Source organism: Aquarana catesbeiana, linkage group LG02, assembly GCF_042186555.1.
Source record: "Aquarana catesbeiana isolate 2022-GZ linkage group LG02, ASM4218655v1, whole genome shotgun sequence".
NCBI classification, from domain to species: domain Eukaryota; kingdom Metazoa; phylum Chordata; class Amphibia; order Anura; family Ranidae; genus Aquarana; species Aquarana catesbeiana.
The window spans coordinates 88,173,767-88,245,855 of NC_133325.1; the positions used below are offsets into that span (position 1 = coordinate 88,173,767).

The 72,089-nt window shown below is 43.1% G+C and overlaps 1 protein-coding gene across 2 annotated transcripts; it reads left to right on the forward strand.

Moving 5' to 3' along the window:
• The first annotated feature begins 23,734 nt into the window (after nt 1-23,734).
• On the forward strand, nt 23,735-48,041 carry LOC141127024 (aquaporin-5-like). Of its 2 annotated transcripts, none has more exons than XM_073613148.1 (4): nt 23,735-24,183; nt 31,736-31,897; nt 32,855-32,935; nt 46,083-48,041. In XM_073613148.1, exons 1-4 carry the CDS (start codon nt 23,821-23,823, stop codon nt 46,299-46,301), a joined length of 825 nt encoding a protein of 274 aa, XP_073469249.1. In that variant the 5' UTR covers nt 23,735-23,820; the 3' UTR covers nt 46,302-48,041. The 2 variants fall into 2 exon arrangements, with proteins under 2 accessions (XP_073469249.1, XP_073469248.1); XM_073613147.1 differs by lacking the exon at nt 23,735-24,183 and adding an exon at nt 24,557-25,025.
• The last annotated feature ends 24,048 nt before the right edge of the window (nt 48,042-72,089 follow it).

Below are 72,089 nucleotides of genomic sequence, written 5' to 3' on the forward strand. Positions count from 1 at the left end.
AAAAAATGGCGTGGGGTCCCCCCAAAAATCCATACCAGACCCTTATCCGAGCACGCAACCTGGCAGGCCGCAGGAAAAGAGGGGGGACGAGAGTGCGGCCCCCCTCCCTCCTGAACCGTACCAGGCCACATGCCCTCAACATTGGGAGGGTGCTTTGGGGTAGCCCCCCAAAACACCTTGTCCCCATGTTGATGAGGACAAGGGCCTCATCCCCACAACCCTGGCCGGTGGTTGTGGGGGTCTGCGGGCGGGGGGCTTATCGGAATCTGGAAGCCCCCTTTAACAAGGTGACCCCCAGATCCCGGCCCCCCCCTGTGTGAAATGGTAAGGGGGTACATAAGTACCCCTACCATTTCACGAAGAAAGTGTCAAAAATGTTAAAAATGACAAGAGACAGTTTTTGACAATTCCTTTATTTAAATGCTTCTTCTTTCTTCTATCTTCCTTCATCTTCTGGTTCTTCTGGTTCTTCTGGCTCTTCTGGTTCTTCCTCCGGCGTTCTCGTCCAGCATCTCCTCCGCGGCGTCTTCTGTCTTCTTCTCCTCGGGCCGCTCCGCACCCATGGCATGGGGGGGAGGCTCCCGCTCTTCTCTTCTTCTTTTCTTCTCTTCTTCTCTTCTTCATTTTCTTCTCCGGGCCGCTCCGCAATCCATGCTGGCATGGAGGGAGGCTCCCGCTGTGTGACGGCGCTCCTCGTCTGACAGTTCTTAAATAACGGGGGGGGGGGCCACCCGGTGACCCCGCCCCCCTCTGACGCACGGTGACTTGACGGGACTTCCCTGTGGCATTCCCCGTGATGTCACAGGGAAGTCCCGTCAAGTCACCGTGCGTCAGAGGGGGCGGGGTCACCGGGTGGCCCCGCCCCCCCGTTATTTAAGAACTGTCAGACGAGGAGCGCCGTCACACAGCGGGAGCCTCCCTCCATGCCAGCATGGATTGCGGAGCGGCCCGGAGAAGAAAAGAAGAAAAGAAGAAGAGAAGAAGAGAAGAAAAGAAGAAGAGAAGAGCGGGAGCCTCCCCCCCATGCCATGGGTGCGGAGCGGCCCGAGGAGAAGAAGATAGAAGACGCCGCGGAGGAGATGCTGGACGAGAACGCCGGAGGAAGAACCAGAAGAGCCAGAAGAACCAGAAGAACCAGAAGATGAAGGAAGATAGAAGAAAGAAGAAGCATTTAAATAAAGGAATTGTCAAAAACTGTCTCTTGTCATTTTTAACATTTTTGACACTTTTTTCGTGAAATGGTAGGGGTACTTATGTACCCCCTTACCATTTCACACAGGGGGGGGGCCGGGATCTGGGGGTCACCTTGTTAAAGGGGGCTTCCAGATTCCGATAAGCCCCCCGCCCGCAGACCCCCACAACCACCGGCCAGGGTTGTGGGGATGAGGCCCTTGTCCTCATCAACATGGGGACAAGGTGTTTTGGGGGGCTACCCCAAAGCACCCTCCCAATGTTGAGGGCATGTGGCCTGGTACGGTTCAGGAGGGAGGGGGGGCCGCACTCTCGTCCCCCCCTCTTTTCCTGCGGCCTGCCAGGTTGCGTGCTCGGATAAGGGTCTGGTATGGATTTTTGGGGGGACCCCACGCCGTTTTTTTTTTTTTTTTTTTTGGCGCGGCATTTCCCTTAAAATCCATACCAGACCTGAAGGGTCTGGTATGGAATTTAGGGGGAACCCCACGTCATTTTTTTTTTTTAATTTTGGCCGGGGTTCCCCTTAATATCCATACCAGACCTGAAGGGCCTGGTATGGAATTTAGGGGGACTCCCACGTCATTTTTTTTTTTAAATTTTGGTTCGGGGTTCCCCTTTGGGGAATTCCCATGCCGTTTTTATCAATGAACTTCTATGTGTATTGTCGGCAATGCAATAGCCGCGAGTAGTTTTAAATGAGTTTTTTCCTTCAAAATGTCATTTTGCTGTCAGACTGTTCTAAACACAGGAAACATGCGCCCCTTTACAGGCACACTATAGACACCCCCCAGGTACGAAATTTAAAGGGATATTACACTTTTATTGATTGACTTTAAGCATTATTAAAATCACTGCTCCTGAAAAAACGGCCGTTTTTAAAACTGTTTTTTGCATTGATCCATGTCCCCTGGGGCAGGACCCAGGTCCCCAAACACTTTTTATGACAATAACTTGCATATTAGCCTTTAAAATTAGCACTTTTGATTTCTCCCATAGACTTTTAAAGGGTGTTCCGCGGCATTCGAATTTGCCGCGAACACCCCAAATTGTTCGCTGTTCGGTGAACTTGCGAACAGCCAATGTTCGAGTCGAACATGAGTTCGACTCGAACTCGAAGCTCATCCCTAGTATTAACCTAAGGGGAGCGGATTCACAGTCACAGAGGTGCGGTGGAAGAGTTACTTAAAGTGGAGATCTACACTGTATCACGTCACGGATCAATATTTTTTGGACTTTTTTTACACATTTGTGGACTTATTTTCACTGGTGTTTATATATATATATATTTTTTTAGTTTTATATTTATTTTTGTGTACAGTTATGATATTCACGTAATTGGTTATGCGCACTATATTTGTGAATATTAATTTGATGCACAGTATTAGGAAGGAGTGAGTTTATAAGTATATCACTGGTGGATTAATTAATTTCATCACACTTTTTTTATATTTTTTTATTTTTGATTAGGATTTTATTTAGCGCTGCTATTTGAGTTCACTTGGGGCGAGATTGTGGTGAATCAATTTTTTGCATTTATGGTTGTTATTATTTAAGCAGCAGCTTAGATTTAAGCTTAATTTTCCATCAGCGCAGCGTATTGGGTGTAGGAGGGGGCGGATTTTCTATATACCTGATTTTTGACATTATAGACTACTTGCTGTGACTGACATTATCCCAGCCAGCAGCTGAATGTTAACAAAGAGGCATGGATTCCAGATGACATTGACCAAAAAAAAGGCAACCTGCCCTATTTTTTGCGCCATAAGGTGTGCTGCAGCCCACCCATACTGAATAAGCTGCCCAATGCAGCTTATCATAGTGCGCTTTAAAAGTGTAATTCCCTGAAAAATTCCCTGATCCCCTGGCTGTGCTAATTTCCAGATGTTATCTGTAATCTGTTTACTAAAGGTTGTTTGGGGATCCTATTAGTTATGGAACCAACTTCCATTGGTCAAAGCCAACTCCAGCCATAATGTTTTTTTTTGAGGGGGATAGAGAGGTTTTTTTTCTGTCCGTTTCTCTATGATGCATGTTTTCTCTAACCTGCCTTGTAACAGGGTATCAATGGGACAGGAACTGATGGGAAGTCTATCCAGAGGGGACAGACAGCAACAAAAAATCTTTTTTTGACTGAGTGGGCAAAAAAATAGAACCCCTATGAGATTTTTTTTTTTGCTGGCTATTTCCTCCTATTACAATTACCTCTGTTCCCTTCTTCTTTCGTCTTGGTGTCACAAAAAGGGGAAATGATGGTAAAATCTCTGCACTGAAGGCTCAGAAAGCACAAAAAATCCAACAGAAGTCCTAATTTTTTCCTCTTACCTATAAATTTGCAATTTTGCAAGAGGCCCTATCAACAACCTAGAGTGATTTTGACTTAAATTCTTGTAAAATTAATTTTGGAACAGTGGCAGTGGTGGGTCTACTGGTGTTTACATATGAATGTTGTAGGAGTGATGTACCCATATAAGAAGTAGTATCAGAAGTCAATTATATCTGGATATACTCGACTGGTGGTGTGGTGAGTACAAATAAGTAACCTAGAAAAATTGACCTAAGTGCCTAGTGGGGATCAGAGGGGACTTTGCTAAAGCAGACATTCCAAAAATATACCCCCATGTTTGGTTTAGTGTTTATATTTTTGTTCATTTTTTAAACTCCTACCTGTCCCCTCCTTTCTTCTCCACTAGGCCAAAATGACATGACCTTGTTTCTGTAGCCTCTTGGAATATCCCTTGTAACATATCTTAGAAGACTGCAAGAGCAGGCACACACAACAGCTAGAAGGTGGATAGGCAGTACTTCATTGGAGCTCGGCTAAAAGAACCCCAAAGGGACAGCCAGCTCCTGATGATGTAGGAAGGGAAGATGTCGGCGTGGGACCTGACTCAAATGATGGATCTCAGCAGGACAATGCTGGATTCAATGGACGTGTGAGTATGTGAATTAGATATAACCCTGCAAAAAAACATTGAAGTTCCTATATAACTTGCTGCCTAAGTGGGTTTACCCTTAAGATGCAGGCAATAAGGGACATTTGGCTCCCAACAACATTCATTAAACTAAGAAGAGAGAGCCTGTTCAAAATACAAACCTAATGAATGTAATAATATCTGAGCTTACATTATTCATTATCACAATCATTTATTTATACGTATTAACATACTCAGCAGAGCAGGAACCTGGGAGTTATTAGCAATGACTTACTGTACAGCCAACACAAACACATGTTTCATCGGAAAATTTTACAACTCCCGGCACAGAGATGCCTCATCTTTTATTTTTATGTGCAGTGTGAAAATAATGTATACCGAGGCAAACACCGGCTGGATTTATGAAAGAGCTAAAATATAGAATTAGCTTAAAACCAAATCACTTGTAAATGCTTATGTTGAATATAAACCGGATGGAGGCTTAAAATTAGTATTATATAGGCAGGATTGTTCCACTGCTTATGCTGCTTGATGAAGCACTGAAATACTGGACTCCCTCTGCAATCCTAAGCGCTATGATTGTATAAAGCCCAAACCAACCATGCTTGGTGTCAGGAATGGCATGCCAATATACAGAATGTACAATTATTCACGTGCAATCAATTATCGTAGCCTCACATTAGAAGTTACCTTTATCCGCACACATGTGTGTGTACGTGTGTTCGTGCCTGTTGCCAATACTGGAACTAAACAAGCTATTTAAACTGGTCAACTACCCATAGCCAATGCTGTCTTGTCGAAAGCATTATCTATGAAAATTTGATCTGTGATTTTGTGCTTGACTACCCATTATTTCCAGCCCGGCTTGCCTTGACCAGCTCCTGATATCCCCCTGTACTGACTCCAGCCTGAACATAGACTACACGTCTGCCTGCTCCTTGTGTTCCTGACCTGACTTACATGTCCATTTCTAACTCTAGCCAAAACCCTGACCATGCTTCTGCTAAAGCTGCTTTAACCCTGAAAATACCAATATTGCATGCGATTGCTGAACAGACCCATTTACTTGAAAGGGTCGTGAACACTACTTCTATAAAGGTTTAAAGTTGAATTCTGGGGTATTATTAACTAATCTTAAAACTGATCCCACCCCCCGTCTAATACCTATACCAGTGTTTCTCAACTTTTTTTCAGTCAAAGCACCCTTTGAAATTATGGACAATCTCGAGGCACCCTCTAAAATTATGGATATCTCAAGGCACCCCATTTTAAAATGTAAAAACTATTCTAATAGTTTTACATAATGCAGTAACATCCAGGCACATAGGACTCCCAACGTTAGAGGTGATTTATTCTTCTAAGGCTGGGTTTACATATATGCAAATTGGATGGGGATTTACTATGGGCCATCCATTGTCGGAGCTCCCTCCTCCCCCCCGAAGCCACTGCTGGAGCAACCAGAGAATAGGTAGGTATATTCACCTTTCTCTTACAGGGTAATTAGTGTAGGATTTAGAAGAGGGTAAGTTTTAATCTTAGTCAGTGTTAATTTCCTCAACGAAAACATTTTCATCAAAATTTTCGGCAGCGGCATGTTTGCAGTGACAAAACTATGACGAAAATGTATTCTGTTTTTGTTAATGCATGAAAACTCAACGAAATTGTGAGGCAGGGACGTTTACTTTCATGAACTACCTTCTGGTTTCCACTGAGCTCCACCTGCTTACGCTACCAGCAAGCAAGTGACTGTGCAGCCAACATTACAGGCCTCCGAGTCCTCAGATGACTGTCCAGAGCAGCACTGTGTATTACAGGTCTCCTGAGTCGCAAAGAGAGTCCCACTCCTGACTCACGAGTCACGATGACGACCATCCAGAGCAGAGAGCACCCATTGTGAGTGTATACATTATAATTACAGACCTGAGGCCTCCCCTCCATCCAGATCACTGTGTGTGCATTACAGACCTCCTCTGACCACTGAAATCCAGGGCACTGTGCATTACAGGCCATCCCTCAGACATGAGACCACCATCCAGCACTGTGTAGCATTACATTCCTCCTCTGACCACCGGCATCCAGAGCACTGTGCATTACAGGCCATCCCAGTCTGACCTGAAACCACCACTCAGCACTGTGCACTGGCAGCATTACAGGCCTCCTTTTACCAGTGACCACTGGCATCCAGAACACTGTGCATTACAGGCCATCCCTCAGGCCTGAGACCACCATCTAGCACTGTGCAGCATTACAGGCCTCCTCTGACCACTGGCATCCAGAGCATTGTGCATTACAGGCCATCCCTCAGGCCTGAGACCACCATCAAGCACTGTGCAGCATTACAGGCCTCCTCTGACCACTGGCATCCAGAGCATTGTGCATTACAGGCCATCCCTCAGACCTGAGACCACCATCCAGCACTATGCACAGCATTACAGGCCTCCTCAGACCACCATTCAGAGCACTGTGCATTACAAGCATCCTCAGACCATCATCTAGAGCAGCCTTTTTCAACCAGGGTGCCTAGGCACCCTGGGGTGCCTTCAGGTTTCTTTAGGAGTGCCTTGGCAAAATGCTTAAAAACTGCCCAAAAACTGTATACAATCCAGTGGGTGCATCAAGCCCTTTAGTAACACAAAGCCACTCATCTTCATTGTATACCATGACAACCTTTTAGCCAACGGCATCCTACAACCAATTATGTCATCAGTTGATAAGGAGACATTTGGCCCCTGCACACCATCCTTGTTTGCCCTCTGCTGTCCCTCTCAGTCAACACTGGGGTCACATTAACTGAGTGAAGGAGAAGAGAAACACTGCAATACTAATCAGTAATGGTGTACAAAGGTATGTTTAATTTGGAAGAATAAATCATGTTAGGTGCATGTTAGTTGATGGAGAGTGTGATGAGTCTGAAGCATTATGGGTGGAACTGTACATAGGTGTGCGTACTTCAAAGGTTATCATTGGAGTTTGTTATAGACCTCTCAGTGTTAACGAGGAGGTGGAGACTCAGCTCCTTGCACAGATGGAAAGGGCTGCAAGGGCTGGGACAGTGATAATAATGGGGGATTTTAACTACCAGGAAAATGACTGGAGTAATGACACTGCTGGGACAGTTAACCTCCTCATATCTGCGCTATTGCCAAATGACGGCAACAGTGCGGACCTACATTGCCGGGACAACGTCTATTGACGTCGTCCCATGCACAAGCGGCCTGCGCACCCCCTGCAGTGTGCGCGCGGCGCGCTCAGTGATCAGCGAGTCTATGAGACTTGCCTAATCACAGATCGGAGTAAGGGGTCAGTCCCGACCCCTTACCACATGATCAGCTGTCAGCCAATGACAGCTGATCATGTGATGTAAACAGAGCCGGTAATTGGCTATTTTTTCTCCTCGCGCTGACAGCGTGAGGAGGAGAAAAAAAGCCGATCACCAAGGGCCGTGAGAGGGACATCAGTCCCGATCACGGCGATCATCTGTGCCCCCTGCCAGTGACACCTAGCAATAGGCAGCAGTGCCGCCTGCCAGTGCCCACCAGCATCACCCATCAGTGCCCACAGTGCCCCCCATCAGTGCCCACAGTGCCACCCATCAGCGCCCACAATCAGTGCCACAACAACAGTGCTGCACATCAGTGCCACCTATCAGTGCCCATCAGTGTCACCTACCAGTGCCCATAAGTGCCCATCAGTGCCGCCCATCACTGCCCATCAGTGCCCCCCATCAGTGCCGCCCATCAGTGGTACTTATCAGTGCCCATCAGTGCCACCTATCTGTGCCACCCATCCATGCCACCCATCAGTGCCACCCATCAGTGCCACCCATCAGTGGCCATCAGTGCCGCTTTATCTGAGCCCATCAGTACCACCTTATCTGTCCTCATCAGTGCCGCCTTATCAGTGCCTATCCGTGCCCATAAGTGCAGCCTATCAGTGCCCACCAGTGCCGCCTCATCAGTGCATATCGATGAAGGAGAAAAATTACCTGTTTGCAAAACTATGAAACATGATTTTATTTTTTCAAAATTTTCCATTTTTTTTGTTTGTTTAGCAAAAAATAAAAATCCCAGCTGTGATTAAATATCACCAAAAGAAAGCTCTAATCGTGGGAAAAAAATGATAAAAATTTCATTTGGGTACAGTGTTGTATGACCGCGCAATTGTCATTCAAAGTGTGCCAGCGCTGAAAGCTGAAAATTGGTCTGGGCAGGAGGGGGGTTTAAGTGCCCAGTAAGCAAGTGGTTAAAGGGCAAAAATGTATAAACCTATTACAAGACAATTGTATGGTCCAGTTTATTGAGGCCCCAACTAGGAATGACGCACTGCTGGACCTGGTAATCTTAAACCACGAAGAGTTTATTACCAATATTCATATAAAAGAACATCTGGGTAGCCGTGACCATAACATTATTTAATTTGATGTTAGCTGTAAGCAACAAACACATACAGGAAATATAAAAACACTAAACTTTAAGAGAGCAAATATTCCAAGGATGAGGGCTGCTCTCCAAGACTTAGACTGGGAGGGAATATTTAAAAATCAGAGAAAAATGGGAATCCCGCCTAATTCCCATGTGTAGTGCTCATCCTGTATACATAGGGGGTGTAATCAAAATATATGATAAACAAAAATACAAAACAACAAAACAGAGGATTCTACACACCAAACAACATAATTTATTGCATTAAAAAACTATACAAAACATTGCTGGGAGGGAATATTGGCATCAATGGACACAGAAGAGAAATGGGAATTCTTCAAAAAGACTGTGTGCAAACTCACCCATGGGCAATACGTTTAAAAGGCTAAAAAATAAAACCTATGTGGCTCACTGCCAAAGTTAAAATGGCTATAAATAATAGGAAAATAATTTTACAAAAATATAAAAATGAAGAAACACTATCATCTTTTAAATGCTACAAAGAATATAACAGAATATGTAAAAAGGAAATCAAGGCTGCAAAAATTCAAAACGAACGGCAGATTGCAAAAGATAGTGGGACAAACCCCCAAAAATGGGGTGTGAGTGAGTCAAGTAAAGGTGCTGCAGATGTTGAAGGTTCAGAATCTATAGTTACAAGCAATGGTCATTTGCTGCTGCACCATCTCCCTTCTTAAAGCAAGCGCCTCTGTCTGTACTTTTGCCTGTACATTTATCATTTGCTCTGGTGTTAAAAATTGTAATCTTCTAAATCTTGTGTCCAGGGCAGAAGAAAGAATTACAGTGATTGTGACCTGTTCCATCTGATTGGAAGATGATCTGTTGCAGTGGCTTGGAAGCTCTTCAGCGGAGATAATTTGAAAGAAGCACCCTTGTTGGACTGCAACAGCCCCTTCACAAGTACAGGTATGGATGGTAGAGTAACATGTTCTTGGCCACTCATGAATACAGTACAGCATTTAAAGGGCTTAGGAGCAGTGGAAAGTTCTACAAGAATACTCCACAGGTCTGGTTTTAAGTCCAGATAATGTTTGCCCCTTTGTGTAACTGATGGGTCAGACAAAGTTGCAGTTACCGGTCACCTTAGTTACCGGTCACCTTTGTTCAATGAGCCTATCAACTATATAGTACAGTAGGTGCCGCCGATATTGTGTCAATCTCGCTGCTGTTAGTGGCGAGATTGACACCCACGAGCCCCGTTGCGGTAGCCAGCGCCGAGCTATGTCTCTCCTCCCGCTCGCCGCCCCCAATACATTCCTATGGATACGCTGCATCTCGTGGGGGTGGCGAGCGCGAGAAGTACAGCCTCGCATCGGTGATTTCCAGCACGATCCCATCACGCTGGAAACACAATATCGGCGGCACCTACTGTAAGTGCTATTCTATCTTGTGCTTACATCTTGAAGAAGCTTGTGCTCAGATGTTCCCATTTGCTTCTGCTTCTCCTTCAATCTGCTGCTGGCTAGCTCACTTTTTTTAAATGTTCAACTAGTCCTCTTGCAGCACTAACAGCTCTCTCAATTCCGGAATTCTTTAACTCAGCACTGATCACCAGCTGCCGCATGTCAGTGACTAGCTTTTTAATGATAAAATCTGTTATTACTGCTGATTTTAGTGCGCGGGGGATTTTGCTGCACAAACTCTGTCATAGTGCACTGTTTCGCTCAGCAATGAAAAAGATAATGGGGTTGATTTACTAAAGGCAAAAAGACTGTGCACTTTGGAAAGTGCAGTTCACACTGCAAGAGCAATTGCTCCAGAGCTTAGTAAATGAGCAGAAGCTCCACTGACTTTCATCAACCAATCATGTGCAAGCAAAAATGCTGTTTTTTAAATTTTCCTTGCATGTGATTGGGTATTCTTTGCAAAGTGAAGCTTTACCCCATTTACTAAGCTCTGGAGCAGCTGCACTTGCAGAGTGCAATTGCACTTTCCAAGGTGCACAGTCTATTGGCCTTTAGTAAATCAACCCCGATGTGAATGATTAGTATGCAGGAAAATTTCTGTGTAACTCAATATATAGTTTGGGTTTAACTTACTGTCCTGATCAGGGCTGCTGTTAGACATCATGGGGCCCCATACAGCCTACCTGACAGAGCCAAAAGATATCAGAATGAATATTTTGCAAAAAATATACAAAATTCATTATTAGCGGACACAAACATAACATAACTTACACATTTATGGGGGAACAGGTGAGTACAGTACAGGGGGGCAGGATGGCGCAGTACGGGGGGGCAGGAGGGCACAGTACAGCAGTTAGGAGGGTACGGTACAGGGGGGCAGAGTACAGCACTTAGGAGGGTACAGAACGGGGGGGCACAGTAGAAGGGGGGGACAGGAAGGTATAGTACGGGGGGCAGGAGGCCACAGTATAGGGAGCAAGAGGACACAGTACAGTGATTAGGAGGGTGCAGTACAGAGGGGAGCAGGAGGGCACAGTACAGGGGGTGGGTAAGTGGACATAGTACAGGGGGTAAGAAGGTAAAGTATAAGGGCAGTAATGTATTATACAGATATGGTCTCCTCAAGCAGAGCTGTGCAGGGAAGCTGCTCTCACTGATCCTACCTCTTCTGGCAGGCTGTCACTGGGCTAAATCTACAAATAGAATGACAACTCCCCCTCTACCTTCCTCTCTAGAGTTTATGTCTCGTTTCTGGTGCTTTGCAGGGGTTAAGGAACCCTGAGGTGGAGCATCTTATCACTGCTGCTGGTTGTGTGGGCGGGATGTGTACTGCGCCAATCACATGGAATGAATAGAGGAGGAGGGTCAGCAGAGATTGGTGCAGTACACATCCGTCCCACACAAGCAGCAGCAGTAATACAATGCTCCACCTCAGGGTTCTTCCATAGCCCCTGAAAAAATGGAGAGAGGGGAAATAGTTAGGGGCTACTGTTGGGAAAGTGTCAGGAAGAGATCTCTGGACGGCTGGAGAAGAGACTTTAAATTAGCAGGTCTCCTAAATGTTGGTAAATCGGCTGGGAGAAGGGAGCGAGAGATAACAAAGATCTGAGAGAGAGGCAGTGTGACAGGCAGAGAGAGATCTGTGTGAGGATGAAAGGGAGCAGGACGGGATAGTGGCTGAGGCGTGGAGAGGAGGGAGAGAGGTATTAGGACAGCTGGACATGAGATAGATAACGGAACTGACCTGTAGGAAAAGTGCTGGCCAAAGAGAGGGGAACTGTTGCCATAATACTGCTGGGAGGAAACTTTTAGGGCCCCCCCTTGCACCAAGGACCCCTGGGCAGTTCCCAAGGTGCCTGCGCATTAAGACAGCCCTAAGAAGGGCCGGTAAATTACATATTCACCGGCCCCTTCCCCCACTCTCAGTGTCCTGACACATCCCTCTGTTTTCCAGAAGAGGAAAACAGGAGGCGCTGCTTTCAGCTTCATCCAGCAGCTGAAAGCCAACAAGAGGGAGAGGGAGAGAAACTGGATTTCAGCTGCTTGATGGAGAAACACACATTGCATAATTTCAGTAATTGCCACATCGCATCGATCCGCCTCCCTATCCAACTCCGGGCCTCTATGTGTGCTTGGCCCCCCTACATTTCAGTTTCATGTGCTCGTGCATCATTGTTGTGCTTCCGTGCCATACAAGTTCCATTTTTCAAATTTTGCAGGTTACTACCTTCTTTGCAGCATTTAAATTAAAATGCTCCCATGCCTTAGAAGACCTGGGTCGCACACTTTTTTCTGCAGTCATTGTGTCAGCACCCTCTGCATTTTTTTTGCAGCTAGAAGTTTAAAAAAAAGTGCAGTGACGGAGTGCAATTTAGTTAATACGTAAAGTTTAAAAAAAATAAATAAATTATTCTTCAATATTTATATGCACTGCAGTGTTAAATATGATCTATAACCAGCTATATGGTTAGGGAACAAAATAAATCTTTAATCAATACTCAGAACACCAGAAGAAAAATTTTTAAAAATGACCTAAAATACTATTTGGCAGATTTTCAGACAGGACTGCAATATATTATTATTATTATTATTATTATTATTATTATTATTATTATTATTATTATTATTATGCATGACAGAGTCCCTTCTCATATACAGGTATCCTGCTGTCACTAAGATACTTAGTAGCAGCAGCATACTTTTTGTATCATCTGTCTTGATGGGGTTAAAAAAAAAAAAATTGCCCTTTATAGTACAAAAAGCAGATAATTCAGATAAGCGGTTAATTTATATTGTGAATTTTGTGAAACAGTGAAAGTGATTTTTTTTTTTTACTTTCTGTATTTTTTTTTTTTTTACTCACAGGGAACATCACAACATAACTACTAAAATAAACTTCTCATTCATTACTGACAATGCACTGAGGGGGCCCTGAATGGGAGAGGGAACCGTACTGGAGGATGGGAGGGAATTAGCTAGTTTGGAGACCAGGCGTTAGAAGGAGAAGGTTGGGAGGGAGGGAGTTTGGAAGAGAGGTATGTGGGAGAGGAACCAGACCAGAGGGGGCTGTGATAGAAAGGGAGTTTGGTTGGACAAGGGTCTGGACCCAAAGGGGGTGGGATCAAGGGACAGTCACCAGACCAAAAGACAGCATTAAAGGGACTGAACCCAAAAGGGGGAGAGTGGGCTGGGACAAGGGACCGCACAAAAGCAGGCTGGAGGAACCAGATCGGAGTGTGGGAGGGAGAGGTGGCGGCTCCAGGCTGAAGTGTGGGAGGGAGAGGTCTGTGTATTGTCTGACACCAATGATGGGGCACTATTCCCCTCAGAACACCAATGATGGGGCACTATTCCTCCCAGAAATTCCAATGATGGGGCATTATTCCCCCCAGAAATACCAATGACGGGGCACTATTCCCCCAGAAATACCAATGGCGGGGCACTATTCCCTCCAGAAATACAGTACCAATGACAAGGCTATGAGAAAGGTATACAGCGGCTTGTACAGAGGGGATTGTAGAAAGAACACTCAGACAGAGCTGAAAGGAAGGGAGGAAGGTGTGTGCTGTATGCAGACCAACTAATCGACAGAGCAACTAATCAATAATGAAGATTGTTGACATTATCGATTATTATGGACTTAGTCGATTCGTTGTTTCAGTCCAAATGGACTTGTGCCTTTTTTCAACCAGATTAACTATGTAACTATGTAACCTGACTACCAGGAACACAGATAGGAATAAAAACAACCTGACAAAGGTTCTAGCCCTTCCACTAATTGTCCAAAACAAAACCAAATAACACTTTAGGGCCTCATTGGACACTTGCACAATTTTTGTAAAAAATGTTTTTTGGGGGGTTGCCTAGGACATCCAAGTGGAATTTCTCCTTCCCCTTCCCTGCCCACAGCCTTCTGGGACACATCACAGGACCCAGAAGGCAGTATGACCATTCACTTACCACAGCCCATGCGCAGTGGGCAGCCAGCTGTGAAGTCACAAGGAGACATAACCGTCTGCCCACAGTTAACATGCTGGTAATGGGGACCTGAAGACCGCTAAAGAAACCAGCCGATTGAGGACAGTACTTGGTCCTCGGACAGGTGAGTGTCTATTAAGGTCAGCAGCTACAGTTTATGTAACTTGTTGCTTTTAGCAGGGACACTCTGAGCCTATGCCCACTCCACCTGTCCACCAGTGCACTTGACTTAACTCTTGATCTTCTACCTCTGCACAGTATGAGGACCTCTGCGGTGTAAGTCTGCTCTCATTGCTATGGGAGATGGACCGCTTGTGGAAGGAGTGCCCACACTATCTCCTTCGCTGCTATAGGCTGTCCCACCAGCCACAGGTACAGACTTAACAACAGGCAGCCTTGACTAGCTACTGTACTGCACCAGGATGACTCTTTAACCTCCCTGGCGGTATGATTATTTTGGATTTTAGGTGCTGAAACCGGTACAATTACTTTGCATGGAAATTTTGCGTTTTATATTGTAGGCCTGTAATTCTTAACAATAACACACTTAAATCTGTCCAAACAAGAGTCTAGTAGATATCCCGGGTATGATAAAGTTTGAAACACAAAAACATAAATTATAATATAATAAATAAAAATAAATAATTAAAAAAAAATAAAAATAATAAAATAAATTTCCCCACGATTCACTATCACTCAATTCTGCAAGTGTTCTAATTTATTATCGCTGTTTTCTAGCTAGTCTAAAGCCACTTTTGATGTAAAGGGACACTTTTTGGTTGCTATGGACAATCTCCAGTTTCCAGGCAGAAAGAACAGTATATATAATATAAAACTGCATGCAGGGCATAGGACAAAGCACTGGGGACAAAAGGGATGTGAAATGATTTCATATAGTACTGTAATCTGTAAGATTACAGTACTGTATCTGTTATCTGTTATGATTTTTACAATTTTTTTTAATTTGCCGCCAGGCTCCACCCCCGTGCGACACGACGCTTGCAGGGAACGGAGCCTGGCAAGGAGAGGCTTCGGAGGAGACAGAGCCCGCAGACACAGCGGGGGACATTGCAGGATCCTGGGGACAAGGTAAGTAAAGCCGCACCAGGATCCTGCAATGCGATCGGGGTTACCGCTAATGGGAATGAATTTTAACCCCGAGCCACACTCGGGAATACCGTCAGGGAGGTTAAGTGCTGTCTTCATACCCCAATGTGTTTAGTGACCTAAAGCTGGAGACTATGGAGTTGATTTATTAAAGGAAAATAGACTGTGCACTTTCCATCATCCAATCATATGCAAGCAAAAAAGCTGTTTTTAAATTTTTCCTTGCACGTGATTGGGTATGCTTTGCACAGCGAAGCTTTACCTCATTTACTAAGCTCTGGAGCAACTGCGCTTGCAGAGTAAAGTGCAGTCTATTTGCCTTTAGTAAATCAACCCCTAAGTGTGCTGTTTTCCTGTATTAGGGTATGTTTACACTTGCTTCAAAACATGGCTTTGGACACGCTTTGTTAAAGCTCTTTGAACGCCAGTCAAAGCTCCTGTCTACACCTTACATTTGCTTTGCTTCAGCTTCGCTTCAAAAATGATACCCCATGTCACTTTAGTGGGGCTTCAAAGCGTCTTCAAAGCCTCCATAGAAGTCTATGGCAAAGCTCGTTTGAAGCACCTGAAACTTTTGAGAGGCTTTAATTCAGCTTTAACTTTGCTTTGTTATGAAGAAATTGCAGGTATGAGATATCAACACACACACAGGGCATCTTCATTAAAGGTTCAAAAACACCACTGAAGCATCACAAAAGCACCACCAAAGCATCATAAAAGCACCACTGAAGCATCACAGAAGCATCAAAAACACTTAAAAAAAGCATGTTGAATCGCGCTTTAACCTTCCTGGCGGTCTGATTATGTCTGATTTTTGAATGTCAAGTCGGTACATTGTTTTGCCTGGAAATGTGTTGTTTTATATTGTAGGCCTGTAATTCTTAGGAATAACTCACTTAAATCTGTGCAAACAAGAGTCTAGTAGAAATCCCAGGTATAATAAAGTTTGAAACACGAAATCATAAATTATAATATAATAAATAACCATAAATAATTATAAAAAATAATAATATAATAATAATAATTTTTAATCAATAATGTAATCAAATCAAAACCACTGAAATTTGTCCAAACAACGGTGCAATATTACTAGTCACTGTAATACTAGACACTGCATATTGGTTTAGTAAACATCCCGGGTATGATACATTTTTAAACATGGAACTGCACAAAGTCCGACGTCACAACCAGGAGAATGAAACCTGGTTTCCTTTCTGATTTTCTTTTCACTGCCATCTCGCTTCGAGCAACAAACCACGCACATCCTTGTAGGTGCTGACTTTTTCTCGGTTGGTGGGATGTAGTCCATGAAGAGACGACCAGTCAGGCATTCCAGGTTCACAACGCCAACAGCACGACGTCCAGCTCTATGCACAGCCATTGATGGCGTTTGGCGGTTCACAAAGATACGTAAGGCAACTTTCCAAATAAAGTCAGAATGAATCACAGGCTTGTCACTCTTTTTTTTTTTTAGCAGAATGTAGGCATTCCACAAGCATTGCTCAAGAATAGGGATGAGCCGAACACCCCCCTGTTCGGTTTGCACCAGAACATGCAAACAGGAAAAAAGTTTGTTCGAACACGCGAACACCGTTAAAGTCTATGGGACACGAACATGAATAATCAAAAGTGCTAATTTTAAAGGCTTATATGCAAGTTATTGTCATAAAAAGTGTTTGGGGACCTGGGTCCTGCCCCAGGGGACATGGATCAATGCAAAAAAAAGTTTTAAAAACGGCCGTTTTTTCAGGAGCAGTGATTTTAATAATGCTTAAAGTCAAATAATAAAAGTGTAATATCCCTTTAAATTTCGTAGCTGGGGGGTGTCTATAGTATGCCTGTAAAGGGGCGCATGTTTCCCGTGTTTAGAGCAGTCTGACAGCAAAATGACATTTCGAAGGAAAAAACCCATTTAAAACTACCCGCGGCTATTGCATTGCCGACAATACACATAGAAGTTCATTGATAAAAACGGCATAGGAATTCCCCACAGGGGAATCCCCAACCAAAATTTAAAAAAAAAAATGACGTGGGGGTTCCCCCTAAATTCCATACCAGGCCCTTCAGGTCTGGTATGGATATTAAGGGGAACCCCGGCCAAAATTTTTAAAAAAAATGACGTGGGGTTCCCCCTAAATTCCATTCCAGACCCTTCAGGTCTGGTATGGATTTTAAGAGGAACCCCGCGCCAAAAAAAAAAAAAAAAAAAACGGCGTGGGGTCCCCCCAAAAATCCATACCAGACCCTTATCCTAGCACGCAACCTGGCAGGCCGCAGGAAAAGAGGGGGGGCGAGAGTGCGGGCCCCCGCCCTCCTGAACCATACCAGGCCACATGCCCTCAACATTGGGAGGGTGCTTTGGGGTAGCCCCCCAAAACACCTTGTCCCCATGTTGATGAGGACAAGGACCTCATCCCCACAACCCTGGCCGGTGGTTGTGGGGGTCTGCGGGCGGGGGGCTTATCGGAATCTGGAAGCCCCCTTTAACAAGTGGACCCCCAGATCCCGGCCCCCCCCTGTGTGAAATGGTAAGGGGGTACTTACCCCTACCATTTCACTAAAAAACTGTCAAAAATGTTAAAAATGACAAGAGACAGTTTTTGACAATTCCTTTATTTAAATGTTTCTTCTTTCTTCTATCTTCCTTCATCTTCTGGTTCTTCTGGCTCTTCTGGTTCTTCCTCCGGCGTTCTCGTCCAGCATCTCCTCCGTGGCATCTTCTATCTTCTTCTCCTCGGGCCGCTCCGCACCCATGGCATGGGAGGAGGCTCCCGCTCTTCTCCATCTTCTTCATCTTCTTCTCTTCTTCTTTTCTTCTCTTCTTCTCTTCTTCTCTTCTTCATTTTCTTCTCCGGGCCGCTCCGCATCCATGCTGGCATGGAGGGAGGCTCCCGCTGTGTGACGGCGTCTCTTCGTCTGACGGTTCTTAAATAACGGGGGCGGGGCCCCCCGGTGACCCCACCCCCTCTGACGCACGGGACATGACGGGACTTCCCTGTGGCATTCCCCGTGACGTCACAGGGAAGTCCCGTCAAGTCACCGTGCGTCAGAGGGGGGCGGGGGCCCGCCCCCCGTTATTTAAGAGCTGTCAGACGAAGAGACGCCGTAACACAGCGGGAGCCTCCCTCCATGCCAGAATGGGTGCGGAGCGGCCCGGAGAAGAAAATGAAGAAGAGAAGAAGAGAAGAAAAGAAGAAGAGAAGAAGATGAAGAAGATGAAGTGAAGAGCGGGAGCCTCCCCCCATGCCATGGGTGCGGAGCGGCCTGAGGAGAAGAAGATATAAGACGCCGCGGAGGAGATGCTGGATGAGAACGCTGGAGGAAGAACCAGAAGAGCCAGAAGAACCAGAAGAAGAAGATGAAGGAAGATAGAAGAAAGAAGAAGCATTTAAATAAAGGAATTGTCAAAAACTGTCTCTTGTCATTTTTAACATTTTTGACAGTTTTTTAGTGAAATGGTAGGGGTAAGTACCCCCTTACCATTTCTCACGGGGGGGGGGCCGGGATCTGGGGGTCCCCTTGTTAAAGGGGGCTTCCAGATTCCGATAAGCCCCCCGCCCGCAGACCCCCACAACCACCGGCCAGAGTTGTGGGGATGAGGCCCTTGTCCTCATCAACATGGGGAGAAGGTGTTTTGGGGGGCTACCCCAAAGCACCCTCCCAATGTTGAGGGCATGTGGCCTGGTACGGTTCAGGAGGGGGGGCAGCACTCTCGTCCCCCCCTCTTTTCCTGCGGCCTGCCAGGTTGCGTGCTCAGATAAGGGTCTGGTATGGATTTTTGGGGGGACCCCACGCCGTTTTTTTTTTTTTTTTTGGCCGGGGTTCCCCTTAATATCCATACCAGACCTGAAGGGCCTGGTATGGAATTCAGGGGGAACCCCCATGTCATTTTTTTTTTTTATTTTGGTTCGGGGTTCCCCTGTGGGGAATTCCCATGCCGTTTTTATCAATGAACTTCTATGTGTATTGTCGGCAATGCAATAGCCGCGAGTAGTTCTAAATGGGTTTTTTCCTTCTAAATGTCATTTTGCTGTCAGACTGTTCTAAACACGGGAAACATGCGCCCCTTTACAGGCATACTATAGACACCCCCCAGCTACGAAATTTAAAGAGATATTACACTTTTATTATTTGACTTTAAGCATTATTAAAATCACTGCTCCTGAAAAAACGGCCGTTTTTAAAACTTTTTTTTTGCATTGACCCATGTCCCCTGGGGCAGGACCCAGGTCCCCAAACACTTTTTATGACAATAACTTGCATATAAGCCTTTAAAATTAGCACTTTTGATTTCTCCCATAGACTTTTAAAGGGTGTTCCGCGGCATTCGAATATGCCGCGAACACCCCAAATTGTTCGCTGTTCGGTGAACTTGCGAACAGCCAATGTTCGAGTCGAACATGAGTTCGACTCGAACTCGAAGCTCATCCCTACTCAAGAAGATGTCTGAAGATCTTCTTGTAGTACTTCTTTTGCTGTTTCCTCATTGCTGGGTACAATGTCATTGCTTGGTTGACTCTGCATGTCGCACCGGTTAGCCCTAATGGTTCCATAGGCATCTGTTCTGTTTTGCAGAAGATACTCATAAAGTTCAGGAGATGTATAATAATATATAGTTGTTGTTATGCAATAGCCCTGATTTAGCAATGACTCAGTGAGTGAAAGAACGGAAGATGTTGCCATTCCATAGTTGCTGTATTTTGGATTGAATTTTGTTCCTTTTCCAGTGTATAGGACTGAATTCTAAATGTAGCCAGTTGATGATTCGCATAGCATGTAGGATTTTACGCCAAATCGTGCTCTCTTTGATGCAATGTATTGTACCCAGCTGAGCCTTCCCTTGTAGGCCATTAGACTTTCATCTATGCTGATATCTCTTTCTGGCACATAGCTCTGTTGGACATTATTTAGAATCATTTGAAATACTTCCCAAATTTTCTTTAGTTTTGGTGCAGGATGAGTAGTTTCGTCAAATTTTTCGTTGTTTTCAAAGTGTAAATATTTCATGATCAGGGAAAATCTGTACTCTGACATGACCATGCCAAAGAATGGAATGGCATGTAACTTATTAGTTGTCCAATACCACTTCTGCAGGGTTTTCCCCACCACTCCCTGAAGTATTATTAGGCCCAGAAATTTCCAAATGTCATCTTTGGTCACTGGTTCCCACTTTCTGCTTCTTGGAAATTTCCCATGCATAGTAGCTAATTGTTGCTCTTGGTACCGGTTGGTCTCAGTAACTATTTTTTCAATAACTTCTTCGGTCAGAAATAGTTGTAAGTATGCCAAGGGGTTGTTGTCTTCAACCTCTACTGTCATACCAGATGCTCCAGCAAATAGAAATCTTGGGGGCGCTGCGTGATCTGTACCACAGTCAATAGAGCACCAAGTTCGCACATCCCCGAACTCAGTCGCAGAGTTGTCTCCAGGGGCGGACTGACCATTGAGCCACTCGGGCACTGCCCGAGGGCCCTGGGCCACTAGGGGGCCCCATCAGGGTTGCCAGCCTCAGTAAAACCAGGGACAGTATGTATAAATCTGTGTTTTTTTACATTTGTCTGTGTATACTGTGTGTACATGTATGTGTATACTGTGTGATTGTATACTGTGTGTGTGTATACTGTGTGGCCCCATAATCTCTGATTGCCTGGGGGCCCCATAATCTCCTATTGTCCGGGGGCCCCATGAGTTATCAGTCCGCCCCTGGTTGTCGCTGTCGTCACTTTCAGTGTCTGATGACAAATTTCCCCACAAATCACTATGGCTCAATTCTGCAAGTGATTCACTATCGCTGTTTTTTAGCTGGTCTAAAACCGCTTTAGACGTAGAGGGATGCTTTTTGGATGCCAAGGATGTTCTCAAGTTTCCTGGCAGAAAGAATGGGAGAAAGTATGGTATAGTGCAGGCAAGGCACTGGACAATATATGAAAAAAGACAAATCAGCGCAGATATGTAAATAGATGACAGATAGCAGCTGAACACCAGGGTCAAAAATCAAATCCCTAAATCCCTAAAACTTGGCCTGGGAACCTCAGACAACTTATGTCTAGGAGAGCAAAAAGAAACACATGCTTGGGGATTGATCCATGCTGCTTATGGCTCGTCTTTTTACCGCTGCTTGACTGATCCGGATTTGCTGTTAACCACCTTTATCTGACCCGCAAGGGAAAGTGCATTTGACCCTCTATAACGAAAGGGTCCCTAGGCTGAGGGGAGAGGCCATCTTTTTGCAATGGTGAAGGGATCACACTTACCCACTGAATTTCCAGCATGATGTCACATCACTTATGATCGCTTGGATTCTTTATTTTATGGACTATTTATTGTTTTATATTTAGCGCTGCACCATCTGCTTTATAAGGAACTGGAAAAAGCACTAGGGACAAAACTAAATTGAAATGATTTGATACAGTTGCGACGCTCGCAGGGAACAGAAACCGGAACACTGGTGCATCAGGCGGAGGATCCAGTGGAGGATACACTGGGAGGACATTGCGCGATCCTAGGGACAAGGTAAGTAACTGTACAAGGGTACTGTTGTGTGGCTCGGGGTTACCGCTTTTGGTACTGAAAATTAACCCAGAACCACACTCGGGATTACCACCAGGGAGGTTAATATTTGTTGAAGTTGAAGCAAGTGTAAATGAGCCCTTACACTCCTTAATAACTTCAGACCAGGCAGAAGGCAAAGTTTGAAAGCTTTACTTAAAAAAGGTGCAAAACATAACAGCGTCCCAAATACACAAGAAACAGTTCATCCCTACTTCCCTAATCCCTAACTCGGCATACCTATACAGGCAGAGTCCATTTGTGACAGAGTCTATTGCTTGGCAGTGTCCAGCAGCTGGTGTGTTCAGGGCAGACTACAGGTTCCAGCAGTCCCCCTACATGTTGGCAAGTTCCTCACGACAGGCAATCCTAGATGATGACGTATAGTGATTCAGGCCAGCAGAGACAATACCAAGGCACACGGCCCCACTGTCCCTTTTTATATTCATGTGATCAGTGGGTTGGACCCAAAAAGATCTTGATGTAGGCAGGTGTAGGCATGTGCAGTCTACTGTCTCCACTACAGGTGGTGTTTAACCGCAGCGGCAATGCAGAGGGAGAGGAAGTCATGGGGAACAGGGTTCCTCTATGGTTTCCTGAGTCACTGGGGCAGCAATCCATATGACTCTGGCAGCCATCTTAGGTGTGGCAGAGTCTATTTAAGACCCTGGCCCTTGGGTTTGGCATGCTTTATGCAAGTGGGTAGGAAAAGGTACCCCGTCTGAGGGGAACAGTACTAGTGAAAGGTTCTTGACAAGGAGGGAAAGCGTAGGGTCGCATCTCTCTGGATACCTTCCTGATTTGGCATGAGATGACTAGGCCCCATTCTGTCCCCTCTCAATAGAAACTGTAAGTTCAGCTGGAACCTACCTCTTTACAATATTTGAACTTTGAGTGTGCCCAGCAGGGTAGCTGTCCCGTCGGATTTGTTGTGAACTGTTGTATTATTTCAATACAAGTTTTCCATTGCACCTGACTGTGTGAATTATTGCCGCCGTGCCACGCTGCACCCCACCTACACGGGTAAACATGACCCATGCATCATCATACGCTTAAAGGAGTTGTAAAGGCAGAAGGTTTTTTATCTTAATGCATTCTATGCATTAAGATACAACACCTTCTGTGTGTAGCAGCCCCCCCCCAGCACCCCCTAATTACCTACCTGAGCCCCTTCTCTCTGCAACGATATCCACGATCCCCTAAGCAATCCAAGACACTCCTCCTGATTGGCTGAGACAGTGCAGCGGCACCATTGGCTCCCGTGGCTGTCAATCAAAGTCAGTCAGTCAATAAGATAAGTGAGGGGGCAGGGCCAGGTCGGGGCTCCTTGTCTGAATGGATACACAGAGCTTTGGCTTGGCTTGGGTGCCCCCTGTAGCAAGCTGCTGGCTGAGGGGCACTCAAAGGAGGGAGGAGCTAGGAGCAGCGAAGACGGGCCTGAGAAGAGGAGGATCGGGGGGCTGCTCTGTGCAAAACTAACTGCACAGAGGAGGTAAGTATAATATGTTTGTTATTTAAAAAAAAAAACAAGCCCTTACAATCACTTTAAGTACATCCCGTGTGAATGAGGCGTAATATTACATGTTTTAAACTGGAATAAATGCTATTCTTGCATGTGTTTGGAGAGTTATTTAATATAGCAGTGTGAATATATTATTACAGTTCAAAATTAATCCAGAAGAAATTATCCTACAAATTTTGAAATACACACACTATACACACTTTTTACTCTAATCTATACTATACTGTACCTCCATTTAGAATATACACATGAGTAAAAGGAAAATAAAATGCCATTTTTTCAAGCTACATTACAGAACAAATGTAACTGTACAGTCACAGTGCAAATAGTTATTGTATATGAAGAAACTGATATTTATTGAGGAACCTTGCAATTAATTAAGCAATCTGGATGCCATTCAGCAATGTGTGCCGCATGGGGTGTCACCGGTATGTCATACACTGGCATAATGCATCAGATGTCATTTGTGAACATGAGAACTTTCTATTTTACCATTAGGGAAGGTCTGAATTCTTCTGAACTGGAAACTTTTAAAGACCTGTCTTGATTTCTGGTTACAACCCTTTCTGGGATGGTTCCCTGTTCTTCCTATAGATATATATATATGCCACTGAAATGCCACACAGGTAAACAGCAGGCAGATCTTGAAAACAAAATATTCCTGTATTGCTTATTTTTCTGCTAACAGCACAATGAGGAACGAATTCTGCTCTTTAGCGTTTGCTCGGGCGGTGTTTGCAGAATTTCTGGCCACTTTAATATTTGTCTTTTTGGGGGTAGGTTCTGCCCTTAATTGGTCTTCGGCTCTGCCAACTGTTCTGCAGATCTCCATAGCCTTTGGCCTTGCCATTGGTACCTTAGTACAAACGTTTGGACATGTCAGTGGGGCCCATATAAACCCAGCAGTCACTGTAGCTTTCTTATTGGGCTCCCATATTTCTATTTTACGAGCCCTATTCTATATAATTGCACAGCTGGTAGGGGCAATTGCAGGAGCTGGCATCATACATGCAGTAGCGCCAGTGAATGTCCGTGGAAATCTGGCCATTAATGCGGTAAGTACTATGTGTATGTATGTAGAAGGCTTCCATATCTATCTATCTATCTATCTATCTATCTATCTATCTATCTATCTATCTATCTATCTATCTATCTATCTATCTATCTATCTATCTATCTATCTATCTATCTATCTATCTATCTATCTATCTAGCTATCTAGCTATTTATCTAGCTGTCTATCTAGCTATTTCCCTTTCTCCATATCTATCATTCTGTCTATTTGTATTGGTACCCTATCTATCTCTCCATAACTATCTATATAATAGGGAAGGTCTGAATTCCTCTGAGCTGGAAAGTTTTAAGGACCTGTCTTGTTTCCAAAGTACAACCTTTTCTGGAATGGTTCCCTGTTCTTTCTCTAGATATATATATGCCACTGTAATGCCACACAGGTAAACAGCAGACAGATCCTGAGAACAAAACATTCCTGTCTTGCTTATTTTTCTGCTTACAGCACAATGAGGAACGAATTCTGCTCTTTAGCGTTTGCTCGGGCAGTGTTTGCAGAATTTCTGGCCACTTTAATATTTGTTTTTTTTGGGATAGGTTCTGCCCTTAAATGGGGAGAACTTAATCCCAACGAGCCTGGGCCAAATGTTCTGCAGATCTCTTTGGCTTTTGGCCTTGCCATTGGTACCTTAGTACAAACATTTGGACATGTCAGTGGGGCCCATATAAACCCAGCAGTCACTGTAGCTTTCTTATTGGGCTCCCATATTTCTATTTTACGAGCCCTTTTCTATATAATTGCACAGCTGGTAGGGGCAATTGCAGGAGCTGGCATCATATATGCAGTAGCGCCAACAAAAGTCCATGGAAATCTGGCCATTAATGAGGTAAGTGCTATGTGCATCTATCTATTAATCTATCTATCTATCTATCTATCTATCTATCTATCTATCTATCTATCTATCTATCTATCTATCTATCTATCTATCTATCTATCTATCTATCTATCACACATACAATACATGAGCAGCCATGCACACACTGTCGATAGATTGATGTATGTATGCACACTCCACTCAAGCAAGCAGCAGCCAGACATCAGAAGGAGAGCTCAGCCATGGCAGCTAATATATTTTCTCTGTACAGGTTACCTTTATAATTACAATTATACAGATATGATTCATTTTCATGCTATAAAAACATTGCAAAAGCTGCCATTTCCTATATCAGTCCCCAATCACACGTATATGCTGCAACAGCGTAATTGTTAACCAAAACAGGTTCTGCATGCTTGCAAAAATTTTTGATCACCATATTTTGTTGTGTGTTTCCTCGTTTACTGACACAATGCTCAGATGTGACATGGTGCTTGCGAAGCTCCCATACAGGCTTGTTCAATAACGCAGTGAGGTTGATTTACTATAAACTGGAGCGCGCAAGATCTAGTGCAACTTTGCATAAAAACCAATCAGCTTCCAGGTTTTATTGTCAAAGCTTAATTGAACTAGATGAAATTAGAAGCTGATTGGCCATGTACTGCTGCACCAGATTTAGTAAATAAACCCCAATGCATTGAGCCATGATGCTGCACAATGTGGCAATAACCTATGGCAACCAATTAGATTTCAATTTGCTGTAGATACATCAGTAAGGAGATGATATCTGATAGGTCGCTATGGGTTACTGCACACTGAACAATTTTAAGATTCAAGGCTAATAATATTGCCTTCCTCAACATTTGCGCTATCGGTAGATTTCACGGGGTTGCTCTGAATATTTCAGCCATATGTTCCATATCAATGGATTCCTATCCCTGCCTCATTGTCTTTTTATCTCAAACTGATCTTTGTGATGTCTCACCTAGTGTCCTATTTTTACTGTACAACAATCTGTTTACATTTATTCAAATTAGCTTTTGTTAGATAACCCTGCAGACGGAGTGAGCCTCATTAATTTCACTTGGCATTCTTTGATATCATCTAGATAAACATGTACAGTAATGACAACATGGAAAGAATTTGAATAATATATTTTATTAAAAACACAGAACACTTACAATTCTGGTTCACGGTGTAGTTGGAATAGTCTCTCTGTGCTGGAATGTGATATTACTGCTTTGCATAATGTGTATAACTAAATAAATTGTTGGCTCAGGCTGATAGGTGAAATGCAATCTTAAAGGGGCAGTATCACAAATATTTCACCAGTAATTGAATTTATTTTTGCATGACAACTACAAGGGGCACTTTACATGGAAATGGAAAAAGGAAAGAGAAGGTGATAACTTCCAATTTTCTTCCAACTGTAATGTTTCTACTTCAGGTTTAAATAGTCTCACTTCAATTTTTATTAATGTGTCCTGTTCCCCAGGAGACAAAGGACATGTTGTACTTTGTCCTATCTTCCTATGTGCTGTCTATGGCTAGCTGGGACAGGGCACTCCTCCTCCCTCCTCGGTCATCCGACAACGCAATGAGCACGGAGACAGCTGCTTTGACAAACTGCCCTTTTCTCCATCTCCAAGCACTTGCTGAACAGAAATGTCTCGGAACAAATACAGGGGTCAAGGGGCTTGTCCGTGGCCGAACCACGCTCTGTGTGTCAATGGACACACAGAGCTGGCTCAGGATGACACCTGATAGAAAGCCCCCATAGCAAGCGACTTCCTATGGTGGGCACTCGGCAGGGGCAGGGAGCCAGGAGCGCTGGCCGGGGACCCAAGAAGAGGAGGATCAACCCTGCTCTGTGCAAAATCATTACACAGAGCTGGTAAGTATACCATATTTATTATTTTAATAATAAAAAAATGTAAAGCTTTAACATCACTTTTCTAAGTAGCCACATATATTTAATGCTGCAAACTTAATTTTCTGGGAAGAAATGTTTGTTCTAAAAACAACTGTAGACATGAGATAAGAATGAACCATTTCAGTCTTGTTGCCAGATCAAGGGACAATCGTAGTTACATAGTTAGGGTGAAAAAAAAAAAGTCCATCTAGTTCGACCAATATAAAAAATAAATAAATAATCCTATACCCACAGCTGATCCAGAGAAAAGCAAAAAATCATGTAATCATGTAAATCATGTAAAGCATGGTCCATGTTGTTCCAGTGGGAACAGTAGTAATATCCAGTTATATTTTGTGCATTTAGGAATATATCCAGCTTTTTTTTTAAAACAATCTACTGATCTGGCCAGAACTAGTATATTTGCCAGTATTGTTAATATCATGTCTATGGAACCCCAGCTACTAAAACAACACAACTGAAACAATCGGTCAGGAAGGTTTGAACACTTGTTCCAGTCACTATTGTTCTTCCCATCAATAAGCCTGTGTTTCTTCCTTTCACCTCTCCAATGACTGTATTCCCCTATTGTCTATAGGCCACCTATAACAATCCCATTTCTTCATATGTCTCTTATATGTTTGCCACTTAGTTCCCAGATTGATCCATCTCAGAATTTTTTTTTGCAGGGGTTGCCTGTTTCATTAGGATTACTGCTCAAAATGTTACCTGTCTGTAATGCCGCATACACACGAGCAGAATGTCCGACAGAAAAAGTCAGACGGAAGCTTTTCATCATCTATTCCGATCGTGTGTGTGCCTCATCGGACTTTTTTTTTTGAAAATTCTGACGGACCTATAAATAGAACATGTTCTAAATATTTCTGACAGAACCAATTCCTATCGGGAAAACCGCTCCTCTGTATGGACCAAAAGCGACGCATACTCTGAAGCAAGTACGAGATGGAAGCTATTGGCTACTGGCTATTGAACTTCCTTTTTCTAGTCCCATCATACGTGTTGTACGTCACCTCATTCTGGAAGGTCGGACTTTGGTGTGGCCGTGTGTAGGCAAGACCGCATGAGCGGAATTCCGTCGGAGTTCTGTCGGAGAAACCTTCGGAGTTTATTCTGACTGCAAAACCGGTGGTGTACGCGGCATTAGGAACGATTCCCCTTCCAACAGTCACTGCTTTATCATACACCTTTGAAATGCTCATATATTTTTTCTTTATCTTTTTTTTTTGTAAATTTAATATACATGTATGCTAAGATTTAAGGTGTAAGCTTTGAGATCATAGCACATAGTGAGTTAATTTGGCAATATCTTGAAAATGATTGTAGTAACTGATAATGAGGCCATGAAGGTTGCCGTTGGTGGTTAGAGTGTTTGATTGTCTAAGTAGTAATAGGAAATACCCAACATGCATGGAATAATAGAGGTGCGTGTTCAGGGAAAGTAACTCACATGAGGGTCTTATCATGGTCATCTAAAAAGGGAACTTTGATAATTAAAGGGGTTGTAAATCTTTGTGTTTTTTCACCTTAATGCATCCTATGCATTAAGGTGAAAAAACACCTGTCAGTGACCGGCCCCCCAGCCCCCCCTGTTTTACTTACCTGAACCCTTGAACTTGACCCACGGGGACGCGCTTTCTCTCTGCCGGGGCTTCTCGGCTCATGATTGGATAGATTTATAGCAGCGCAGCCATTGGCTCCCTCTGCTGTCAATCAAATCCAATGACGCGAGCGCCGGGGGCTGGGCCGAGTCCTGCATTCGGCCTCTATGGACGCTGAATGCTGGACTCGGTAACGCGCCCGCAAGGTAACCCCCTAGGGGAAGCGCTTCACCGAGGGTGTTATCAGATGTGGGGAGGAGCCGCGAGAGCCGCCGGGGGACCCCAGAAGAGCCAAGTTGGGGCCACTCTGTGCAAAACGAGCTGCACAGTGGAGGTAAGTATGATATGTTTGTTTGTTTTGTTTTTTTTTTATTTACCTTTACAATCACTTTAAGGGCAATACAACAGGTCCATTTTGGAGCAGAGAGGGTAAAGAACATATAGTTACCCTATGAGTTGTCTTCTTGTTCACCTGACAGAGGCAGAGGGAAACCTGGTACTCCTGGGTCTCCTAGGGCAGAAGCATAAGGGGCACAGCCTTGGACATAGTGTTGCTAAGGGTACCGCTTAGACGGAAGCTTCTCTTACCTCTGCATCACCAAGCCATGCCCTGCACTATGCAAGTCCTGCAGATTACGTGGGGAAAGCTCTGATGATTACACAGGAAGAGCCACATTCTCCCTCTGTAATCTGTAGGACTGAGCTATCAGTTTGACAGCTTAGGTACAAATACCATACTGGACTGGTGATCCCACAATAGTGATAAAACTTTTCTGCGAAAGGAAATTTAATAGGACACGCGGCCATTCACTAAAATTAGAAGAAAAGCGGTGTAACCTTAAACTGCGTAGAGGATTCTTTACTGTAATGCCCTGTACACAAGGACATTCCGACAACAAAATCCATGGATTTTTTTCTGACGGATGTTGGATCAAACTTGTATACATACGGTCACACAAAGTTGTCGGAAAATCTGATTGTTTTGAACGTGGTGACATAAAGCACGTACGACGGGACTATAAACGGGGCAGTAGCCGATAGCTTTCGTCTCTTAATTTATTCTGAGCATGCCTGGCACTTTGTACGTCGGATTTGTGTACACACGATCGGAATTTCCGACAACGGATTTTGTTGTTGGAAAATTTTATAGCAAGATCTCAAACTTTGTGTGTCGGAAATTCCTATGGAAAATGTGTGATGGAGCCCACACACGGTTCCGAATTTCCGACAACAAGGTCCTATCACACATTTTACATCGTGTGTACAGGGAATAAGAGTGGTAAGGATGTGGAATTCTCTTCCACAGGCAGTTGTTTCAGCGGGGAGCATTGATCATTTCAAGAAACTATTAGATAAGCACCTGAACGACCACAACATACAGGGATATACAATGTAATACTGACATAAAATCACACACATAGGTTGGACTTGATGGACTTGTGTCTTTTTTCAATCTCGCCTACTATGTAACTATGTGCTGTAATTAAGGTTCTGTTCTAAATTCATATTTACAGAATATACACAGCCCTGTATTAAAAAGATTTTTCAAGCCAAAACTTTTTCTGAGTTTTGGATAGAGTGGGGAAGAATTAGAAGGAAGTTTATACAGCTGTCTGGAGCTCCATGAGATTATCCCTCACCTCCTGCCACAGTGACAACAGTGTTAACAGACAGGAAGCATGGGGAAATCTCCAACAGCAATCCAGACAGATATAAAAATATTTTTAATTGTTAGAGTAGGAGTAAGGCTTGAATCCCAGCTTTTTGTTGTAGTCTGCATCCTTATTGCTTATTTTCCATCAGTTCCTTTCTGGTCAAACTATTATCACCAAAATAGTAAGTGAGGAGATATCTCTCTAACAAAGTCACAGTAAAAACCTGAAAAGGTTGTAATCCTTTCCCATGCTATCTTAACTAAAGGCAATACTGCTGGACATACGCTTTAGGTAGGTGATTACAGCTTTATCAGCACATTAAGATGTTCTCAACTTTCCAGACCCTGGTGCTAGCAGTCCCCAATCCCAAAATCCCCACTCTAAGCATCCCTCTTCTGGCTGCTGAAAATATGTAGAACCTTCAGTTTACTTTGTCATATACATTCTCTTATATAGCCACTCTATATACAAAATTGTTTATATGAGCGAACACAAATAATTAGTAACATCTTGCTTTAAGATAATTGCAATATGTTTAATTAAGAGCGATTTATAGTTAATTACATCTGTGACGTTTCTCATTTATTCAGGTCATGGTAAAGCTAGTAATAGTTCTTGGATAAAAAAAAAAGCTAGTAATAGTCACATTCAGCTGGACTTGTTCTGTAATGCTGAAAATGTTTTCCAGCTTATCCAAGCCACTTGTTCATTTCTGATGAATGTCGGTTAGATACCCCAGCATGTATATTCACACTTTAAGCCCTGGTTCACACTGGAGCAATTTGACATGCAATTTGACACGTCAAATCGCATGTCAAATCGGCAGCAATTGCCGTCAATGGCACCGTCAATGGCACCGCATCTGCGTTGCACCGATTTCAAAAAGTAGTTTCTGTACTACTTTTTTCAATTACGGGCTGCGATTTACATTGACATCTGTGCAGAAACCTGCACAGATGTCTCTGAAATCGTGGCCGAAATCAGGACTGACATGCGGGAGTGAAATTGTGCGAGTTCGGCTGAACTCGCACGGCTTCATTCCCGCAGCTCAGTGTGAACCTGAGCTCAAACACCTTAATCCAGAAACCGTGGAATATGTTAAGACAGATGATGGCTGTCCATGAACAGGATGGGAGATGTTAAAGTGTGGAACCAATTGGTTCTACTTACATAATCCCATCCTTTGGTGTTAGGAAGCCTTCATAAGTGTTATAGCACTCTATTTGGAAGATAGATGGTATTATTGTTCCAGTTTGGCAGAGATGGTCTATTTCATGCCTCTTACAAATAACTTGCCGTGAAAAAGTGAACCAAAGAAGTGACGCCACTTACAATCCAAATGCCCTGAAGAATTGAACTGAAGAAGAAGTCCTTTTGAATATGATTAACTATTTTTAGCTACAGTTAATTATAGCGTACTTCTAAAACATTATGGTTATGGACTGGTAGACATAAGGCTGCATTATAAATGTCAGTATGATCCGTGGTTGGCTATGTAGATATCCAGTTTAGTAAGGGACTTTCTCTTCTCTGCAGGTGAACTCGGGAAACTCAGGCTTGGCTCTTGTTGTGGAGCTATTGCTGACCTTCCAGCTTGTACTCTGTATCTTCGCATCCACAGACGACAGAAGGACTGACAATGTTGGTTCACCAGCTTTGTCCATTGGACTTTCAGTGACCTTGGGGCATCTTTTGGGGGTAAGAGATTGTAATTTTACTTGCAGCTGCATTCTTCATGAGATTAAAAATTAGGAGTGGTTAGGAATGGTTTTCTTAAGGGCATACATTTCTTAACCAATACATATTTTATAATATATTAAAGTGTATAAAACCAAATCTTTTTTATATTTTGGGAAGAGTAAGAACCACAACATTTTGTACCCTAGAGAAATGACCTAAAGTGAGAGGAAATTCCTCAAAATTATGGAAAAATACCATCTCTGTGTTTTGTGACTACTCAAAAATTTTAGATTTGCCATCACTTTCTATACTGAAGTCAGTGGCCACCAGGTCAATCAGAGAGGATAAACTTTCCCAGGGGGGCACAGACAACAATATACACCTGAGTTTAAACATGTTTTCATTATATCTAAAACTAAAAAAAAAATGTTTTGATTTTTACACACATTTAAATAGGATAGATAAAATGCAAAACAAAATCCTTTTTTTTTAAATATTGTATCTTCCCCATACCCCTAATTGCTAAATGGTCCTATATATAGAGAGGAAAATGCTTTTGTCTTCAAGGGCCTCATGTATTATTGTTCTTACTAACAATTGGAGTTATAGAACTAATCAGGTTCATACTTTTAAGACAGGTCTACTGCTGATTGGTGGCTGAAAAGTAACTCCAATTGATACAGCACAAAGGGTTTCTGTGACCGATCAAAATGACTGTGGGAGAAGCATCAGATGAAAGCTGTCATCTTCTGAATATGACCCTCTTGAATTCCATGATGTCTTCTCCCTGAAACCAGCAGTCAAAGAATGGCAACTGCCAGTTCACATAGGCATTTTGCTTCTTGACAGGTTCCCTTCTATTAATGTGAAAATATATACATTTTATTGTGTGTTTTCATTTCAAACATATACCAGAAGAACTCTCTGCTGGTATCCATGATAATGTAGAGTAAAATTGTTTATTTCTTCCAACAGATCTATTTCACAGGATGTTCCATGAACCCAGCCCGATCCCTGGGACCTGCAGCCATTACTGGAATCTTCAAAGATCAATGGGTGAGACTTATTTTCCTACATAGTCATGCCTTTATTTGAACCTTTAAATCAAGTTCACTCTCCTGGGATTGAGAAAATGACCTATTCATCTTCTGATCGCTTCATGCTTGACGTTATTGTTCTCTGTTAAGAGCCTGCAGTAATAGTTATAGAGTTATAAAAATGTAAAATAATGAAATGTAATAATCAAGAAACAAAAAATAATAGTTCAGCTACTGGGTTATACATACAGTCAGGACCATAAATATTGGGACATCGTCACAATTCTAATCTTTTTGGCTCTATACACCACCACAATGGATTTGAAATGAAACAAACAAGATGTGCTTTAACGGCAGCCTTTCAGCTTTAATTCGAGGGCATTTACATCCAAATCAGGTGAACGGTGTAGGAATTACAACAGTTTGTATATGTGCCTCTCACTTTTTAAGGGACCAAAAGTAATGGGACAGATTAACAATCATCCATAAAACTTTCACTTTTTAATACTTGGTTGCAAATCCTTTGCAGTCAATTACAGCCTGAAGTCTGGAACGCATAGACATCACTGGACGCTGGGTTTCATCCCTGGTGATGCTCTGCCAGGAATCTACTGCAACTGTCTTCAGTTCCTGCTTGTTCTTGGGGCATTTTCCCTTCAGTTTTTTCTTCAGCAAGTGAAATGCATGCTCAATTGGATTCAGGTCAGTTGATTGACTTGGCCATTGCATAACATTCAACTTCTTTCCCTTAAAAAACTCATTGGTTGCTTTCGCAGTATGTTTTGGGTCATTATCCATCTGCACTGTGAAGTGCCGTCCAATGAGTTCTGAAGCATTTTGCTGAATATGAGCAGATATATTGCCCGAAACACTTCAGAATTCATCCTGCTGCCTTTGTCAGCAGTCACATCATCAATAAATACAAGAGAACCAGTTCCATTGGCAACCATACATGTCCACACCATGACACTACCACCACCATGCTTCACTGATGAGGTGGTATGCTTTGGATCATGAGCAGTTCCTTTCCTTCTCCATACTCTTCTTTTCCCATCACTCTGGTACAAGTTGATCTTGGTCTCATCTGTCCATAGGATGTTGTTCCAGAAATGTGAAGGCTTTTTTAGATGTTGTTTGGCAAACTCTAATCTGGCCTTCCTGTTTTTGAGGCTCACCAATGGTTTACATCTTGTGGTGAACCCTCTGTATTCTCTCTAGTGAAGTCTTCTCTTAATTGTTGACTTTGACACACATACACCTACCTCCGAGAGAGTGTTCTTGATCTGGCCAACTGTTGTGAAGAGTGTTTTCTTCACCAGGGAAAGAATTCTTCGGTCACCCACCACAGTTGTTTTCCGTGGTCTTCCGGGTCTTTTGGTGTTGCTGAGCTCACTGGTGCATTCTTTCTTTTTCAGGATGTTCCAAACAGTTGATTTGGCCACACCTAATGTTTTTGCTATCTCTCTGATGGGTTTGTTTTGTTTTTTCAGCCTAATGATGGCTTGATTCACTGATAGTGACAGCTCTTTGGATCCCATATTGAGAGTTGACAGCAACAGATTCCAAATGCAAAAAGCACACTTGAAATTAACTCTGGACCTTTTATGTGCTCCTTGTAAATGGGATAATGAGGGAATAACACACCTGGCCATGGAACTGCTGAGCAGCCAATTGTCCCATTACTTTTGGTCCCTTAAAAAGTGGGAGGCACATATACAAACTGTTGTAATTCCTACACCATTCACCTGATTTGGATGTAAATACCCTCAAATTAAAGCTGGAAGTCTGAAGTTAGAGCACTTTTTGTTCGTTTCATTTCAAATCCATTGTGGTGGTGAATAGAGCAAAAAAGATTAGAATTGTGTCGATGTCCCAATATTTATGGACCTGACTGTATACTGGGATATAAATATACAATAAGTTTTAATTCTGCTATGTATTCATTAACTAGTCATTTTTATATACAACTAGAATTATAATCTGAATCTTTCTTAAAGTGGAGGTCCAGGCTAAATTCAAGTTTAAATCAGCTCCCAACCCCTCCTAACTCCTACTCTAATGACCCTATAGAGGAAGGATGCTTAGACGTACCTAATCTCAGGGTGGTGGTGGTTGTACCAAGATAGTCAAATTGCCCTTGTTCTCTAAGGTAGGCTTGGGGACCAAGCCACCGATCACCATATCTCTAAGTTTCTGGATGATGGTACAATTCTTTACATATCCTCTACTATGATTATTGCTATAGAGGCTACATTTATTTCTTCTATAGGGAAGTTCAAATAGGAGTTAGGAGGGGGGAAGGAATCGTTAAGGCTTAGTTAGCTCTAGCCTAGACTTCCACTTTAATATTATACCCCCATAATACCCTGCAGAGCTGCAATCAGACTGGAGGAGGGAGGGACTCACTGATAGAGATGAGGTGCGGGTGTGCTGCTACCATAGGCGAATACTGTAGGTTTAAGATACACGGACCTGCCAAATTTATAAACAGATTCATGCGGTAGAAATTTTTAGAAGCTGTAATTCACTGCATAGCCTTAAAAATACTGGCCAACAGCCTTAGACGGGTCAATAAGGGAGCTTTTCGTTAAGCCAGCCACCTCACTTTAAAATTTCAAAGAAACAATATATGAGATCAATGGTCCCAAAACTCCTGAATGCTGCAAAGGGTCTGATCCCAAAAAAATGGTTAAAAAGTGAAAAACCAGATATAAGAGAGTGGTATGAAAAAAAAAGATTATTATTGTAAAATGGATTTGCTGAGAAGTAGGGAGAGAAGACATTATAATAAGTGTACCAGCCTCTGGGAGGGTTGGAAAAGATTTAAAACCTCGGATACATATTTAGACAAGATGGAGGAAGGAGTAGGTATTGAGTTAGAATGATAAGGGACTTGGGGGGAAGCAAACCAGATAGAAGTGGGGGGGGAGGGTGGGAAGATGGGGATGACAGATAGAGAGACAAGGAAGGGATAGAGTAATAGGGGTAGTGTTATATATGTTAAGCTTTTTTTTTTGTAATTAAAATAGATTACATTTTTTTTAAGAATTAATAAAGATAATCTTGAATAAAACCACGATAATGTGAAAAATGAGAGGGGACAAAATTGATCTCCGAAGTTGAAACAACGTCTCTCAGAAAACTTTCGCTGAAGTAGAAGAAAATTTTTTTTTTTTAAAAAAGGGAGCACAGAGCAGCTATACTGTCAGTAGACAGTGGAAGCTGGTAGAGAAAAAGTATTGGGAAGGCTGAAATACTGCACAGGGAGAGATTAGGGTCAATTAGGCAATTATACTTTGTTTCTGATTGCTAGCTCATTGGGCAATCATCCATTTTGTTTACTGCCTTCTTTTTTGTGCATGTGTTCTTATTATTGAGGGTTCTTTTGTGTTTCATTTTATTTTGTAATTGTTTGCTGTCATGTCCATAGCAAACTTTTTTTTTTGCTGCAATACATCCCTAAAAATGTGTTTTTGTTTCAGGGGTTGGTATTTTGATGTTTTCATTCCTTTTGTGGGTTTTCTATTTTCATGATGGGGCCTTTTTAAATCTAGCATGTTCAAATTACAACATTGACTTATTACTCATCATCTGTTCTTGGAGCTGTCTTTTTTATTTGCAGCATGCTTTAAGAAAAAAAAAAATAAGTGCAAGAATAGTGTGCACCTAAACCACCTCACATTATATCATTCACATTCCCCATAGATAAAATAAATGTTATGCACACACCAGTTAGGCCTATTATCCCAGATTAAAACTATCCTGCTGCTGGCCAATTTTACACAGCTGCATTTTCTGCTGGATATTAATAATTGTAGAAAAAATCCCAGCCTGTGCTCTTTGTCTCTAGTACATTTGGTCATTTCTATTTGAACCTGTCCTGCTGCTAGCCAATTTTGTTTACTGCTGTGTCATCTGTAGTTTCTTAAAGCTGATGTCCATGTTTCATGTCACTTTAAATAGTTTGTTTGGACCAAGCCGGTCCAAACAAACTGCTTCATGAAGTGCTGCAGCGTCTCTAAGCACCGTATTTACTGCATGTAACTTCAGCTACATACAGTACATAGCGTTGGCTTCCGGCTGTGAGAAGAAGACATCCAGTCTCACACCCGGAACAATACAGAGATTAATTTAGCCATTCATAGGCAGTTTTATAATCTGTCAATAAATACAAAGCTTCCTCTGATTGTCTGAGTGGGAAAGGCAGGCTGATGACATCACATTTTTAGACCTGGCTAATCAGAGGAAGCTTTGTATTCATTCACAGAATACAAAGCTGCCTATGAATGGCTGACGCCGCTCAGCCAGATTCTGTTTTGTTCGGGGTGTGAGACAAGAAGTCTCTGTCTTACTTCTGGAACCCAGTACTGTGTACTGTATGTAGCTGAAATTACATGCAGTACATACAGTGTTTAGAGACACTGTAGCACTTAGTGAAGCAAATAGTTTGGACCAGCTGCTTCTGTATGTAAGGCAAGCATATTTTAAAAAGAAAATCAATTGCACAACCAAATTTGCATGGTCAAAGTATGCTAAGACAGTCTATAAGAATCACACTTTTCTGTAACACCATGTGCAGCTTTACGGCATCCCCCATGCATTTTATTTGTATATATTCATTGTTGGCCTTGAACCTGCACAAAATTGTATAGTATTTTTAACAATTTTTTCTATTTGCTTTTTGTTGCATATTCCTTATTAAAAGTGTCCATGATCTCATGCCTTTTTGACAGTAGTTTAATTTGCCCAATATAACCTTCAGTGAGATTCACCTTTAAATTTACCAAACCCTTGGCAAATAGAAGTGGGGCTGATTCGCCTATCATAACTCACTGAGCCTATCAGGGGTCTCTTGCACTGCACAGTGCTGTCAGTCTAAGACTGTGAACATGCTTAGGAGGGGAGAGCACAGGGACAGCCTCATTCTTTATTGCCCACTCAGAGCCTTGGAGGTGCATCTAGGACCAGACTTCAGTGCCTGGCTATGCTGTCTTGCAGGGATGGCTGGATTACAGGACTAGTTGAGCAGCCTTGCAAATCCTTTGGCAGATAAAACAGTACGCATACAGCATATTTATTTAAGTGGATTATTTACAATAGCTTATTGCAGGAGTTCCGCTAAAAACATGCACACATTTAATGTTAGTACTCAGAGAAGTTAATACATCTGCTATTATGCATGTTAGCTTTTAACACTCCTTAGAGGTAAACTCAAATATATTTTTTTGTAGACTTTTATCTTTTATAAAAGCTTTGGTGCTTATTCTATGTTTGTGTGTGCCGATATTTTGTATTGAATTATATCTTTATCAAACACTGTTATGAGATGTAAAATAACCAAGAATTATGTCCTATAATTCAATAGTTTTTTGCTTTTTGAAATATTGAAGATATGCACTACATTATTTAGGGGGCTCAAAGTATATCCAATGACAAAACATTTTTGAAAAGCTTGGATAGAGAAAGAAATGGATGAAACCTCTGTTGGGTTGGGTTTTTTTGCCATTTAAGTCAACTACTTGTTGTCCTTTAAACACAACAGTAAGTGAAAAAAATATCCCCAAAGTAAGGGAACCCCCTCTTTGACAGTTGTCTATGAACAAACGTCCACAATAGAAGACTTCACCTCTATTCCTATTCTGGTGACAACTCAAAATATTGGATTTTTGCATTATTCCTCACTTTTAGACCTGGTAAAAGAGGTCATGAAGAGGAAGCGCATCTCCCTAGCGAGGATACCAACAGCAATAAAGACCTGACAATAGTTCTAACCCTTCACCACTCCATCCAAAACAAAGAAAGCTTTAGATACACTTTAAGTGAATTAAAAAAATGAAAACACTGACATCTGGATTGACAAATGGGAACCAGTCCAGTATAAAGATTGTTAAAATTTTGTTAATGAAATCCTGGATTTGTGTGGTACAAGAAGGTTTATTTGGTAAAGGGACCATTTCCACTTCTGGTTATATCATGGATAGAAATTTTACATAGTTAGCCAGGTTGAAAAAGAGATACAAGTCCATCAAGATCAACCAACAGAAAAAAGAATGCATACATTATTTGAAAACCTCTATATACAGAACTCTATAACCACAATTGATCCAGAGAAAGGCAAACAAGAACCCTATAAAGCATGGTGAGATTTGCTCAACAAATCTTCCTGATAAGATAAAATAGAGATAAGATAAGATTTATTTTTATTGTAGAAAACAAATTCACAATGAAATTACATTTCTACTCCACACATTATTCATACATCACAATTATCCACCATGCATTTACCACAAAGGATTTAATTATACCAAAAAAACTATATATAAAAGTGTCCCCGTATTATAAAAGTATAAAAAGGGTCCTCATAATAAAAAAAACTAAACAAGACAATAAAATAAAACTATGTGACCTCTTTCATTTCATTCCTGCATTGATAGCCTTAATAGCTCTGGGAAAGAAGCTCTCTTTAAATCTATTTGTCCTGGTTTTAATCACCCTAAAAGGTCTCCCAGATGGCAATAATTCAAAGAAATGACAACCAGGATGAGTGTGGTCTCTCACTATTTTTCCTGCTCTACAAAGGCAACGAGTCTCATATATTTCTTCTAGAGAAACAAGTTCAAACCCTACAATTTTCTGCGCTTGTTCGAACCACTCTCTTTAGAGCATTTTTATCTGTCTGCGTACAACTAGGATACCAAACTAGAATACAACACGTTAATGTACTTTCAATGGCAGAGCGATAGAAGGTCTTTAGTACCTTCCTTCCCAAGCCATTCTTCTAAGGAGTCGCAAAAAATATAAATGATGTTGCGATTTCTTAATAATGGCTTTAACTCTGATTGTCCACGATGAGTTTTCAGAAATGCATGTTCCCAAAAACCTAAAGGTAGAGATCCGCTCCACGCACACGCCTTTAATAAAAAGCGGTGCTGGTTCAGGCCTGTTCCTTCTGAAATCTACAATCAGTTCCTTTGTTTTCACTGTGTTTAGGATCAGGTTATTCGCTGTACACCATTCCACTATCCTATCAACCTCTCTCCTGTATTGCTCCTCATCGTCTCCAGTGACACAACCAATTACGAAAGTGTCATCGGCAAGCTTGACTATACTATTGGTCTCATAATAGGCGGTGCAGTCATATGTGTACAGCGCATAGAGAAAGGGACTTAACACACAACCCTGTGGTGCTCCGGTACTTATGTCTCACTTGGAAGAAACAAAACGTATCCAATTTGACCACCTGTGAGTGATGGACCAAAAAATCCCTTATCCAAAAACAAATAAAGGGTGGCAAATCCAATTTTTGCATTTTTTTTAACCAACTGATCTGGAATGATGGTATTAAAGGCAGAGCTGTAGTCTATAAACAACATCCTTATATAGTTTCCCAAATTCTCCAGATCACTAAGTGCCCCATGCAGCGCTAAAGCTATCGCATCTTCTGTGCTTCTATTTGCCCTATACGCAAACTGATAAGGATCTAAACTACCCGGTAATCTAGTTTTGATATATTTCAAGTCCAACCTCTCAAAGCACTTCATTAGTACTGGGGTCAGTGCTATTGGTCTATAATTGTCGAAACTTCCCACAGTTGACTTTTTTGGAATTGGAATAATAGTGGCTGATTTTAAACATGCCAGACCAAAAGCAGATGATAGTGATCGATGAAAGATCTTGGCAAAGACCCCAGCTAATTGATCAGTGTAGGCCTTAACTACTCTACCTGGGATTCCGCCTGGACCTGATGATTTCCTCGTATTTATAACCTTAAACACCTGCCTCACCTCATATTCCTGTATAGTGAGTGTACAGTTTCCTGGACCTAAAGGACACCCTATATCCTGGTTTGGTAACACAACCTCAAACCCTGAGAAGAACCTAATTAATTCAACCAGTGAAGCACTAGAATTCCCTTCCATTTTTGTAGTTCCTCTATTTTGTAAGGCAATGGTTGTCCAGCAGGATAAGCTGCTAGCGCACGCCCGCAGGGTCGTGCAGTGTGGTGATTGATGGTGTGGTGTGTCAGTCTGATATACCGCATCTCTGATCCCAGTAAAGAGCCTCTGACGTAGACTCTTTACCACGTGATCAGCTGTGTCCAATCACAGCTGTTCACACTGTAAACAGGAAGAGCCATATATTGGATTTTCCTCCACTCACGCTGACAGGCTCAAGTAGAGGAGAGCAGATTGGCTGCTTTCCTGACAGGGGGGGTCTGCACTGATTGATTATCAGTGCAGCCCCCCCGAGGATGCCCACCCAGGACCACCATGGATGCCCACCCATGACCACCAGGTATGCCAATCAGTGCCCAAGGGATGGCACTGTGCCCATCAGTGATGCCTGCCAGTGCCCCCTGACAGTGCCACCCATCAGTGCCTATCATTGCCACCCATCAGTGCCGCCTATAAGTGCCCACCAGTGCCACCTATCAGTGCCACCTATCAGTGCCCATTGGTGCTTCCTATCAGTGCCTATCAGTGCTGTATATCAGTGCCACCCATCAGTGACTGTCAGTGCTGCTTATCAGTGTCGCCTATCAGTGCCCATCAGTGCTGCATATAAGTGGCTCATCATCAGCGCCCATCAGTGCCACCTCATCCGTGCCAATCAGTACTGCCTCATCACTGCCTATCAGTGCAGCCTCATCAGTGCCCATCAGTGAAGAAGAAAATGTACTTATTTACAAATTTGGTAACAGAAACGAAGAAAAACTTTTTTTTATTTCAAAATTTTCGGTCTTTTTTTATTTGTAGTGCAAAGAAAAAAAAACCCAGTGGTGATCCAATACCACCAAAAGAAAGCTCTGTTTGTGGGAAACAAAATGATAAAAATTTTGTTTGGGTACAGCGTCGCTTGACCGCAACATGTGATAGCGCTGAAAGCTGAAAATTGGTCTGGGTAGGAAGGTACATAAGTGCTTATATTTCCCCCATGACCCCCAATAAACAGGTTTTAGCAGGAGTTTCCTGGGACATGAAAATGATTTCAGTGGCTCCTATGGGGTAAAAAGGTTAATCTGGGATAGGATGTGAAGCAACAATACACGACCTGGGCTTTAACCATTCTCTACTCCATCCTAAATGAAAAAAACGGCTGGGGTTTAGATATACTTGTTGCATATCCCACTTGTTTTAAGGGTTTCCAAAATAACAGCATCAGTGTACATTTCTTTATCATCATTAACTTTATTTTTACAGATGAATGTATTTGTAATGATAGTATACAAGGAGAACATCGATAATTAAATTATTCATGTGGTACAGATTATGACATACAGCACCATCCTGAAGAAAAGTGTTGACGCCCCTTATATGGCGAAGCCGTAAATACAGATTTAAAGACTGTTACATACAGTATAATAATCATAGTTTATTCATTAAAATATACACTCGCCCTTCTTAAACTAATCATTTTCTTTATGACTTGTATTTAATTTATAATGAGGCCTGTCATTATAATGATTCATACCTACAGCGAAGCTTCCTTAATTTGACAACAGTTTGCTGTTATGCTATTAAAAAAAAGTAACAGTGTGGTAAGAATTATTCAAAAATAGAAATACAAAGGTATTGTAAGGATAATCCAGATTTATCATTGGTAGTTAAAAGTCAGTCTTCTCAAAACGGATATTTCAAATTTAACAGATGCTAAAGATTTAAACGACAACTCATATACACTATATTACCAAAAGTATTGGGACACCTGCCTTTACACACACATGAACTTTAATGGCATCCCAGTCTTAGTCCATAGTGTTCAATATTGTGTTGGCCCACCCTTTGCAGCTATAACAGCTTCAACTCCTCTGGGAAGGCTGTCCACAAGATTTAGGAGTGTGTCTATGGGAATGTTTGACCATTCTTCCAGAAGCGCATTTGTGAGGCCAGGCGTTGATGTGGACAAGAAGGCCTGGCTCACAGTCTCCGCTCTAATTCATCTCAAAGGTGTTCTATCAGGTTGAGGTCAGGACTCTGTGCAGGCCAGTCAAGTTCCTCCACCCCATACTCGCTCATCCATGTCTTTATAGACCTTGCTTTGTGCACTGGTGTGTAGTCATGTTGGAATAGGAAGGGGCCATCCCCAAAATGTTCCCACAAAGTTGAAACCATGAAATTGTCCAAAATGTCTTGGTATGCTGACGACTTAAGAGTTCCCTTCACTGGAACTAAGGGGCCAAGCCCAACCTCCGAAAAAAAAAAAAAACACCCACACCATAATCCCCCCTCCACCAAATTAATTGGACTAGTGCACAAAGCAAGGTCCATAAAGACATGAATGAGCAAGTTTGGGGTGGAGGAACTTGACTGACCTGCACAAAGTCCTGAACCCAATAGATCACCTTTGGGATGAATTAGAGTGGACACTGCGAGCCAGGCCTTCTCGTCCACATCAGTGCCTGACCTCACAAATGCGCTTCTGGAAGAATGGTCAAACATTCCCATAGACACACTCCTAAACATTGTGGACAGCCTTCACAAAGGAGGTAAAGCTGTTATAGCTGCAAAGGGTGGGCCAACTCAATATTGAACCCTACAGACTAATGCCCCGTACACACACTCGGACATTGATCGGACATTCCGACAACAAAATCCATGGATTTTTTCTGACGGATGTTGGCCCAAACTTGTCTTGCATACACACGGCCACACAAAGTTGTCACAAAATCCGATCGTTCTGAACGCGGTGACGTAAAACACGTACGTCGGGACTATAAATGGGGCAGTGGCCAATAGCTTTCATCTCTTTATTTATTCTGAGCATGCGTGGCACTTTGTCCATCGGATTTGTGTACACACGATCGGAATTTCCGACAACGGATTTTGTTGTCGCAAAATTTTATATCCTGCTCTCAAACTTTGCGTGTCGGAAAATCCAATGGAAAATGTGTGATGGAGCCTACACACGGTCGGAATTTCTGACAACAAGGTCCTATCACACATTTTCCGTCGGAAAATCCGACCGTGTGAGCGGGGCATTAGACTGGGATGACATTAAAGTTTATGTTCTTGTAAAGGCAGGCATATGGTGTATGTAAGGGAATGCATGCCCCTTACTGCCAAAAAAACATACTTGCATCCATTTGTTTAAAAAAAAATGTCCTTAACAACATTGTGGCTGCAATACACCTTTCAAAGTCTTCCTGTGTTGTGAGAATGTTAATTAAAAAGACCCTGCCATTTATTATTTTAAATTCAGTATTTCCTTTCCATACATAAACTAATCATTTTATTTATGACTTGTATTTAAATTATAATGAGGCCTGTCGTTATAATGATTCATATCTACAACAAAGCTTCATTCATTTGACAACAGTTTGCTTTCATGCTATTAAAAAAGTACCAGAGGGCTAAGAATTATTCAAAAATAGAAATACAAAGGTACTGTAAGGATAAACCAGAATTATCATTGGTAGCTAAAAGCCAGTCTTCTCAAAACTGATATTTCAGTTTAAACAGATGCTCAAGATTTAGATGATAGCCTATATATGTAAAGGGATGCAAGTCCCCTCCCTACCAAAAACATACTTACAGCTATTTGTTTTTTAAAAAAATACACCTGCAATACACCTTTCAAAGTCTTAATGCACAATGCCCCGTGTTGTGAGAATATTAATAAAAATATAACTTTTATTCACTTGCAATTTGCCTAAAACTTGCTAGAAAAAGTAAATACTCCAGGAAAGTTATCTAGCACAGCCCCCACTTATATGCCGTTTCGTCTTCCGGAAACTGCACCTCTCTGTGCTGGTTCAGCTCCTCTGCTTCTCCCCTCGGTGAAGTTAAGGGAAATACTATAGAACAGCTTTTCTTAAACAAGGTTCAGTGAATTCCAGTTTCCAAGGGAATCGTCCTGCCATGGTACATACATACTTACAGTGGTCCAAGCTGGATGAATCTAACTGTGCAAAAATTGCCATACCTGGAATTCATCTTTAAAGTGTTTGTTACCCAACACTTCATATTCCTGTGCACAGGGCCATCTTTAATGCAGGGTGCCCCGGTCATTGTTGTGGGGCCCAAAGCAGCTGCCCTTTGAGCCCACACTGCCCGCAAATAGTTGATAAGTGGAATCAGGAGGGCCCAAGAAAATGTTTGCCCAGGGTCCAATCAATATTAAAGATGGCCCTGCCTGCACAACAAACAAGAGGTCCACGCTGCGCACAGGTGAGCCGGCTCCAACAGTACGATCTCCTCACTGCAGGGTGCTTGCCCGGGGCTTTGATAAAGCACAATTCGTGCGCGAAACATGTAAGCCATACCTCCCTTGCTTTTACATGTACTGCTCCTCATGTTCTTCATGGTTTTATGTGAATAAAGGCATTTGGATCTCAGTTTGGTGTGCAGCCATCCGGACTTTCCTTTCATTATTATTTCATATTCCTGATATGAGTCTGCTGTACCATGTACTTCAGAGGTCTTCAAACTGCGGCCCTCCAGGTGTTCAGGAACTCCAATTCCCATCATGCCTAGTCATGTCTGTGAATGTCAGAGTTTTACAATGCCTCATGGGATGTGTAGTTCTGCAACAGCTGGAGGGCCGTAGTTTGAGGATCCCTGATGTACTTATATGAGAAGGTATCCTGGTCTCTTTTATATTGCTTCCTTATATGTGAAATCCCTGATGTTCCTGCCAGTCCCTCTGCTTTCTTATTTAAAACTGACCACACTAAGCAGGAGAGCATACTGTGGTAAGTTCTCTAGCTATGCTGGGAACTCAGTGTATTCTCCCCCAATGATCAAACTTGTCCTGACACCCCCGCGCTGCACAGACATTCACTTGCAAGCTCAGTATGCTGCTGATTCTCCTCCCCCAGCTCTTATGGAGCTGAGAACTGAGGGAATGTGATTATTAAAAAAAAAAAGTGAAAAAAAGTATTTATAATATTTTTTATATCTATACAAAAATGTTTTGCCTTTCATTTCTATTTTAAATTGAGTGGGTTGTTTTACAAGGTGTTTGTGTACAAATGACTTTAATTGCTCCTGTATTTTGTCTGGGCAATGACACTTTAATGACCTCTGGCCATGGAAGAAATTACCAGCAAGCACCACATTGGCTTTGAATGGTCACATGCCACTTGCCATGGCATTTGACAGGAAAATGTATGTCTATACATAGCGTCAAATTTTTAGAGCTAATAATAAAGTTCCATATTTCTACAGGTGTTTTGGATTGGCCCCCTTGTTGGTGGTGTATTGGCCTCGCTCACATACAACTACGTCTTATACCCGCACAGCAAGAGTTTGTCTGACCGGATCGCTGTCTTGAAAGGAACATATGAGCCTGAGGAGGAAGCATGGGACAACAAGCAAGAGCACAAGAGGCAGTCAGTGGAGCTGTACTCTGCTCACCCTCTCCCCAAGGGTACAGAGAAATTCTAAACTTGAAGGACTTCAAACCAACCAACCCTATTATTTATGCCTGCAAAACCTGAAGCTTTCAGCAAAGGAAGTTTATAAAATTATTTGGTATTATCAGTTCTCTGCAAAACTGAATACACTGTAAATATACTTAGTTTCGTACTGCTCTATAGCGTTTTTTTTTATATAACACTATTGTCCTATCCTTTATACCCCAAGGCTCTGAGGCTTGAAAACCAAACATCATGAACCAGGTTCCATTGTTTGCTATTGGATGCTGGCTATACAATTATCAATTCAGCAAACAGTTCAGCTCGCCAAAATCATCTTTTGTGCTGCATCCAGTGATAGCCTTCTATTCATTCAACATTATATAAACACAAAATGTCAGGGTTATTAGACTCTACCTTGTACTTCTTTGTATATATACCATGTCAGTCTGATGACTTACGCTATACAAAAAGCAGGGTTATGTTCGTCATAAGACATTTGTGCGCCTATGTCTAGAGCAGCAAACAATTTAATTTTTTTTTTTTGCCTTGTCTGCCCACCTGTGGCCACTTGTAGGTAAATCTAGGCTCAGAACTGATAGGAAGAGATGTGCAATGGTTTCCGAGAAGAGTCACTAGACTTGTAGTAGCTTAAAGCCTCGTACACACTTTTCCTATATTTTCATTGTGTATATGCTTACCATAAAAAAGGTCTAACCAAAAAGCCATACCTGTCTTTTGTAGATCCATTAGTTTTATGACGTTGTCTTAAATATATGTATACCTAATGTAATTAAATGTAATATGTGTATATTTATGATGGAATGTTTGAAAGTGTAATGTCAGCTGCTTTATGATTTACAAATACTGACTGAATGCTGTTGTGAGTTTATTTGTACTGTTCCTAAGAGAGAATAAAACTCTCTACAAAATAAGTCTAGCTATTTTTTACTATACACTGGGTCAGCAGGTAACATAATAAGGCACATAAACTGCACTTAAATGACTCATATTAGAATGAATAATGCCGCGTACACACGGTCGGACTTTTCGTCTACAAAAGTCCGACAGCCTGTCCGACAGACTTTTGATGGACTTTTGTCAGACATTTGGTGTACTTTTGGTGGACTTGCGGCAGACTTTCTTACGAACGGACTTGCCTACATACGATCACACAAAAGTCCGACGGATTCGTACGTGATGACGTACACCGGACTAAAATAAGGAAGTTGATAGCCAGTAGCCAATAGCTGCCCTAGCATGGGTTTTTGCCCGTCGGACTAGCACACAGACGAGCGGATTTCTGGGTCCGGCGTAGTTACGACGTAAAGATTTGAAGCATGTTTCAAATCTAAAGTCCGTCAGATTTGCGGCTGGAAAAGTCTGCTGAAAGTCCGCTGAAAGTCCGGGGAAGCCCACACACGATCGGATTGTCAGCCAGCTTTAGTCCGTCGGCGTCCGTCAGACTTTTGTAGACGAAAAGTCCGTCCGTGTGTACGCGGCATAACATTTTATTTCACAAATAATGGCACAGTGGCTTAGAGAATGGCATTTCTGCTTTGCAGCACTGGGGTTTGCAGTCTGAATCTGAACCAGGACATTACCTTCATGGAGTTTGTATGTTCACCTTGTGCATGCGTGGGTTTCCTCCACTCCCGCTCCTCCACAATATAGTAGGTTAATCTCAGATTGTAAACTCCTTGATGTGAAGTGCTGCATAAATTGTCAGTGCTATATAAATACCTATAATAAAGAGATTGATGTGAATGTACACTATCATTAAAGCAAAGCTCTGTTTCCCAAGACCGAAGTCTTGCCGTACCCAAAACCTCTGGTGTCTATACTCACCTTTCTCACACCCTTCCCCTGTTCCGATCACTATCAGTGCCCTGCAGAAAATGAACATTCTTCCAGGTAAGGGACCGTATGCTCCCATGCTCTAAGCTCTAAGAACACATTAACAGGGTCCCCAAGTGGAGCGCATATCTCCGAGTGGTAGAATTGACTTTTGCACAGATCCTTACAGAGACATTGGTGGGGACTGGAGCAGTGGTCTGGAGCAGGGGTAGCAAGTATGGGCACTAGAGGGTATCTACTGTACTTGGAGGCTGGGGTGTGGTTTCATACAGATTCACTATAGGGCTAGGTTAAGACCTGCATCTAAACTGCTACTTCTTTGAATGAATGAATGAATGAAAGACTTGTATAGTGCTGCAAATGCAAACTGAATCGCCTCAAGGCGCTTTACCATCCTGTATCGTCCAGCTTCTTAGAAGAGGTAGGTCTTAAGTTTTTTTTGAAGGCCTGATGGTTTTCTTCCAAGCGGATGTTAGTTGGTAGTGCGTTCCATAGCAGTGGTCCTTGGACTGCGAATCTTCGGTCTCCCTTCGATTTGTAGCGGGACTTGGGAATGAAGAGTAGGTTTTGGTTCGCTGATCGAAGATTGCGATTAGGTGTGTAATGTTTTACTTTCTCTCATAAGTTTTGAGGAGCGTTTCCTTGTACGCATTTGTGGGTGAGGCAGAGGGTCTTGAATGTGATCCGATTCTTTATGGTTAGCCAATGTAGGCTCCTCAGGGACGGAGAGATGGATTCCCAGGGTTTTTTTCCTGTTACCAGTCTTGCTGCCATAAATAGGCGTGCAATCTTTGAAAATCTGTCTGCATTCGGATCACTTTTCAGAGCTGGTTGACAAGCGATGAGGAGGTGACGTGATGCCTCCACACTACATGCTTTAACCTCATAAACACATAGCTTCCTTATTCGCATCATTTTCGGTGGACTTGCTGCCTGCTGATTGCAACATATTGGATCGTTTTTGCTGCAGGCGTGAAGCAAAGCAACTCCCCCATCTGCTCCCATCATAGCTTAAGGAGGGGGGGGAGTTGGGGGGAGCTAAAAACACAGCTCATCTGCACGTTTTCAAGGCCCCCCAACCGCAAGTCTGAACAATTCAGTTTCTGTTTATAAAAGCTAAAGTTCTTACTGAAAAATTCTAAGAGATTAAAAAAATACAGATATTTACAACAATCTCTTAAGAACATCTGTCTTCCAGGCCATGATACGACTCTAAAGCAAAATGTACATCCTGATATTCTATATACACTATATTACCAAAAGTATTGGGATGTCTGCCTTTACACGCAGATGAACTTTAATGTTATCCCAGTCTAAGTCCGTAGGGTTCAATATTGAGTTGGCCCACCCTTTGCAGCTATAACAGCTTCAACTCTTCTGGGAAGGCTGTCCACAAGGTTTAGGAGTGTGTCACATTTGTGAGGTCACACATAATGTTGGACTAGAAGGCCTGGCTCACAGCCTCCGCTCTAATTCATCCCAAAGGTGATCTATCGGGTTGAGGTCAGGACTCTGTGCAGGACAGTCAAGTTCCTCCACCCAAAACTCGCTCATCCATGTCTTTATGGACCTTACTTTGTGCACTGGTCCAAATCATTTGGTGGCGGGGGGAATATGGTACCATTAAAGTTCATGTGCGTGTAAAGGCAGAAGTCCCAATACTTTTGGTAGATTAAATTGCTTCTTAAACTTTACATATTTTTATCGAAATTTTTTTTAATAATCCAAACAAATATGGCACTGCAGTGTATCATGGTAAAAAAAAAAAACAGAAAATGTGCTCTACACGAGATTAAGACAGATTCAGTATCTATAATATGGTCCTGAGTTCTTCATAGTTAGCTAAGCATAGTTAGCATTGATTCATATGAGATGGTGTGATTCGGAAAATACAAGGGGTAGGGTAGAGAAGGGAAGGGGGGAATGGGGGGAATGGGAGAGAGGGGGTAGGATGGGTAAGGTAAGAGGGGGAGGGAAGATGGGAGATTTTTTAACTCTTTAGATCTCCCCTATAGTGTGGAAAAGTTTTTTTTCTGGTGTCCCCTGCGGTGTGTTCATATACCATGCATCCTTTGTAGTGTATACATTTTTGGGTTGTATGTATACATGTGAATGTCATTGATGTTTTACTGAATTAAAGCATAGCTACAGAAATGCATTTTGTATAACCATTATTTAAAAATATTATATAGTAAGTATAACTACGGGATAAATTAATATTCCTTTTTATAAAAGACCAATCATACACTTTCACAGCCATTAAAATCTTGCTTTCACTCTCCCCTTGCTTCCTCGGGTGTTGACTGTTGATCCTGCCAATGCTGCAAAGATTGCATCACTTCTTGGGGGGGTTGACAATGTTATGATCTCTTCGCAGCCCCCAAAGAGTGAATGTCAACAATGCTTATCAAGTTACTACCCCTTCCCCCAGTTTTAGGTTAGCATTCAGAAACTGTGACATAGGAACACCTTTAGTGCCTGTTCACCGTCTAGACTGGAAGAAGCACTGAGTAGGTCACAGCGGTCATGTGATCAAAATAAAATCTTTTAAAAAGAGTTATCTAAAAGTATATATTTAAAAAAATATGAAGAGCTAAGTAGAGTTATCTATGTGGGAGTGGCTAAGCATTATTATGCCGTGTACACACGGGCGGACTTTTTTCGGCATCAAAGGTCCGACGGTCTTTCCGACGGACATTCGACTGACTTTTGACGGACTTCCGATGGACTTTCAAATGAACGGACTTGCCTACACATGATCACACCAAAGTCCGACGGATTCGTACGTGATGACGTACACCGGACTAAAATAAGGAAGTTGATAGCCAGTAGCCAATAGCTGCCCTATCGTCGCTTTTCGTCCGTCGGACTAGCATACAGACGAACGTATTTTTCGACCGGACTCAAATCCGTCGGAAAGATTTGAAACATGTTTTAAATCAAAAGTCCGTCTGATTTTCGACCGAAAAAGTCAGCTGCAGGTCCAATGAAGCCCACATACGGTCGGATTGTCCGACGGATTCGTTCTGTCGGACCAATCTGGTCGAAAAGTCCGCCCGTGTGTACACGGCATTACAGTTTAGACTTCCCATCTAGTACTAGTATGTAGTAGTATAAAAGTATCTCTTGAGAATGTTAGATATACCATAAAGATACATAAACTACTACTTCAAAAACTGTTTGTTTATTCCATTATTAAAAATGTGTCCTTAATACCGTGACCCTAAACAATGTAAGAAATATATTTTCTGGTCATAATCGCAATGTAGAATTTAAGCAGTAAACTAGAACAAAAGCACACCTGAAAATTAGTAATAAAGAGTCTGTGAACTAGGTCAGTAGTGACAGCAGATGCTAAGGTCCTGATTCATCAAGCTGCCATAGCACTTATGGCACCCTAAAGTGCTCTTAAATCATGGTACAGTGGCCACTCAAGCAATATTTTTACATGTTATTATCTGATTCCTTAAGCATTTTTGCATGCCTTAAATGCCATTTAAATTGATTAATCAGGGCCTAAATTCTGCCAGTTAAAAATTGTAAATGTATCTTAGATATGTCATGTTTGAAGCTGAACTCTGGATATGTTTAAATCTTCATGTTGCAGTGCCCTCCCAGCACTACAAGGATTAAATGTCATGGGGAAATGGTATAAGCACAATACTTGCACAAGCAAAATGATAATTGATAACACTAAAATATATGTAGGACCCTCAAAGTGCTACCTACCTAATTAATATGTCAAAAAGGGTGAAGCAATTCTAACATATGTGGATTCTATACCCTCAAAAATGTTAGAGTAAAAATGACAAAATGAAAAAAGGGGGAGAAGGAGAGGATGGGAGGTCACAGTATAGAGATTAAATGACAAACTTGAAATAAAAACCTGTAATAGTTTAACCAACCCTGTGGTAGCACATATCTATTGAACTTCAATCACCATACAAACATGATTAGCAAAAAAGATTTATTGGTATCAAAAATAAGAAAAAGACATTAACCTCCCTGGCGGTATGATTATTTCAGATTTTTGATGCTGAAAGCGGTACATTGTTTTGCATGGAATTTTGGCGTTTGATATTGTAGGCCTGTAATTCTTAGGAATAACTCACTTAAATCTGTCCAAACCAGAGTCTAGTAGACATCTCGGATATGATAAAGTTTGAAACACAAAATCATAAATTATAATATAATAAATAACTATAAATAATTATAATAAATAATAATAATAAAAATTATTCAATAATGTAATCAAATCAAAAACACTGAAATTTGCTCAGTTGCAGAATTGTCGCTGTCATTACTTTTCAGTGTTTGATGACGGATCTCCCCACAAATCACTATCGCTCAATTCTGCGAGTTATTCTAATTTATTATCACTGTTTTCTAGCTGGTCTAAAACCACTTTTGATGTAAAGGGACAGTTTTGGTTGCTATGGACAATCTCCGATTTCCAGGCAGAAAGAACAGTTTTTATAATATAAAACTGCATGCAGGACACTGGACAAACCACTAGGGACAAAAGGGAGGTGAAATAATTTCATACAGTAATGTAATCTGTAAGATTACAGTGTACTGTATATATTGTGTGTGTTTCACTTTTTGAATTTGGCGCCGTTCTCCGCCCCCGTACGTCACAACGCTCGCAGGGAACGGAGCTTGGCTCCGTAATGAATCGAGCTGAGGTCGAGCCGCACACACTGCGGGGAGACATTGCAAGATCCAGGGGACAAGGTAAGTAAGCTCTTCCTGGATCCTGCGTTGCGATCCCGAGTCTGGCTTGGGGTTACCGCTTTTGGTTCTGAAATTCCACCCCGAGCCAAACTCGGAATACCGCCAGGGAGGTTAAAAAACATCATACATACATTAGCATTGAAGCTATAAAAACAAAAGGACAGGTGGTGCAATTCAACCCAAGTTGCAGGAGTTGTAAAAATGCTGTAGTACAGCTGGGATGATATCCCCAGGTCTAAACAACCTATGAAGGGTGACCCAAGTGTTAAAGTGATTGTAAGGGTTCGTTTTTCCTTTTTTTTAAATAACAAACATATCACATTTATCTCCACTGTGCAGCACGTTTTGCACAGAATGGCCCCAAACATCCTCTTCTGGGGTCCCTCGGCAGCTCTCACAGCTCCTCCCCACATCAGATAAGTGAGTGCTGGACCACTCTCGAGTCCAGCATTCGGCATCCATAGAGGCTGAATGCAGGACTCGGCACAGCCCCCCCCCCCCCCCCGGCACCCGTGTCATTGGATTTGATAGACAGCAGCGGGAGGCAATGGCTGCACTGCTATCAATCTATCCAATCAAGAGCCGAGAACCCTGGGCAGAGAGACAGCGCGTTCCTGTGGGTCAAGTTCCAGGGCTCAGGTAAGTAAAACGGGGGGGGGGGGGGGGGGGGCAGGGCCTGGGGGGCCGGTCACTGCCAGGTGTTTTTTCACCTTAATGCAGAGAATGCATTAAGGTGAAAAAACACGTAGGTTTACAACCCCTTTAAATTAAGGTTGAACTGATATTCAAAAAGGGAGGGTGAATGAAGTCAAACCACAAAAGTGAAAGCTATGAGATGATAGTTCTTCTGATCTGCATTGGAAAAACTGTGTGTAAAAACATAGTCCTCCTTGACCTCCCTCTCACTGTACCAATCAGAGTCCTTATGAAGACTCACTCTCACACCCAAAAAAAACTGCAGTGAAGTGAAGAGGTAATCCTTTCCAGAAAGTAATAGTCCTTTTCCAATGCAGGGACCACATTGGCAACCAGACTCTGATGCAGCCGTCAGGGATCGGTGAATCTGGTAAGGCCAGCACAGCCCATCTCTGGACTACAGTACATGCTTTTGATGGTTCGACATACTTTGCAAGAGTGCTGTTTTCAAAGACAAGGGAGGAACTTATTCCAGGATCCTGGACCTGTGGAAAGGACATTCTTGGGAAAGGACTATTAATTTCTGGAAAGGATTAATACAATCAAATGGAGCAGCGTGAAATGTAAACACTTAAGTGACTCAAAAGTTATGATATAATCTCCACAATAGCAGAAGAAATATTTCCTTAAAGTGCAAAATATTCAATAAAGTGCAAATTGTGATAATAAATATTCAAAATTCATAATCAAAATTCAAAACCCCAGTGGGTCTAGTCACACATCTGAGTACTCTTTGAAGACAATCTCTGCTCCTCTCCTTCCTGCTTGGGGATATCACAATGGAACAGGGAAAAATCAGTATCTGCAGGTGACGAAGGCTCTTATCCTGTATAATCCACATCTTTGCAGACCACTCTCCAAGTATCCTCCAGTTAATGGATGTTATGTAGGGATAAAAGGAATCTCCAATGTGTAGTATTTCAAACAAATTTCATTTATTAAAAGTAGTAACTTACACTTTAAAAAACGCAGCTCAGCGGCGTCTAAAACAAAGGGACTTCCGGTCTCAGCCATTACAGGAAGTGACGTCACCTGGCTCCTCCCGACACGTTGCATCACTATCACATGATTTTTTCAAAGGTTCAACCCTCTTTCCCTTTTTCCTCTCTTTGCATCTTTGCATTGTTTTGCACATGTAGCAAGGTCCAGGGCCTTATCTAGTCCAATGAGAACCTTTAGAGCCAAGAACTGCTGACATATACGGTGGGTTGCAAGGCATACTGGGTGTAGGATAAAGTATATTAATTGGGTGCCAGACACCTCTTGAATGCAAAGATTTTTTATTTCTCTTAAAAGAACTTTGGGAGAGAGGATTAGGGCCAGAACACCCTTAGGTAGTTGCAATGTTAATTGGCAGACTCCAAGAGTTCTACAGGTAGACATGCAGGGAAAGGCATCCAGCAAGATGCCACATCTGCATGTGTCTCCTATGGCAACAATCTTGAACAGTTCCTAACACAAAGCGTAACAGTTCCTTCACTTCCACTACAATCACTTCTTGTCGTTCTTCAGCCCACTGAGCTCCCAGTCTCTCTCTCACTAGATGATTCACTGCCACTGAATCCCTTAAAGAGGAGTTCCACCCAGGGGGTCCATTAAAAAAAAAAAAAAATTAAAAGTCAGCAGCTACAAATACTGCAACTGCTGACTTTTAATTGGACACTTACCTGTCCCTGGGTCTAGCGATGCGGGGGATCGAAGCCCCGCTCGTCCCCCCCCTCCGCTCGTCGGCGCCAGCATTTCAACTGTGGGCGCCGGGCTGTGGCTTCACAGCCTGGCACCCACTGCGCATGCGCGAGCGGAGCCGCGCCCCGTGATTGGCCGCTCAATCACCTGGGACCTGTAATGGGTCCCAGATGATTGACAGGAGGGAGGGAGCAGAGCCGAGCCCTTCCTGTGCCGAGGGGGAAGTGATGTCACCAGCCCAGGCAAAGGAAGAGGCAGACTACGAGGGACCACCTAGCAACAGGCATTTAGAGGTAAGTAAAAAAAAAAAATATCCAAATTTTTTTTGTTTTGTTTTTTTTAGAATTTTTCAGGTATTTTTGTTTTTTTGGGTGGAACCCCACTTTAAGCTCTTCCAATCTTCACAGTACAGGGGGTCCCCGACCTACGAACATCCGACTTACGAACGACCCCTACTTACGAACGGGGCCCGAGTGACGTCACCGCGGCCTTGTCCGGCCTAGTGAAGCCTCCAGGATCCCCGGTCTTTCCTACGAGCGCTGCCCCGCGGAGGTGCACCGCGGCCGGCCTGCCTGGACACAGCATCTATCCATCTCCCTGCTGTGCCATCAGGTGAGCAGCCTGTAACAGCCTGTGAGCAGTACTGTAATATGCTTAATATGCAGTGTACTGTACCTGTTCCTCCTGTCCCTGCCGCCATGTAAAGAGTGAGAGGGGAGAGCTGTGCTCCTCCCCTCTCAGCTCTGACAGAAAATCTAGCAGTGCTAGGAGGTGACAGGGTCAATAAAGGGAACCTGTCACCTCCAATTGCTATCACACAGGGAATTGTTTTCTCCTGTGTGATAGCAATAAAGTTAAGTGAAAAAAAAATTATAAAAAAATAAAAAAAATAAGAAATACAGTATTAATTAAATTAAAAAAAAAAAACAAAGTAATTAAAAAAAGTAAAGAATAATTAAAATAAAAAAAATTATACTGTCTGTATCCTCATTAGATGGATTTAATCTCACTTCCTGACTCTGAGACTGGATTTGTACTTAAAAAAGGTACTGTTCCGACTTACAAACAAATTCGACTTAAGAACAAACCTACAGTCCCTATCTCGTTCGTAACCCGGGGACCCCCTGTAGTATCCTCCTCAAGCATCACTCCCGCTTCTCTGCTGGGTCCCTAGCTTGGCACTCACGATACTTCTCAAGCTTCACCCCACTGGCCTACTCTGTCCCTGGCTTGACACATGATGCTGCTCTGCAAGCGTCACCTCCGCTGGCTGGGTACATGCCTTGATACCCACTGAACTTTCCCAATTCTTCACTGTCCCCAGTTGGTGAGAATATTGCTCCAGTACTTGCTTCAGCTACTCACTGTGGTCGCTGGTAACAAGGTGGATGGTCCCCTAGTGGCGACAGCTTCCCCCCTAGCTCCAACTATGACTGGTTCTCTGGCTGGCAGAACCGTCACTCCTGGTTGGACTGCAAGCCGCAATCCCAACACTGCACTGCTCTCTTGCTTCTGGATAGGCCCCCCTGACAGCCTAGCAGCCAGATGTGCTCAAGATAGGCCCAAACTCGGGCCTAGCAGCTTTTGCAATACAACACACGTCCACCCAGACAGCCGTCCAGGTGGCACAGAACACTGATCACCTGACTCCACCCATATATATAGGTTCTCCCAGTAGGCCAAGGGATTAAAGAAAACCCCTGTCCATTGGCTGAGGTACCCCATATACTCCTAATCTGTCCTTGCTTTGCACTTGTCTTATCTAATGCCACCAGGTACCCGGCCACCCAGTGGCAGAAACGAGAAGTGCAGCAATTCCAGACTTAGGGTGAACTCAATTGATCCTTAACAATTAGCCAAGGTAGCTTTACCTGGCAGGAGCAACCCTGCCTAAACTCCAGGGTGCTACATACATCTTGAAGAGACTTATTTTTCAATTTATATATTTTTTTTCAGTTTATTTTGGCTTTTTATATTTTTCTTGCACTGATTAGACTATTGTTATTTATGAATTTTGCAACCTTATTATGAATTTTGATTATGAATTTTTAATATTTATTATCACAATTTGCACTTTATTGAATATTTTTGCACTTTAAGGAAATATCTTTTCTTATATTGTGAAGATTATTTCATAACGTTTGAGTCACTTAAGTGTTTACATATAGCGCTGCTCCATTTGGTTATATGAATATTTTTATTAGGCGCTGGTGACAATTTAGGAGTTCAGCAGCTGTATAGCCACACATTGCACTTTATTCATTTATTCACACTTTGAGTAGGGCTTTTTTTCTTCTTTCTGGAAAGGATTAATTCTTCACTTCGCTGTTTTTTTGGAGTATGAGAGCGAGTCTTCATAGGCACTCTGATTGGTACAGTCAGAGGGAGGTCAAGGAGGACTATGTTCTTATGGTTCCAGTGAGCCATACATCACTTTATTGGACACTTATATTTATTACCATTCCACTTGCACACCTCCTCTTGACCACTGTTACCTAGCAATGCTTCCCCATTTCTTCACAGCTACCTTCCACCCTAATATAATTATCTACTTGTCCACAGTTTTTCCATCACTGTATCAATAAAGATTTATTCCACAGACAAGTACAATGGTATGAGACCTACCAAGTACAATGATAGAAGACCCTTCATGCTGATGTCACCATATCAAGAAGCTTTATTCTACAAACAAGCACCACAATGAAAGAAGATCCGTCATGATGACATCATCGTATCACTACGTTTTTTTCAATAAACAAGCACAAAGCTTTTTTTTAATCAGAAAAGAAGATTTTATTTTGTTGAACAAATAGCCATATTGTCAGGAAAGGGTCCGTCCGTTGGTAAGATATATCATTTGGCGTGCAGTACTGGGGTCCACCAGTGGATGGATCCTGGCAGTATGGAGCAGACAACACTCCCTGCGCTCAGGTGTTACATGAAGACAATTATTGTCAGTCTCATAAATACCCGGCAAGCCCTCACATGCTTGCCTTGGTATCTCTCTCCTTAAGCCCTGACAGTATACCAAGGCCATCCCTGACCAGACGTGGCTGCACTGAGAAACCATCCTGGTACGGTGGGCGCGCAAAAGATGGACCTAAATGAAATTGTCTATTATTCTCTGCTGGCGGCAGAGGATAATGAATATTGCCACCAGACTCTTAAAGATTGGACCAGTGACCAACTGCTGGAAACGGTTAGATCAGCCCATTTTCTAGTAGATTAGGGTCATATGTTATTTGAGGATGTTCAGCCTTTGATCCAATTATGTGCAAAGCCAGCCTTGTTATGCTTTCCTGAAGGAAGTGACGATTTCTCCCCTCCTTTCAGTTGTGACCAGGTTGAATCCCTGGTATGGTTGTTAGAGGATGATCTGGCTTTTTTTGATGAACATTATTCCTCTTGTTCCCAGCAGGTGTTATCCGATTGCATTTGTTACAATCTCTGATTAGACAGGCTGTATGTGAACCAACTTTTGTTCAACCTGTGTTACAAGCATGGTCAGATCTCCTGCATTTAGCTAAGCCACAGCAATCCAGCCCCACCATTAGTCACCTACCTTCCCAAGAATCTTTCTCCCGGTCGCCCATGGCAACCTCAGCTACAGTCCAGTATACACAGCTTCCCACTAAGTACTATTACCCAGTCTCTACTCACTGCACCTATCCTGCTTTCAATCCACCTGCCTCTTCTCTTCCAACTGTAACAATCCCACAGACCCCTCCTCCAGCCACTGTTCCCTGGTCTTCCTTTTGCCCAGTTACATCCCTTCCTTACAGCCCTACAATTACCTACAAGGCTGCGCTGGCTAAACCGAAAAAGAAACGAAAGTTCTTTCCTACCCACACGATCCTGCCAGTAACCCAACCTGCCTCCACACCAAACAACCTGTTCCAGTCTGATGTACCCACTTTCCAGTCTGATGTCCCGATGCCTGCCTTCCAGGCCAAAGTCTCGGTGCCTGCCTTCCAGCTTGATGTGCCTACCTTCCAGTCTGATGTGCCTGCTTCCCAATCTGATGATTTGATGCCTGCCTTCCAGCCCAAAGTCTCGGTGCCTGCCTTCCAGTCTGATGTGCCTACCTTCCAGTCTGATGTGTCCACTTTCCAGTCTGATGTACCTGCTTTCCAGTCTGATGTCTTGATGCCCGCCTTCCAGCCCAAAGTCTCGGTGCCAGCCTTCCAGCCTGATGTGAATACCTTCCAGTCTGATGTGTCCTTTTTCCAGTCTGATGTACCCGCTTTCCAGTCTGATGTCCCGATGCCTGCCTTCCAGCCCAAAGTCTTGGTGCCTGCCTTCCAGCCTGATGTGCCTGCCTTCCAGCCTGATATGTCTACCTTCCAGTCTGATGTACCCGCTTCCCAGTCTGATGTCTTGATGCCTGCCTTCCAGCCTGACCTGCCTACCTTCCAGTCAGATGTGTCCACTTTCCAGTCTGATGTCTTGATGCCTGCCTTCCAGCCTGAAGTCTTGGAGCCTGCCTTCCAGCTTGATGTGCCCGCTTCCCAGTCTGATGTGCCCGCTTCCCAGTCTAATGTGCCCTCTTCCCAGTCTGATGTGCCCGCTTTCCAGTCTGATGTCCTGATACCTGCCTTCCAACCCGAAGTCTTGGTGCATGCCTTCCAGTCTGATGTGCCCGCTTCCCAGTCTGATGTGCCCACTTCCCAGTCTGATGTGTCCGCTTTCCAGTCTGATGTCCTGATGCCTGCCTTCCAGCCCAAAGTCTTGGTGCCTGCCTTCCAGCCTGATGTGCCTGCCTTCCAGCCTGATATGTCTACCTTCCAGTCTGATGTGCCCGCTTCCCAGTCTGATGTCTTGATGCCTGCCTTCCAGCCTGACCTGCCTACCTTCCAGTCAGATGTGTCCACTTTCCAGTCTGATGTCTTGATGCCTGCCTTCCAGCCTGAAGTCTCGGAGCCTGCCTTCCAGCTTGATGTGCCCGCTTCCCAGTCTGATGTGCCCGCTTCCCAGTCTAATGTGCCCTCTTCCCAGTCTGATGTGCCCGCTTTCCAGTCTGATGTCCTGATGCCTGCCTTCCAACCCGAAGTCTTGGTGCATGCCTTCCAGTCTGATGTGCCTGCTTCCCAGTCTGATGTGCCCGCTTCCCAGTCTGATGTGTCCGCTTTCCAGTCTGATGTCCTGATGCCTGCCTTCCAGCCCAAAGTCTTGGTGCCTGCCTTCCAGCCTGATGTGCCTGCCTTCCAGCCTGATATGTCTACCTTCCAGTCTGATGTACCCGCTTCCCAGTCTGATGTCTTGATGCCTGCCTTCCAGCCTGACCTGCCTACCTTCCAGTCAGATGTGTCCACTTTCCAGTCTGATGTCTTGATGCCTGCCTTCCAGCCTGAAGTCTCGGAGCCTGCCTTCCAGCTTGATGTGCCCGCTTCCCAGTCTGATGTGCCCGCTTCCCAGTCTAATGTGCCCTCTTCCCAGTCTGATGTGCCCGCTTTCCAGTCTGATGTCCTGATACCTGCCTTCCAACCCGAAGTCTTGGTGCATGCCTTCCAGTCTGATGTGCCCGCTTCCCAGTCTGATGTGCCCGCTTCCCAGTCTGATGTGTCCGCTTTCCAGTCTGATGTCCTGATGCCTGCCTTCCAGCCCAAAGTCTTGGTGCCTGCCTTCCAGCCTGATGTGCCTGCCTTCCAGCCTGATATGTCTACCTTCCAGTCTGATGTGCCCGCTTCCCAGTCTGATGTCTTGATGCCTGCCTTCCAGCCTGACCTGCCTACCTTCCAGTCAGATGTGTCCACTTTCCAGTCTGATGTCTTGATGCCTGCCTTCCAGCCTGAAGTCTCGGAGCCTGCCTTCCAGCTTGATGTGCCCGTTTCCCAGTCTGATGTGCCCGCTTCCCAGTCTAATGTGCCCTCTTCCCAGTCTGATGTGCCCGCTTTCCAGTCTGATGTCCTGATGCCTGCCTTCCAACCCGAAGTCTTGGTGCATGCCTTCCAGTCTGATGTGCCTGCTTCCCAGTCTGATGTGCCCGCTTCCCAGTCTGATGTGTCCGCTTTCCAGTCTGATGTCCTGATGCCTGTCTTCCAGCCCAAAAGTCTTGGTGCATACCTTCCAGCCTGATGTCTCAGTGCCTGCCTTCCAGCTTGATGTCTCCACTTCCCAGTCTGATGTGCCCGCTTCCCAGTCTGATGTGCCCGCTTCCCAGTCTGATGTGCCCGCTTTCCAATCTGATGTCCTGATGCCTGTCTTCCAGCCCGGTCTTGGTGCATGCCTTCCAGTCTGATGTCCCCGCTTCCCAGTCTGATGTGCCCCCTTCCCAGTCTGATGTGCCCGTTTTCCAGTCCGATGTCCTGATGCCTGCCTCCCAGCCCGAAGTCTTGGTGCCCGCTTCCCAGTCTGATGTCCTGATGCCTGTCTTCCAGCCCGAAGTCTTGGTGCATGCCTTCCAGCCTGATGTGCCCGCTTCCCAGCCTGATGTGCCCGCCTTCCTGCCTGATGTGCCCACCTTCCAGCCTGATGTCTCGGTGTCTGCCTTCCAGCTTGATGTCTCCACTTCCCCGTCTGATGTGCCCTCTTCTCAGTCTGATGTCTGGGTACCTGCCTTCCAGCCTGGTGTCTCGTTGCCTGCCTTCCAGCCAGATGTCTTGATATTGGTGCCTCAGCCTGAAGTTTCGGTGCCCGTGTGTCAGCCTGGAGTTTCGGTGACCGTGTGTCAGCCTGGAGTTTTGGTGCCCGTTACCCAGTCTGCTGAACCGGTGCCCTTGACCCAGTCTGCTGAACCGGTGCCCGTTATTCGGCTTGTCGGACTAGTGCCCGGTGTCCAGCTCGCTGAGCCGGGGCCCGTTACCCAGCCAACTGGGCCGGGCCCATTACCCAGCTTGCTGAGCTGGTGCCTGTGATCCGGCCTGCCCTTACGGTGCTCACTGCCTAATGTTCCAGAGCCTGCTGCCCAGCTCGATGACCCGGAGCCTGCTGCCCAGCTCGAGGACCCAGAGCCTGCAGCCCAGCTCGAGGACCCGGAGCCTGCTGCCCAGCTCGAGGACCCGGAGCCTGCTGCCCAGCTCGAGGACCCGGAGCCTGCTGTCTGCTGTGATGTGCCTGCTGTCTGCTGTGATGTGCCCGCTGTCTGCTGTGATGTGCCCGCTGTCTGCTGTGATGTGCCCGCTGTCCGGTTTGAAGTACCCGATGCCCAGTCTGACTTGCCCTCATCTATTGTTCAGTGTGAGGCCATTAACTTTGGACAATTACTTCTAGTTGGGGCGTCCGGAGGCCGCTCCTTTGAGGGGGGTACTGTCAGGAAAGGGTCCGTCCGCTGGTAAGATATATCATTTGGTGTGCAGTACTGGGGTCCACCAGCAGGTGTCTCCTGGCAGTTTGGAACTGTCAGGGGAATCTTTCCCTGCTGGTGTTATTTCATCTTTTGACCGCAGTACTGGCGTCCACCAGCAGATGGATCCTGGCAGTATGGAGCAAACAACACTACCTGCGCTCATGTGTTACATGAAGACAATTATTGTCAGTCCCATAAATACCCGGCAAGCCCTCACATGCTTGCCTTAGTATCTCTCTCCTTGAGCTCTGACCCTGTTACCCGATCCTGAGCCTGCATCTGACCCTGTCCTGTGCTTATCCTGACCCGGTCTCTCCTGTGTTCCTGTACCCTTTCCTTACCCTTCAGCCCGATCCATCCACTCCCTGACCTGTTGGTTCCTAGTCCCTCATTTACTGATCTCCCGTGTATGACCTTGGCCTGGCTAAATGTTTATGTTTCTGGAACATCCCTTGTCTTTCTGCTGATCTGCTGTGTATGACCCTGGCCTGGCTGACATCTGTGATTTTGGTACTGCCCTTTGCTGTATATACTGTTGTTGTTGGTGGGTTTGTTGGGTTGGTTGTGCACTGTTTGTATTTTCTTAATTATCACCTATCTTAAATAAATATCATTACTATTCACTTTTCATGTGTTTTTGGTTATCTCTGTGCATTCCACATAGTCTGGTCTACTAACTCTCCTGACACATATGCACAGACATTTGGAGTACAATCAACACAAGCAGAAGAAAATGTACAGGAAATCTTACACTTTTTTAGTAGATAACATTTGCCTCCAAACCTGTGCGTTATACTGTCAGTAACAAAAAAAGGAAAAACAAAGTAAAAAAAGAAATAGAACAAACAACGATTAACTTAAGTAATCAACACAAATGGTGTGCACCTTCCTCCCGATGAAGAAGCTTTACTCCACAAACAAGTACAATGATAGAAAAACAGTCATGATGACATCACTGTATCAAGCAGCTTTATTCCACAGACAAGCACAATAATAGAAGACTCATCAAGTACAATGATAGAAGACCCGTCATTCTGATGTCACCGTATCAAGAAGCTTTATTCTACAAACAAGCACAATGTTAGAAGACCCATCATGATGAGGTCACTGTATAACAAAACTTTATTCCATAAACAAGCACAATGATAGAAGACCCATCATGATGATGTCACTGTATCATGAAGCTTTATTCCACAAACAGCCACAATGATTATGATAGACGATCCCATCAAGCACAATGATAAAAGACACATCATTATAACATCACTGTATCATGGCGTGCACTCTGAATAGGGCTCAGTTGTAGATTAAGCTCAAAACTTCCTTTAATATTTGCTCCTGCAGCAGCTATTGCTCTTCTTGGCTCTCTGGCACTTCAACGATATTGGTGTGCCCTCGGCTTACTCGTAAACAGTGCAAAACCACTGGTCCTGCATTCTACATTTAGATGACGTTCAGAGCTGTGAATGTTTAAACAGAGAAGAAGACCGACTTTAAGGTCTGATCATATGAAGATGAGGAGACCTGTGGAAATGAGGAATAGGGTAGATATATCACCTTATTTCTTACCTCCTAGACAATATGAGCATTTAACCCATTCAGTGAGAGGAAGGGAGGGGAGGTACTGAAAGGTGACATTTTAGGGTCTTTAAGGTCTTAAGGCAAAACCATTTTTTTTTTAATTTTGGATAAGGGAGGGTTATAACCCCCATCATTATTTTTTCGCATCTGTGCCCCTTTGGGGGGATTACCCTTTACTTCCTGTCCTATACCCAGGGTGTGAGAGAAAATCCCTCCAAAGTGAGGGAATCCCTTTGTATTAACTAAGTTAGCAAAACTAGTGTACCCACTGGAAGATTTGCCCTCTATCAGTGTTCGTATGTCAGCCCAAAATTCAGGATTTTAATTTACCATACTATTTACAATAAAAACCTGACAAGTGTTCTACTCCCTCTCCACTCTATCCGAAACTGAAAAAAAAATTTGCGTTTCATGTTATTTTGGCAATACTAGAATGTGTAAAAATGACATGTTGCAAGGGTCTACTGTCATTGTCATTAACAGCACCGTGACACCACACATTCATAGCGCTCTTCAACTAACCAAATTGTATATAAATAAAATGAAATTTGATAATCCAGGCTTTAAATAGGTATAATTGTGTTGAGTTGTCACTTGTAGTGTCCTTTAGAAGCCAGGATACAAAAGGACCTTCCCATATACCCAGCCACACAGTATATATATATATATATATATATATATATATATATATATATATATATATAGTTAGATAGTTAGAGATACTGTATAGGAGTATACCATTTACCTTTTCTTTTTTCACATCTTGTTTTTATGAATTTTTGTTGAAAGTATTTCTGAAAAAAATTTGTTGTAATATTTTATATACAGTTAGTCCCCTACATACAAACATTCAAGTTAGGAACTTTCAAAGATACGAACACGCATTTGTATGTCCAATCATGTGAGTTAGTTCACATTGTCTGGCATACATTCTTATACGTGCATCATAGTAGCTGTGCTTCTGTGTACTTTACTATATACAGTAGTTTATCTTTATTTCAACTTTTTTTCCATGTATTATTTGTGTGAAATGTGTAATAAACCTATTACAGTAATTTATTGGGCTGATTGTGTTGATTGGGTACTTTGTTGGACTTACAAACAAATTGGACTTACGAACGTGCTCTCAGAACGGAACTTGGTTGTATGTAGGGTACTTGCTGTATATGTTTTGAAAACTGTCCCTCATTGCCATGTTGAAAGTCCCGTCTTCTTTGGTGGTGGGTACATTTTGAGAAGGTGGCATTTGAACAAATTTGTGAAACTCACGATTACTTGTTTCCACTCTTCTTTCTTCTATCCATTGATACAGTGAGTAAAATAAATATTTGATCCCCAAGCAAAGCATGACTTAGTAATTGGTGGAGAAACCATTGTTGGCAAGCACAGAGCTTAGACATTTTTTTTCTAAATTCCAGCTCCTCTATGCACCAATATTGCATTCATGTACTTTTTTGCAAAAATATCAAAGCTTTCCATTAAATCTACAGTCACTTGCTTTTCTTGTTCTAATCCATGTTTCCCAGACGTTTCCATTAGTAATGTCTTTATTCCTTACAGACTGTAGGTCATGACACAGGAAAGAGTTCACTAGCTGACCTCATTAGGACACCCCCTGCATCATCCACCCACCCATTCCCAGTTGCACGTTTTTAAAATGAAATGCAATCAATCAATGATCACCCTTCTCACTAAATACACAATAGACAATCAGATTGTATTAGTGTATGGCCACATTTATACACCTAAAATTACTAGTTGCGCTTTCAGTGCCATTAATTGTTAAGGGCACACCAAACACAGAAGCAAACACACATTTTGCCATGGGAAAAAACGATGGGCAAATACTGAAAAACGCACAGTAAAAAACACGCAACCCACAAAACGCCAAAATGTCCCATTAACCACATGTAGTACAGCCAATTGAAATCAACGGGCTGCCCTATGTGTGTCATAGGAAAAATGAGACACAAAATGTGCGCTCCCACTATTCTAGAAGTGAATGGGGCCTGAAAGTGAAATTGGTGCGATAACACAAGAACAATGAGGTTCCATTCACATCTGTGCGTTTCCTTGCATTTCAGAAATGTGCTGCACCAAAAATTGCAGTAAAAAACGCACCAAGCTCCACTCTAAAAAAAAGTTCTGAAGCTTCTTTGGGGCGATTGCTGTGTGTAGGGCAGCCCATTCAGGTGGGTGGCTTGCCCTATGTGTGATGAATGAAAATGCTCCAAAACGACTCCCCCGCCTCGCTTGACAGCTGAATGTTTCTGTCCACTCCCTCCTATGTACTTGTATAAAGGTGGCCATACACTATGCAATCTGATTGTGTATTTTTTTTTTATCAAACAAGGTTTTATTGAGTATTTAGTGCATACAGAAAGAAAAAAAGTAAGAGCTTACGACGACATGTTTACACTATAACAGTATTACTATTATTATCATTGAAATAAGAAAAAAAACAGATACCATTAAATAAAGGTGTACATATTTGGTTGTTAATACTGTCCATCCATACTTATGCCTATTTTATCTCTTTATGGTCATACAATTATACTAGACACAGGTAGAAGATTCCTGGAGCCATCTATCCCAGATCTTGTTGTACTTTGCTGGGCAACCTCTATTAATATATATACATTTCTTGTATGGTAGGGTATTATTTATTTCCACCTTCCATTCCACTATTTTGGGGGTCTCTTGTCTCATCCACTTTTTAGCTATAACCTTTCTTGCTGCAAAGAGTGTTTCGTGTAAAAAGGTTTTAGTGTATTTATCGGTTGTGTCTGGAACTATACCCCAGAGACACTGTTTGGGGTTTAGGGCTAGAGGTGAGCCCATCATATTGTGTAAAAATGCTACAATTTGTTCCCAAAAGCCTTTTATCTTCGGGCATGCCCATATAAGATGAAAAAAGGTACCCGTCTCTTTCCCACACATCTGACATGTGGTGGTTTGTGTGCGCTTGTATCTCGCCACTCTGAGGGGTGTGAGGTATGCTCTATGAAGAATATAAAGCTGCGTCAAACGATCTGAGAGTTTAGGGGATACAGTTTTACAGGCTTCCAACGCTTCCCCCCACTCCTCATCCTCCACCGGTCCCACCTCCCTCTCCCATCGTGGTTTAAGGCCATATGCTATTTCAGCAGCTACAGGGGTTAAGAGCAAGTTATAAAATGCCGAGATCAGTTTTTGAGAATCTGAGCCCTTAATTATGGCAATGAGTACATTAGGTGCAGGACTAGGGCAGGAGTCAGGGAATTGTGATTGTGTTGCATGACGGATTTGTAAGAATCTATAGAACATCTGGTCCTGTATTGTAAATTCTTCTTTAAGTAAGTCAAAGGTTTTAAGTTGTCCATCTTTTAATATATGATGCAGGTAAAATATTCCCCGTGTGGACCATATAGATGTGTCCTGTATTTTATTAAACTCCTGAAGGTTTTTGTTATGCCATAACGGTGTATAGTCGTTAAACTGTGAGATGTCAAGTCTAGAGGCCGCTAAATTCCATACTTTCCTGTATTGGTATAATGTGGTGTGCCTTCTGTCTCCTATTTCCATTCCTCCCATGTCTGCCGCTATTGCATATATTGGGTCTTTGGTGTACTGCGCCCATTTAGGACATATGAGCGTAAGAAATCTCTCGCTGTCAGTTTTGTCTAGGTGAAAAAGCTGTGATAGCTGTGCTGCAATGTAGTATAGATTAAAATCGGGTAGAGCAGTGCCGCCCAGATCGGTCGGATTTTTGAGGGCTTGCCATGCCAATTTATGCCTATTATTACCCCACACAAATGTCTTTAAAAGGGACTCTAAAGATTTAAAGTGTTTTAAGGGTAAATAAACGGGGGTGTGCCATAGAACATAAAGTATTTTGGGTAGTAGAATCATTTTAATTAAATTTATACGTCCCCAGACTCCTAATGGTAATTTGGACCAAACCCGTATTTTATTTTTAACTAGGGAAATGAGAGGGGTTATATTCAGAGATATATAGTCTGTAGGGGATCTGGTTATATAAATCCCCAAGTATTTAATGACATCTACTCTCTGCAGTGAGAGCCTGGTTTGGGATTCTGAGTGTGGGAAACTATCAATTGGCAGAATTTGGGATTTATCCCAATTAATTTTTAGACCTGAAAATATTCCAAATTGTTCTATCGTGTGGAGTGCAGTGCACAATGATGGGCCCGAGTCTGCCAGGTACAATAGCGTGTCATCTGCATACATGCTAATCTTTTCTGTTAGAGAGCCCATTTTAAGTCCCCTGATCTCTGGATTTGCTCGGATGGACATGGCCAGTGGCTCTGCCGCCAGGGCATATAGTAGTGGGGATAGGGGGCAGCCCTGTCTCGTGCCTCTACTGAGGTCAAATAGCTGAGACGACCATCCATTGGCCACCACTTTGGCCCTGGGTGCCTGGTATAAAAGTTGGACCCATTTGATAAATTTTGGGCCAAATCCATAGCCCTCCAAGCATCTCCAGAGATACCTCCACTCTACCGAGTCGAAGGCTTTCGCTGTGTCTAAGGTCACAACAACCCATGTACCAACTTCCTTGTGTGTAGCTTGTAAGTTAATGTAAAGTTTCCTGAGATTAAACGAGGTATTGCGTCCAGGCATAAAACCAGCCTGGTCTGCGTGTATCAATGTTAATATTACCTGATTGAGCCTAATCGATAGAACTTTGGCAAGTATTTTAATGTCCACCTGTAGGAGTGATATCGGCCGATAAGATTCCGGGAACCCCAGATCCTTACCGGGTTTGGGGATGAGGACTATTGTAGCCTCCGTCATAGATGGAGGTAAGGTCCCAGTTTCAAATAGATAATTATACAATTTTAATAGTTTAGGGGTCAGTATTTCGCTGAATTGGGAGTAGAACTCTATTGGAAGTCCATCCGAACCAGGGGATTTGGACCTAGCGAAGCTAGCCATGGCAGTTGATATTTCATCTAACATCAGTGGTGCTTCCAATAGCTCCACTTGTTCTTCTGTTAGTTGTGGGAAGGAGATTTTTTCAAGAAAAAGAGACATATGATGGGTCTCAGTGGGGGCTGTCGTTGTGTATAAGTCTGTGAAGAAGTCCTTAAACATTGAGGTTACTGTAGGTGGGTCCGTGACTTTTTGTCCTCTGGGGCCATGCAGTGTAATAACCACTGGGGGCCTATCCTCGCTATGGACCAGGTATGCAAGTAACTTGCCTGCCTTTTCCCCATGTTCAAACATTTTTTGCTTAGAAAAAAACATTTTTTGTTTGGCTTTCTGGTACTGTAGCTGATTAACCATTCTAGTCTGTAGTTTGAGTTGGTCTACAGTTACTGCTGTCGGGGTGTTGGCATATTCTCTTTCTGCAGAGGACAAGTCCTCCAGCGCCTTACCGAGGGCACCAGAGGCGTCCATCTTGATTTTATTAATCGCCGTTATCAATGTATGCCTAGCAAATAGTTTAAATGAGTCCCAGACTGCGGGTGGTGATGCTGACTTGTCATTTTCAGAGAAGTACAATTTCCATTTGTCTATGAATTCGTCATCTTCTGGTAGAAGAGATAGCCAGAATGGATTCAGACGCCATGCTCTTGGTGGTTTTGCTACTGGAATACTTAATGTAATCCAGTATGGACTATGGTCCGACAGTACTCTTGGACAAAACATTACCTCTGATAATCTTGGGGTCAATCTGCGGGAAATAAGTATAAAGTCTATACGGGACATAGAGCCCCGAGATGACGAGAAGCATGAATATGACTTAATTAGTGGGAATTTATGTCTCCATGTATCTATCAGATGAAAGGTGGAGATAAGCTTATAGAATTTAGTCTCGGTGGGGGCATCGGGAGCCGTTGATGTCAACTGTAGCCTGTCTAGAGCCAGGTTCATAGTAGCATTAAAATCCCCTAGCCAGACCGCTGCTATGTTTGGATGACGGGTCATATATGATATACCTTCCTTGACCATGGATATATTAAATGGAGGTGGTACATAAAAAGCCATTATAAGCAAGTGCTCTCCATATACTTTGGCATGAATAAATACATAGCGGCCATTCGGGTCGGTAGTTAACTCGCATAGTTCAAAATGTACTAATTTAGCTATTAGTACAGAAACTCCCCTAGAGTGTGATGTGTGGGTAGAGTGGTATGCCCAGCCAACCCATGGCCTGCGGAGCGCCATCTGAACACTTCCCTCAATATGTGTTTCTACTAGTGCTATTATATCCGCATGTTGCTTTTTCAGGAATGTGGAGACTGCCGCGCGCTTAAATTTCTCACGCAGGCCCCTCACATTCCATGTTAAGAATTTCAAAGATGCCATAGGCCATATTTTTTAACCATTAATATAGCATTTATATAAAACGATTTGCTCATTTTGTTTAGGGCACACAAAATCTTAACTTGCAAATATATCTGACTCAAATACCTGTGATATGGCACATATGTACTTTCCCATAGAACTGGCACATATAACGTTACCTGTTGTCTATTATAAGTATGCACTTTAAAGTTTAACTGAACCAAAAACATTTGAACCCCCTCCCCCCTGCCTGCCCTACACTGACCCAAACTTGTGTGGGCATAATCCCTGAACTGGTTGTTATCTGGGAAGCATTCTAACTTCTTTACGAGCAGTGAAATGTAGAACAATTGGGTCAATCTCCGGACACCAAATAAAATAAAAAATATCACCCATATCACATATAAAACATGCAGTGTGGTCTCTCGCTCTTCTTGTTTCTTTTTAGCTGCAACTTTTAAGTTCCGGATAAAGTTCCAATGAGCATGGTGCTGCTTCCCAGAACTGTGTGGGGTAAAGTCTCGCTGCACGATGCATGTTGACTGTAGGACTTTGTCTCACTCCGGAGCCCCGGAGGGTGATGTGACTCTTGTGCTGTTGGTCGGCAGGATTTGTACTTTAAACTTGTACTGGCTGGGGACATTTCCTGGTCTCAGACACGATTTCAATAGGACTTGATCAATCAGATTGTTGAGGGTTGACTTGTCGTTCCAGCCAAAAGATTATCTCCTCTGGGTCCTCAAAGAAAACCGCACGTCCTTCATGCTCCACCCTAAGACGGGCTGGGAAAAGCATGGAATACTTGTATTGCAGACCTCTTAGCTTGCGTTTAGCCTCTGTAAAACTCTGACGACGACGCTGCACCTCTGCCGAGAAGTCTGGAAAAATGGCCACCTTAACATTCCCAACTGGGATATTGCCCTTCTCTCTTGCCATTCTCAAAGCAGTGTCCCGATCCTTATAGTTAAGGAGTTTAGCAATGAACGTGCGGGGAGGAGCTCCTTGTGGAGGAGGTCTTGCTGGCATGCGATGTGCCCGCTCTACCGCAAACATGGGGGAAAAAACCTCTCTTCCATAAGTATTAATAAGTAGTTGTTCCAAAAAAGTGGAAGTGTCCTTACCCTCCGATCCTTCCGGTAGGCCTATCAGGCGTATATTACATCTTCTCAGCCTATTCTCCATATCATCTTGCTTCAAAAGGAGTTGCTGTATTTGCCTTTGCACGCGGTCTGAGGATGTTTGTAAGGGTGGGATAGCGTCCTCCACCTCGCCCAGTCTGGTCTCAGTTTCTTTCACTCTTTCCCTGAGCTTTTGAAAGTCCTGTCTGATAAGGGAAATATCCATCTTGACCTCTTCGATTTGTGCTGTGAGAGAGGTTCTGCATAAGGTGATTGCTTCAAGGAGTTTGTCAGTATCACTCGCAGTTCGTTCTCCCGTTCCAACTTTCTCAGTTGTTCCCTCCTCCTGTCTTCTTTTTCAAGTCGGCGGTACTGGTCTAGTTTTGCTGCCGCTGCCTTTTGTGCCTTAGTTGGTGACATTTTACACAGGTCCCAGGTGGACCCAGAGAACCTCTACACTTATTGTAATCACCTGACTTGCCGGTTAGTTAAAGACAGGTACTGTCCCAGGCTTTGCAGCCCACAGAGTTTAAGGATATACTGTACGTTGCTTTACAAAGCAAGTGCA

Coding starts and splice junctions, on each gene's coding strand:
- LOC141127024 (XM_073613147.1), top strand. CDS start 24,648: ATGAGGAACGAATTCTGCTCTTTAGCGTTTGCTCGGGCAGTGTTTGCA. Junction 25,026..31,735: donor GAAATCTGGCCATTAATGAG/GTAAGTGCTATG, acceptor TCTTCTCTGCAG/GTGAACTCGGGAAACTCAGG. Junction 31,898..32,854: donor CCTTGGGGCATCTTTTGGGG/GTAAGAGATTGT, acceptor TTCTTCCAACAG/ATCTATTTCACAGGATGTTC.